We start from the raw sequence: 70462 nt of genomic DNA on the forward strand, positions 1-70462 counted from the left end.
GAGAGGACTAATAGAGAACCGCTACCCTAGTGTCACGAAGTTATGTGTATACTTAATTAGTGTAGTTCTTAAAGCCACTTAGTACTATGGTATAGTTGACACACCCCGACCCGGAATGTTCACTTTGACTCCAAATCAAGCTATGCTGGCCAACAACAGAAGGTGACTAAGCCATAAAGTGTAGTAATGTGAAAAATATGAATAAATTTAAGCCTAAAAGTGCCTAAAGAAAGGAGTGCGCATGTGAGCGGGAATGAACCCATTTCACACGTGATGTTAGAGCAAAAGTAAGGTACAGTAAAGTAGGATAAGGTTTATACTGTCAGGAGTATTCTTCTATACCAACTTTTGCCAAGAATCCTCGTCGACACAAAAACTCTGCTGCTAAAACCTAGAGGGGTAAAAAATAAGGGTGAGTGAGCCTAAAAATAAAGTTTGTAAAACCTTTTTGAAAATGTAATAACCCCTCGCCGTAAAACAAGTATAGTTTTCAAATATAACATACTAGGTATAGTATGAAAATACTTACCGTAGACAGTAAAATCATCGAGGATGCAATACTTCATAATACTTCGTAAGTAAACACATAACACCCAGTAATCTCAATATCTCGAATAAACAAACACATCATATCGAATGCTCATCAACATATGTTGACACATGAATTCATGCTGAGGTATTCTGACATGAACAAGACTTGGTGTAATAATAATTTACAATCTAGTACTACAATCACGTGAAGACTGGTGCTAGGCGCATCATATACGAGTCCAAATTGCCTATATCAATGTAGAACAGGATTGGCACCTACAATGGATCCAAAGTGAACATACGGTGCGACGTGAACATATGGGGTGATTTTAACATACACGTGAAAGATTGGCCTTGGTCTTGAGTGAGTACTAACACCGGTGCAGCAACGATGAGCAAATAACGTATATATGATCATGCCACGGTAAATTGATAATTAGATAATTCTAATCAATGCAATGCTATTCATGACCATAAATCCCATTAAGGCATCAATAATAATACGCATACTTGTGCATCTCGTAGGATGTAGCATAATTTCATAATTTCTATCAATGTGTTAAATCTTACAAACGTTAAGCTAATCTACGCATGTCATAGAAAATTCTTTATAACATATATAAATCGAAACTAATACACACACACACACACACACACACACACTATATATATATATACTATATAAAAGAAAAGACCAACTCACAGATATTTCCGAGGTCGCAATCGTTCGAACGAGTAAATACGTATCGCCGATGCTAATTGTACCTAAGCATAATAGAGACATATTAGTAAAACTCAATTAAAACATTTGAATTTGGAGAAACGGATGGTGAATTCGGAATCAACGCGTCAAGATGCGTTAAAAAGGGTCCCGGGCAATTTGCGTAAAAAGTCAACGAAAAGTCAATGGGCAACCCCAAAAAGTCAACCTATCTGCCGAGACGGTCAATTACGTTAAAACTTTGGAATTTCGGTAAATGGATGTCAAAAACAAACTCGGGGCATCGAAATTAGCCTAGGGTTTCCAAGAAAATTTCGAAAAAGTTAACACGAGGAATATTCCAAGAATATTCCAGAATATTTTAAGCCCATTTCGGAACTAGGTCGAGCTGGAACAACAACCCAAAGATTTGGGCTTAAGGCCCTTTTTCTTTTTTGTATATCAAGTTGGGTTGAGCCGATGAACTCGCGGGTCAACCGTATTCTACGAAAGAAAAAGCTGAAAAATCACCAGCTCCAATCAACCCCAAATCACTAAAAAACTAGCTATTTAATATACCAAATTGAAGCTTAAAGGACGATGAATCTAAATATACCATTACGATTTTCAGTCGTGGCCAGAATATGTCCAAAAAACACTTGTAAGTCTCTCGAGTTCGCTTGAAAAATCTGGGAAAACTTCCCGAGTGCTCTCCAGAACAGCGAATGGTGGTGGTGATGTAGCGTGGTCTGTTTACAGAGAATGAGAAAGAGATAACTAACAGAGAAAGAGAGATAGATCAAGTTTTCTGGAGGAGGAGACACAAGATTGGGCGTAAGTGGGGTGTAGGCCCCACATGGCTCACAAAACAATACAGAATATCCTCCAAAATGAAATTACCAAATTGCCCTTCTACTTCGTAGTTCTGTACAATCTTCATTGTAGCTCCAAATTCGATTATGCTTACGCCCACACGTTCGTAGCAATGAGTACTATGATAATGTGGTAAAATGATAGTTCATACGTGACGGTCGATCAAAGTCAACATTCTCACCTCTAAGGGCATTTTCGTCAATTCACTTTTTAAAATTAATAAAATCGTAAAATTAGGGACAGGTTGTTACAATAGTGGTATCTCTCTTCACTTGTAAGAGAGATGTCTTAGATTCAATTCTCGCTAAAGGTGAATTTGAACCACATTATTGCTAGCTCATTATGAGGCTAAACCCCACTCCTTTCCCTTAGACCATCTCCAACTCACGGGATAAAACTTAAAATATAAGCTTTAAACACCCCCCCCCCCAAAACCATCTCCAACCATTGGGCTAAAATAAGCCATAGGGAGAAAATATATCTTTGGGCTAGATTCCCCCCAGTATTTAAGCTTAGCTTAAATTATTCTAGACCCATCAAACTGTCATATTTCAAACCTTTTTTTATTTTTTATTTACAATCTAATGGCAGTGATCAAATGATATCAAATCTAATGGTAAAAAAAAAAAAATTTAACAGCCCAAAATTAAATCTAACATCTAAAATAATTTAAGAAAGTTATTTAAATCAAATTTCACTTAAAACTTTATAAATACCATGTACTTGTATGATTTTTAATTACTTATTGGAATTTAAATATTTTTAGATTAAAATTTACATAAAAAGAATTAGTATAATCTACATAAATTTTATTTTCAAAAAAAAATTACTGAGAAAAAAAAGGCTAAAATCATTATTTAATAATCTTGGGCTAAAATTTTAAGCCATAAGAGTTGAAAGAGAAAATCAGTTTCTAGATTATGGCTTAAAATTTTGTGGCTTAAATTTTTAAGCTTTATCCCCCAAGGGTTGGAGATGGTCTGGACAACCATTAATATTTGCATGAACAAACTTCACAAAACAAACTATAGGGGAAAAAAAAAAGACAAAGCATCTTTCACTTATAAGTTATTACTGTTCGGTGCAATAATTGTTGGGTTCAGTTCATGACTTTCTATTTTTCTTCTGTTGACCCTAAAAACTACCAAGCCTATGTGGCACGCAGGTCGAGTAATCTACGAGCTAACTACGTCCTTCGGTGAATGCGGGGCGTGCCAACTCGTCGGCCGAACTCGGCCGAGGAGTAAAATTTGTTGATATTGCGTTGGGTGCGCGGCTGACTTCTGTGTCTTGCGATTGCGGTCGAGGAAGGAACACGTCTCGACCTCTTGGGTTCTCGAACCTGAAGACAAGGCTACTATTCTTACAAAATTCACGAATCGTTGTCGTCGGATTCCGTCACAGTGATGGCATTCGTCAGAGTAAACTCACGCCAAATCGACACCAATGTGTAAGGGCACAAATACTCAAAACGGATATAAGTCTTAATAATGAACGTGGTTCGGCCGTCTGAATGCCGAACTCTAAATCCCACTTAAGAGTATCCAATCATAAAATAACTCGGCGTGCGATGCGCCGAGCTTAATAAGCTGTAACACCTCACTTCGTCGAGAAGGCTAATGAGATGACCTCGATCAATAAGGATTCAAAAATCCTTCTCGACCGAGACTTGGATAGGTAACCAACCATCCTCGCCGCAGTTCTGTTGATGCCAACCGAATATGCCGCGAGATCGGTTGATTCTACGATGATAGAGCTATCTATGCCGACTGAAGATATCACCGGTTGTTTTCACAGTGTTGTTGATGCCAACAGAAGATGTGTCAGCGAAAAGAGAAAATAAAAAATCTCAAAGTTGTTGAGAGAGTTTACACAGGGTAGTTGTGTGTTGAATTGGAGGGGGTTGAACAATGCACAGCCTCTTCTATTTATAGCATCGTATACTTCATAAGTAGAGTTAATCCGAGTAGTTAAACCCTACTCGGATTAGGACTTCTTCTTCTAATCAAACACCATCTCGAATACTCTTACTCCCATCAGGATTTTGGACCTAACCTTTCTATCAGGCCGTATTCAAAATGTGTCTCGATCTCCTCATCTCACCGGGACTCCTTATCACACCAGGATTTCTATTAATCGCAGAACTTCCCCCGCCTCTTCTTTATCCAGCCCGTTGCTTTTCCTACTAGGATTCAAACGACCCTAACCATGCGGCCCATGAACAAGACGACCCCTAGCAGTTTTAAAATAAATCCTTCCGGGCCGAGAACAATTCTACACTCAGCCCAAACCAATATTTCGGGTCTAAACATTGCCCCCTTGCTTTTGAGGTCTTCGGCTTGAGTTCCCTGGTCAAGCTTCGACCTTGAAAAAGCGAATCTAAACCTAAGAATCTGAATACTCTATTTCCAAGGTGCATTAATGGAGCACGATTGCATGTCCTTGATCCTGCCAACCAGTCCACCACGTGGCATCTTCTAACCCAACTTCCCCCTAATAATGATGCTTAAAACGTGTGGCTTACTGAACTGTTTCGTTATCATGACCCTATTGCTGAACACAACCACGCCACCTTGATCCACGAACCCTCCAACATCGTGCAGACGCCAAAACGTCCTTTCACCATAAATCTTGCCGCCACACGCAATCGTACGTCCCCCAAAACATGAAATCCTCAGTCCTTTCAACCGGATTCCCTGAATGTTCGTAATGATTAGTGAATTCTTCGGTTGATTTTACCCCTTATTTTGAATTTCAAACGTTTGATCTTCTTCCTTTCCACAAGCCTATAAATACCGAAATTTTCCATTTGTACCTTACGCTTTCAAATTCTCTGAAACTTCTTGCCATTGTTCTCTAGAAAATCCCCTTTTTTGTAGGTCTTCGTCTTCGCTCTAACCCAGAAGATTCTTTTCTTTTCATTCCTTCAAACCACTCACAATGGCCTCCTTTATCTCCAAGCTTTCTAAGGAATGTGACCAATGGCAGAAAATCATTGATCGGAGTTCAATCAAGACCATACGTTTTGAAAATGATATGAGCACCCCTCACCAAATTCTTAGTCCTCTTTTCAAAGCGGCGACGCCACTAGCTTTCACCAGACTTCTCCAAGAACACTGCCTATCATCCCTACTGTAAGGATTTGAATGGTTGAAGTGGGATTTGGCAAGGCCTCAAGGCTCTTGGCCCTCGACCACTACAATCTATGACACCATTCATCTTTCATCTATAGACGTCGTCCTGGACAAGGAGCTCATCCTCGCAGCCTTATACTTCTGGTGTTCGGCCACTAACACCATGGTCCTCCCTTTCGGTCCCGTTGGTCCCACCATTCTCAACATTACTGTTATTTTGGGGACTTCCCCATCTGGAATCCCAATTGATGCTGCCCTCTCTGGGTACCCATCGAACCTTGACATGTAGACGTTCTTAAAAAAACATGCTCTTGAGACATTGAGCGGTGAGGATCAAGCACCCTCGAAAGAAGAAGTTCACAAGCTTCAAAAGAACTTCTTCAACTACAACACCCTCTATCTCCATTTTGTCGGCCGAGGAGAAGAGGCTCTGCGAGAAGGGGAACACGAGGCTTTCCTCTTCTATTGGTACAACAAATACATCTATTGTACCAAATCTAACAAGTGCCTAGTCGAGAACATACCAGTGGTCGAAGCCCTGGCTAGCGGCCACACTCTGGCACTTAGCTCAGCTGTTTTCACCCATCTCTTACGCTGCTTGGCCGAGCGACCCAACACAAGATCGACCCGTACCAAAACGGTCCCCTCTGGGTCTTTCAACTTTGGCTACAAGTTTACTTCGCCTCTCTTCGGCCAGAGATTACCGATTTCTCGCCTACGGAAGCGCTCAAACCTCATCTGGCTTCCTGGCCAACACCTCCTCACCAAGCCGAAAAGGTATTTAGATAATTTTTTACCCTCGACGACCTTTCTGATGACAAGATCTTGATATGTCGTCGTCGAGAATACCCTTCATCAATCAAGCTCCCTACATCAGCGTGGGGCGCGGATGAAGATGCTGACCTTCGTTAGTCCTGGGGATCATTCGTGCTTACCCGCGACCTGCCCCTTGGCTGTGATGGTCGCCGAGCGGGCTGGGAAGTGTATCATCCCAACTTCCTCACTCGACAGCTTGGCTACCTCCAAGGTTGCCCGGTCCGCCTTCTCTCCCCACGATCTGTCCTAAGCCGTGGACGCGAACCTGGTTCTTCAGAGAATGAATGTAAGGACGCCAAAAGGGAGTTTCAAGAACAGTGCCAGAAATTCCACCTTCGACCAACCGTTTCAAAATCTTTTTGCACTGACACTTTCGGTGATTGGTGGGAAGAGTATACCCAACACTTTTTTGGTGTTCCGGTCGAAACCATTCTGGACAAGGTCTTCAGCGATAGACCTAAGAAGGCATCTGCCCCCCAATCCCAAGCTAATGGTTTATTTCTACCTTTTTCCTTCAACTTTGAATTCTATTGATTTACTTTTACTTTCTCAGGTAATCGGTCATTGAAAAAGGTGGAAGTGGTCACTGTGGCAGCGGCTGAGAAAAAATCGATCGCCTTTAAGAGGGCTAAGACCACTGCGCAGGCCTTGCTGAGCAAACGGCCTCGTCAGGAGGCCGAGCCGGCCATTGAACCCCCTCGGCCAGTCAAACGGGTCAAAAAGCTGGCGAAGAAAGAAGAACGGGAGATTCATGTTATCTCCAGTCAAACTACGGGAACGACGATTCCTAGTGTTTCCCCTTCTCCCTCAATCGCCCAAGCCTTGGAGGAGAAACGGCCAACTCCGACCGAAGAAACAGCCTAAGTACGGCCTGTTTCTAAGGTCGCTAAACTAGCTGATGCTTGACTGGTCGAGGTGTCTGTGGTTTTAGGGTCGGCCGCTGCACTTACCCTGGAAGAGGCAGTCCCATTAGCCGAGATAACTCATCCTAAAAATCCAAAACACGCGACAGTCATTCTAGAAAAGAGCGACGGGAGCGACGAGATTCCACTGGCGAGTCACCTTCAACCACGCAATCAACCTCCCCTTGCATCCGAGGTAACTGTCCAAGTCGGCCCTTCTGCGGTTAACCGTCGTAAACGACCTGCCGTAGAGCCAGAAGCGACGACAAAAACACCCGTTCACCTGCAGGACCAGAACCTCAACATTCCTCCCCAAGAAGCCACTTCGTCCTTTGTAAGTACCCCTACCGTTTTTCCTTGGTTATTTTTCTACCTTAAAGTTCTAACCCAGGAAAATACTAAATATCAGGTGCCTGCCTCAGTGGCCATCAAACGTAGATAACCTCTATCGACCGTGTGAACTGAGAAGCAGTCTAAGACACTAGGCCCGGCCATTAAGTTCTTTAGGTTCGAGCAACAAACCTGAAGACATGGCGGAAGTTTCCTTTCGACAGGTTTAAAACAAAACCTTCTTGCTATCTTTTTCGTGATTTCCTTGAGCTTAAACTGATTTTTGTGTGCAGCCTTCATGGGAACTCGAGTTAAAAGCTCTCTTGTCAAGCACTATCGGAGTGGCTGGTCATTCGACCACTACAACTGAACCAGCTGATTCAACTGCTCTGGTTGAGTTGCAAGAAGTCTTGTCTCTCTTAGCGTCGTAAGTCTTTGAGCGCAAAGGTCTTGATTTGTTGGGTACATGCCTAAACAACCTCGGGGTCGATGGTCGAATGAGCGTCGAGGCTATCGTTCAAGCGTCGTCCACCTTGGAACGAGTTCGGGAAACCTTTAGTGTCCTCGAGAACGCTCTGAGGGCTGAACAAGATCTAAAAGCTGCCGTGGCTGTCCAAGACACTCTTCATCCGAAAATCGATGCTTTAAAGGTGAAAGGAGAAGCCTTGGCCGACCTCGACAGTCAAATGGCCGAATTGGAAAAATGAAGGTCGGCTATTGCTTCTGAGCTTGCGAAGGACTTCGAGTCGGGCGACAAAGATTGTTTAACCGAATATGCGGTGAGCACAAAGCGAATCGAGCAGTTGAAAATGGACAACAAGAACAGGCAGGCTGAGGTCATAATGGGCGAGGTGTGGAGGCTGAAGCTGAAGGCACTTCCTGGAACTCTTCTTCCTTCGTCGCCTTAGAATATTTTGACTGTAACCCATCTTATTCATGAAATAAAAGAAAACTTTTATTCTTGCATCTTCCATGTGACTGGGTAATATTTCTTTAAAAACTTTCCATTAATTGGCAATTTGTGAATAATACCGGTTCGATCTTTAAGATGGTATGCCCCATTGCTGAAGACTTTATGGATGACGAACGGTATTTCCCAGTTCAGTGACCATTTGCCGAACTTAGGGTCTTTAATCCCCACGGGTAGGACAGTTTGCCAAACTAATTCCCCCTCGCCGAACGTTTTTTGTTTGACCGTTTGATTATATACTCGATCGGCAATTTTCTTTTGTTCCATTAGGAGGTTGTAAGCATCAAGTCGATATTCTTCCAAATCTTTTAACTCTTGTAACATGGTCTGGGTGTATTTGGCACTGGACAAACTACTCTGCTCGATCATGCGTAACGAATTTACACTTAGCTCGACTGGCAACATCACGTCATGTCCATAGGTTAGTGCATATGGGGTGGTCCCTGTTGCCGACCGAGGTGAAGTCTAGTATGCCCATAAAGCTTCATTCAATTTTAAATGCCATAAGCCCAGTCTTTCTTTTATCATTTTTTCGAGAATACCAATCAAAACCTTATTACTTGCTTCAGCTTGTCCATTTACTTGTGGATAGTATGGTGTGGACTGGTCAAGCCGAATTTTCAAGCTTGCCGTATACTCTTTAAACCTTTCAGTTGTGAAAACTGTGCCATTATCAATTATGATCGTTTATGGTATGCCGAACCTGGTCATAATATGTTCCTCCACAAAATCGCAAACCTCTTTGGATGTTAATTCGGCGTATGATTTTGCTTCAACCCACTTAGTGAAATAATCTGTTGCCACGAGTAACCATGCATGTTTTGCTGCTCCAGAGGATGGTGTGATTTTGCCAATTACGTTCATTGCCCATCCTTTGAACGGCCAAGGTTTAGTGACCGAATGAAGTAATTCGGCCGGGGACCTTTAGATAGGTCCATGAATTTGACACTGGATACATCATTGTGCATACTTAATGCAATCTTTCAACATGCTTGGCCAAAAGTAACTGTGCCGGTGAAGTAACCAACACATTTTACGTCCTGATTGATGGGCTCCACAAATTCCTTCATGTAGCTCTATGATTGCTTGGGCAGCTTCTTGCGGGCCAAGGCATAATAATAATAAATTGTCCTCACTTTTTCGATACAACTCATTCTGGTATAAGACATAGTTTGTGGCATGTACCTTTGTTTTCCTGTCGTGTTTGCCTCTGGGGTTATCAAGGTATTGCATAATTGACCTCCTCCAGTCGCTTGGTTTTGCTCCGAAGGCTATCTGAGCGAGTTCGTCTGCGACGGTGTTCCGCCCACGAGAAATATGATTGAATGTGATACCGTCAAATGACTCGGCCAAGTAACTGACTACCATGTGATAGGGCGCCAGAGTACAACTCATGCACCAAAAGTGCCATTAAGTTGGTTAATCACAAGTTCTGAATCCCCCAAGACAAGAATATGGGCAGCGTGCAAGTCATGAAGTACGCTAAGGCCAATAACAAGAGCTTCGTACTCTGCTTAATTATTGGTACAATTGAAATCCAACTTAAGGGAAAAGAACCAACGGTGTTGGTGAGGAAACTGGAGTACGATCCCCACACCGGCCGATGTTGATGTGCTGGAACCATCGAAATACATCATCCAATAATTGTCCCGTGCTTCTACCATTCCGATTCAACATCGGTGCCCCCGAACCCATATGGAGAAGGGTGGTGGGCTAAGAAATCGGCAAGCGCTTGTCCTTTGACGGCTTTTTGTGGGACGTACTGCAAACTGAACTCGGATAATGCGAGCGTCCATTTCCCAATTCGACCTTTGACTATTGGCCGATTAAGCATATAGCGAATAACATCTGTTTGGGCGATGACCTGTGTAACAGATGGGAACATATAGTGCCGGAGTTTTGATGCAGCGAAGAACAAAGCTAAACACAGTTTCTCGACGGGCGAATAATTGATCTCTGGAGGGTTGAGGTGTCTACTGAGATAGAAAATAGCTTGTTCTCGCCCAGCATCAGTATCAATATGCGTTCGGCGACTTTTCGATTTAACCACGACGTCATCAATATATACTTCTACGGTTGTGCTGATCATGTCATGAAAAATAGTGTTCATCGCTCGTTGATATGTGGCCCTAACATTTTTTAGACCGAATGGCATGACTACCCACTCGTAGGTTCCAAGTGCCCCCGGGCAGCGAAAAGCAGTTTTATGAACATCGACCTCGGCAATGAATATCTGGTTATAATCGGCATGTCCATCCATGAATGACAATATCTCATGGTTAGCTGCGGCGTCGATTAGCAAATTTGAAATCAGCATGGGATATGCATCCTGAGGCGTTGCCAGATTCAAATTTCTAAAATCAATGCAGATGCGTAGGGCCTCATTTTTCTTTAATACTGGTACGATATTGGCCAACCAGTCGACGTATCGGGCAGTGCGGATGAATCCGGCATTCAAGAGTCGAACAATTTCATCTTTAATGCCAAGATGTACTTCGATCGAAAACTACCGAGGAGGTTGTCAAAAAGGCTTGCATCCAGGTTTGATACGTAATTCATGCTCGGTCAAGGCCAGGCATCTCATGATAGCTCAACGCAAAACAGTCTTTGAACTCGTGAAGTAGTTGACGGAGTTCAACTTTCATGGTATGGGGTAGTAACGCACTAATAAACAATGGCCGAGGCTCGTCGACTATCCCAACATTAATTTCCTCTAGAGGATCTTTAACTTGGGGCCGACTGTCTTCGAGTTCGACCGGTGCGGCCTGAACTTTGTCCAACAATAGTACTGGGCCGTTATCTTCCTCAGCCAAGAATTCGATTAAGTTGATGCCTAAATGCGGGTGCTTAGAAATAGCATACCAATGGGCCAGCAGGCGTTCCATCGTGGATGAAATCGTGGCCCGACGCCTTTCGTTGTTGATGTCAATCATCAGTGGTTAGGAACAAATTAGTCAAACTGAGTCTCGCCAAATCCTGGTGGACAGTCTCGGCATCTACCTCGATGGCTTTCTGGACTGAGATCCAAGTCGGTCGTCCTTATGCATTAAAACCTTGTAAGGTAATATAGCCTATGTGATCATCATAATAGCGGGCCTGAATCATGTTGGTTTCAAACGGCTGAGTATCAGCTGGGTGGACCACGACCGATTTACCATCCCAAAAAATGAGGAATTGGTATAAAGAAGAAGGAATGCAATTCGTTTGATAAATCTAATCCCTACCAAGCAAAGCATTATATTCGGTTTTTGAGTCGACGATAAAAAATGCGATCATGTGATTGTGACTTGCAATGTTGACCTCTAGAGGGAGCACCCCTTTGGTCTGAGACTTGTTACCGACAAAGCTACTCATGGTGATTCCTGAAGGAATGAGTTTATCGGTGGATCGTCGTAATGCTTTCATGACAGAGACAGGCATTATATTGACGGTCGCTTCGCAATCGACGAAAATCTTGGAGATTGAGTAGCCTTCAATATAAGCTGTGACATACAATGGTTTTAAATGTTAAAGATTAGTCGAGGCGGAATGGGGAAACAAGATGTCAAAGGCTGTTTTAAGTTTATCATCGCCGTTAGTTGACTTGTCTTCAGAAGTAGTGACGAAATCAACCTGTGTTGCCTCCTCGGTGACCACAACCCCGTCCAAGGAACTTGGTTGGTGTGTAGACAACTGAAATTCAGCAGGAAGGACATTGACCATGCTGATTTCCATATTTTCAAGGATTGAAAGGCCCATTAGCGACCAATTTGCTATGTGTCTCAACATGTTTAGGCGTTTGTGTCATACAATCCGATGATGTATCCTGTTGACTGTCGTCTTTGGACTTGCATGCATCTGGCGTCGGATTCTGCTCCTACCGTATTTGGCGAGCTCGTTCTTCATAGGCGATCTGGGTGTTCCTAGTGTCCGGGTAAGCGTCCAGACGTGCCACCCGTTCTGTCTCATCAGCCGTTAAACCGAACAAGGAGACAGTCGAAAAGACTTTGAAATGATATCGAAGGTGTTGAAGGTCGTCGAGAGAAAAATGAAGCTCGGCTGTGTCAATGTCCGTGTATGGATCAACCTCAAAGCCGAGAACCCTAACCTCTTGAATGTGCTAAAATTTGGCTTTCATCGCCGAATCGGTTGTTTTTTGGATGATCTGCTCAGCATCGGGGCAGGTTAATGCCAGGTCAAGAACTTCTTGGCAGGCCTTGGGCAACCCATATAAATCATTGGCGGAATATTTCTTGTGAAATTTTTTCATATATTCTAATGATTCATCGAGGAATGGGGGATGCAGATTCCGTCGAACTTTGATTAGAGGTTCTTTCAACGGTAACGGAGGCAGTTGACTTTCGGTCTCTTTCTTAAATTGCTCGAAATGAGCTTTCATTTTGCCGGGCCGAAAAAGAACCTTGATGCACTTCTCGGCTGCTTCAATGGTAGTTTCGAAGTCCCGATTAGTTTCCTTCTGCCCTTGTAATTCAGCCATGATTGTTGGGGTTGGCTGATCATCTACGCTTCCTGCCGTCTCTTTCGGCTGCCATTTAGTGGCCGAGACAGGCTGGGCAGCTTGTCGTCGAGCCAAGCAATCTATACACTGACGTCGATGTTTATGGGATTTGGATAGCACGGTATACATACCGGTAGGAGAATTGTAGCTGTACCAACGTTGGTCACGTGGTTCAGGTGGCCTGAAGGTTTTTTTGATTTGCTGATGAGCTCAAACTACTGGAATTGCGGGAATAATAGTCCTCGTTGTAAAACGGTGTATTGAAATCAAGGCGTCGTCTAACCGATGTAGGTCTATTTGTCTGTTTTCTTGGGCCGAGCCTATCCAATACTTTCTAGCGCTGGCCTTCACTAGTTTCCTTTGAAGGTTTTGCTGTAACCGCCGATTGGTGTTGTGATGTTGGCATCTGCATCGGAGATAGTTTCCCCTTGGGCTCGGTTAATACAACACGTGCCTTACAATTGCTACACAGAACTATCGGCCTGCCATTCCTATCTTCGCTGGAATCTGACATGGACTCGACTATAGCAGGTCTTGAGAGTTCGTTGGTGGTGCATTAGAAAACAAGTCGATCTTGAGTCGAGGTTAGGAACCTTTCTTTGGGATCTGTGATACTATTGGCCCATCATTTTCTTCGTTGTTGTAGTTCGACATTGGTTCAACTATGGCTGGTCCTGATAGCTCGGTAGGTGGCAAGTTGGAAAATAGATCTATCTTGAGTCAAGGCTAGGAGCTTTGCTTTCGGATGTGTTGTATCAGGGTAAATTCGACCTTCTCTTTTCCTTTGCTTTTAGGCAAGCGGGCGTCTACCATGCCGACTGTCGATGTGTTTTTCAGGAAACTTTAGCTTGCCTTTGTCAATCCAACTTTGGATATCATCACGAAATACGACACAATTGTTTGTGGCATGCTTGGTCGAGCTATGATATTTACAATATGTCTTTTCTTTAAGCTCATCGGTCGTGGGAATGTTATGCCCTGGCCGAAGCTTGATGATTTTTGCTGATAGTAATTGATCAAAAATTGCTTCGGCCTTTATAATATCAAAGGTGTAAACTTTTGAAGTCTTCGATGTTCCTTCCGTGTTTGAGCGAATTTTGGCATCCTTGGAATTAATTTGAGTCAACACCTTGCAAATGTATGGTTTATCTATTACTATCTCGGCTGCGTCCACGTTGATGTACTGAGACTCTTCGTCTTCGGTCGATGCATAACTAACGCTGGGATTGTTGTATATCGTCCCCCCGGATAGGGATTTTGAGATCTTCTCTTCTCGGAGCAAATAATCATATTGCTCGACATACTAAGCTAGTTCATACATATCTCGAAAGTTTGCCCCTAAGAATTTCTTTTTGTATTCCACATCGAGCCCGTTCAAAGCGAGTCAGACAAATTCAACTTCTGGTAGAGGCACTCGGCACTAATTCTTGGCCGATTTGAATTTGGAAAGATAATCCATTGGTGACTCATCAGATGCTTGAGCCATCCTTGCTAATGAAGAAACTGACATTTCCATCCCTGGCCGATAAATTTGCTCGTGAAATTTCTCGACCAACTCCTCCCAACTTTAGATGGAATTAGGAGGGAGGTTAATATACCAGGCAAATGCTGAGCCGGTCAACGAAAAGTTGAACAGCCGTAGCTTATGAAAGTCACTATTAACATCTCTGCATTGCGCGGTAAAACGAGCCACATGTTCCAATGAAGACAGGGACGATTCACCGGTAAAAAGGCTAAAATCTGGGATTTTGAAACCTTTAGGGTATTGGAGTTGTTCCACATAAGCTAGATACGGATGGATAAATTTAGGGACCTTCGGCCCTTTTTTCATGGCCGAATCGATCATCCGCTGAACCTCGGTCATATCAACGGGTGTGGCTTCTACTCTATGGTTGGATCCGCCTGGCCTACTATTCGATCCTCCTCCTTTTTTCGAGTTGATTGGTTTGAGCCGAGCAGGGATTGACTCAGCCTGTACAATTGGTAACAGATTATTTCTTGGTGGCAAGTGCTGGAAAAGATCGAAAAACCTACCGTCGCTGACCTTACTAACCAGTATTTCAAGCAATCTGGTTTGTGTCTCACTGGTACTGTGTATCACGTCATGTAGTTTATCGATTCCTCGACTAAGCGTCTGTTCAACCATCCGACACTGCTCGTCAAGTCGTTTTTTAAGAAACAATCTTGTTAGTGGATCAGATCATTCACCACCATCCTCGTCACAATCCTCCATTATCCCTTCATTGAGAACGCAGGTGTTTCTGTTAGGGACTTCTAGACTGCGAAGCTGACCACCAAGATTAACTTCCCTTTCTTGATGAGTCGCGCTTGTGGACTCAGGTATCACGGCGTTAAGGGGATTCTACGCCTGTGGCACACTTTGTCCTATATTCTGAATTGGCAAATCGGTTGTTGATTTTCCTATAACTGTTTTCTTTTTTACCGATCGCGCTTCAATTGGCATGAACTTTGTAGTTTAGCACTAGGTCCCACTGGGCGTGCCAAGATGTTGACCCTAATAACTACCAAGCCCATGTGGCGCGCAAGCCAAGTAATCTACGAGCTAACTACATCCTTCGGTGAATACGGGGCGTGCCAACTCGTCGGTCGAACTTGGCTGAGGAGTAAAATTTGTTGATGTTGCATTGGGTGCGCGGCTGACGTCTGCGTCTTGCGATTGCGGTCGAGGAATGAACACATCTCAACCTCTTAGGTTCTCGAACCTGAAGACAAGGCTACTATTCTTACGAAGTTCACGAATCGTCATATCGGATTCGATCACAGTGATGGTATTTGTCAGAGTAAACTCACGCCGAATCGACACTAAAGTGTAAGGGCACAAATACTCAAAACGGATATAAGTCTTAATAGTGAACGTGGTTCGACCGTCTGAATGCCGAACTCTAAATCCCACTTGAGAGTATCCAATCATAAAATAACTCGGCATGCGATGCGCCGAGCTCAGAGCTGTAACATTTCACTTCGCCGAGAAGGCTAATGAGATGACATCGATCAATAAGGATTCGGAAATCCTTCTCGACCGAGACTTGGATAGGTAACCAACCGTCCTCGCCGCAGTGCTGTTGATGCCAACAAAAGATGTTGCGAGGTCGACTGATTCTACGGCGACAGAGCTATCTATGCCGACTGAAGATATCACCGGTTGCTTTCACAGTGCTATTGATGCCAACGGAAGATGTGTCAACAAAAAGAGAAAATAAAAAATCTCAAAGTTGTTGAGAGAGTTTACGCAGGGCAGTTGTGTGTTGAATTTGAGGGGGTTGAACAATGCACAGCCTCTTCTATTTATAGCATCAGATACTTCAAGTAGAGTTAATCTGAGTAGTTAAACCCTACTCGGATTAGGACTTCTTCTTCTAATCAAACACCATCTCGAGTACTCCTACTCCCATCAGGATTTTGGACCTAACCTTTCTATCAGGCCGTATTCAAAATGTTTCTCGATTTCCTCATCTCATCGGGACTCCTTATCACACCAGGATTTCTATTAACTGCAGAACTTCCCCCGCCTCTTCTTTATCCAGGCTGTTCCTTTTCCTACTAGGATTCAAACGACCCTAACCATGCGGCCCATGAACAAGACGACCCCTAGTAGTTTTAAAATAAATCATTCCGGGCCGAGAATGATTCTACACTCGGCCCAAACCAATATTTTGGGTCTAAACATCTTCAAAAAAGCGCTTTGATTGCTTTTAACTATGAAATGAAGTTGTGAGAGGAAGAATAATCTTAGGTTTTAGAATGATATTATTAAGGCTTAATTGTAGCAATATTCTCTGAACTTTATTCATAGTTTAATTTTAGTTCGTGAAATCTCATATTAGTTTATTTAGTCCTCGAACTTAACATTGTTGCACCATTAAGGTTAGTTTAATGGTGTTTTATTATACATCAACGTATTAGGTTTAATAGTTGGTATCAGAGCCAACGTTAATCCATAAAGAACTGAAGTACATGAAATCATGCATGCAATATGATTGAACTGATTCTTCTTTAAAAAAATTTATTTTGATTTCTTTTCCGCTGCTATGATTAGTGCTTGCATGTATGAAGGATAGAGATACTTTCCTTGCATATCTATAATAATCTCGACTAAATATAAGACTAAGTAATATGCATAAAAAAATTGCAAACGAGAGCCATGAATGTTGTGCTTGCATCCAAAGAAACCCTAAATTGTCTACCATGCATGACTGATGTAAAGAATTGTCTTTGGCTTATCAAAACTAAGAGATTGTTTGCTGTGGAAGTCCTAATTGTTGCATGTTTGATAATCGAAGGTTTTAAAGTTCATAACATGTTGAAAGTTATATCATGCTCAATGTTTTTTGAGATGTAATTGAATGATTGAAACATAACAAATTCGCTCCAATCATTCAAGAACTGCTAAACATTCAAGGTTTAAATTGATCAGCTTATATCAGTAGCCATAACAATGAGGCTATACCCCCAAATAAAGGTGTGACTAATCGACATTGGTTCGGTTACTAATAGCTCAATGAGAACATGGAAGATGCATAAGCTGTGAAAGTTAGTTGCCAAACAAAGGTGGATAGCTTTCATGTTGTACCATTACTTATGCAACTTATATGTGTTGCACTGATACTGATTAAACTTGAAAAACCAAACAAGGGTTGAGTTGTTTCAGTTATACAAAATATAGAGTCTTGAATGCTTATTTTCATTCGAAAATCTTTCAGTTATTAGTTCCTTGAGTTCAATTCAAACACTCAATGGAACCAACTATAAGAAGTGAAGGCAAGATATTGAAATAACTCTAGGGCTCATGGATTTCGATCTAGCTTTAAGAGAGAATGAACCAACCAAGTCTACTGAAGATACAACTGCATAAAATAAGAATGAGTATGAGAAGTGGATTAAGGCTAACAGAAAGGCGTTACTGGTAATCAAAAGATCAATGTCTAATCTAGTTTGAGAGGCAATCACTGAATCAGATAATGCTAAGGTAGACCTTGACTCCATTGAAGCAAAGTTCAAGGAATCTAAGAAGGGAGAAACTGGAACACTCATGAACACTCTTATAACCACTAAAATACCTTAGTAGTGATGTGAGATAGCACATTCTCTCAAATGTTGATGCAGTTGCATAGCTCAATGCACTTAACATCAAAATAGATGACCCTTTTCTAGTGCATCTTGCTCTCAATTCCTTACCTCCTGAGTACTCTCAGTTGAAGAGTACTTACATAGCTCAGAAAGAAAAATGGGACCTGAACTTGTTGATTGATATTTGTGTGCATGAAGAGCAAAATATTTGACCAAATAAGGGAAAGAAACAAGTCAATGCAGTGGAGAGTGTCAATCCTCCCAATAAGAAAGACAAGAAAAACAACAAAAGGGTTCCAGGAAGGGTCAATAAGGGCAATAACCATCTGAGAATTCATAAGGGTGTTAGAATGAAATGTTTCTTCTGCAAAAAGGTAGCACATAAAAAAAAAAGTGCACTAGGTATAAACGTTGGAAGGAAAACAAAGAAAGTAAGAAAAACAAAGGTATGGTGCATAAAATTTCAGTTTGTTTTGAATCGAACTTGGTTAAGATATCTTATGATACTTGGTGGCTTGATACTGGTGCTACAATTCATGTAACAAACTCATTGCAGGGGTACATTAGTATGAAGGTGCCAAACAAAGATGAGGTGTCAGTGTTCGTGGGCAATGGAGTTAGAGTTACAGTGGAGTTCATTGGAGTTGTTAGACTTGAGTTATTTTCTGGATTTTTGCTAGATTTGGTTGATGTTGCTTATATACCCTCCATGAGAATGAACTTAGTCTCAGTTAGTAGGCTTGTTAAATCAAAGTTTATGTTTGATATTAATGAGAGTGGTGTTGATGCACAAAATCAGTTAGGACTTTGGTATAACAAAAAGTGTTAAGTTTGTGACATTCGCTAGATTGCTCCGGTCACTAGTGTGGATAAGTATGTAAATGGATAGAGACAGGAAAGCAAACACAAGATGTACGTGGTTCACCTAGATTGGCTATGTCCACAGAGTAGAGGAGTTCTCATTAATTGTAAAGGGCTTACACAAGTACATAGGTTCAAGCTCTCCTTTAGTGAGTACTAGTGAACGATTTAGTACAAATGACATTAGGAAATATTGTGGGAGAATGATCTCCTTTTATAGAAGAGAGTTTCTAGCTTTGTTCTGACATTGACACGTGTCGTGTTGTGATTGGTTTCTGATGTTGACACGTGTCGTGCTATGATTGGCTTCTGATATCGACACGTGTCACGCTGTGATTGGCCTCCTGGTTGGAGGGAAACTCTTATGGGTCCTTGACGGTATAACGTTGACCGGTGCTCGGTAGTTTCCGTATTAGTCAAGTATGGTACAAACAAATGGTTTTTCAATATCTTGAGTTCCAACTTAATTGGTGATGGAGTATTGGTTGGTGACATGTTTAAGCTTAACTACAATATAGTAAGAAGTGTGGTTAACACAATAAGGCACAAACAAGCACTGACAAACAACACCTCATCCAAGTTATGGCACAAGAGATTAGGGCATATTTCAAACGAAGAATGCAAAGATTAACTAGGGAACAAATTCTGCCATCACTGAACTATGGTGATTTTGAAATTTACACTAATTGCATTAAGGGAAAGTTGATAAACAAGAAGAAGAAGGGCTCAACTAAAAGTACAAAGTTGCTAAAACTGATCCACATAGACATTTGTGGACCTTTTCCAACACAAATACACGATGGCTACGAGTATTTCATTACATTCACAGATGACTTTTCTAGGTTTGGGTATGTATACTTGTTGGTTGAAAAGTCTAGTACCTTTGCTGCTTTCAAAATTTATTAGGCAGAACTAGAGAATCAATTAGACTACAAAATCAAGGTAGTAAGGTCTGATAGGGTTGGAGAGTATTATGGAAAGTTTAGTGAATCTAGAAAACAGCCTGGTCCTTTCGCATTGTTTCTGCAAGAGCATAAAATTGTTGCTCAATACACCAATCCTGGTACCCCTGTGAAAAATGGAGTTAGTGAAAGAAGAAATAGAACCTTGATCGAAATGGTGAGAAGCATGATGAGTAATTCAAAACTACCCATTTTTCTTTGGGGTGAAGCAATCAAAACTGCAAACTATTTGCTAAATAGGGTCCCTAGCAAGTCTGTCCCCAAAACACCATTCGAGTTGTGGACCAACAGAAAACCAGTGCTAAATCACTTGAGGATTTAGGGATGCACTACAACAGCAAGAGCATACAATCCAATGAAGAAGAAGCTGCACCCTAAAACAATCACATGTTTCTTTATAGGGTATCTAGAAAGAACTAAAGGCTACAGGTTTTATTGCCCAAATCATACCTCAAGATTCATTGAAATTGGGAGAGCCAAATTCATTGAAGAAGTTAATGATGATCAATGGGAGGAGAATCTTGATTGGAATGAAGAAACCATAGCAATGCAAGAAGAAAACTTAGGTGATGATGTGACAAATGAAGTAGTTGTACCAATTCCAGTGCAAAATAATCAAGTTCCAGAACAAACATAAGTTGTTCAACAAGAAGAGATGATTGCAGTAGAACCTGTGCAATTGAACAATACACTAGCCATTCAAGAAGAGAACCTTGAGCCTATGCACATGGAAACCAGGAGATCCACTCGTACAAGAAAGCCTGCAATCTCAGATGATTTCCTTATGTATTTGCAAGAGGCTAAGTTCAATAGCCAAGAAGAATATCCATTAAGCTTCAAGAAGGCAATTGAGAGTCTCAACAATGCACATTAGCAAGAAGCTATGCAATAAGAGTTGGACTCCATGAATAAAAACAAAGTGTGGGAGTTGGTTGAGCTGTCATAAGGATGCAAACCAATAGGGTGCAAGTGGGTTTATAAGACTAAGAGAGACTCCAATGGTGATATGGAGAGATACAAAGCTAGACTTGTAGCTAAGGGATATACTCAGCAAGAAGGAGTTGATTACAATGAAACATTCTCCCCAGTCTCCACAAAAGACTCGTTTAGAGTACTCATAGCACTAATGGCTCACTTCAATCTACTCCTGCATCAAATGGATGTTAAGACTGCATTCTTGAATGGAAACCTTGAGGAAGAGATCTACATGAAGCAACCAGAGGGTTTCATTCAAGAAGGGAGAGAGAATTTGGTCTATAAACTTAACAAAACCATTCATGGATTAAAATAGGCCTCGAAATAGTGGTATTTAAAGTTTGATGAGGTTGTTTCATCACATGGTTTCAAATAGAGCACTAGTGATGAGTGTGTTTACAAAAGGAATGGAAACTATTTTATTTTTCTCATTCTTTACGTGGATGACATATTGTTAGCATGCAATAATGCATCATTGCTAAGTGACACCAAGAGATTTCTATCTAAACGTTTTGAGATGAAGGATATGGGATAGGCAGCCTTTGTTCTTGGTATTCAGATCACAAGGGATCGAAGTAGAAGACTGCTTGGTTTATCATAGAAAGCATACATTGAAAATGTCCTCAAAAGGTTCAACATGGAAGACTCGAATGGCTGTGATGTTCCCATGACAAAGGGAGAAAAGTTCAGTAAGGATCAGTGCCCTAAGACTGATTTTGAGAAGAAAGAAATGGCTAGCAAGCCTTATGCTTTTCTCGTTAGGAGTCTCATGTATGCATAGGTATGTACTATACCTAATATTGCATATGTTATTAGCATATTGGGAATGTTTCAGTTTAATCATGGCAATGCACACTGGATAGCTGCCAAGAAAGTTTTAAGATACTTGTAGAGAACAAAAGAATATCAGCTAGTTTACAAGAGGGATTCAAAACTCGAACTAGTAGGCTATAGTGACTTAGACTTTGCAGGCTGCCTTGATTCACTTAAGTCAACTTTAGGTTATATATTCACGTTGGCAAATAGGGAAGTGTCATGGAAGAGTGTGAAACAAGATACTGTTGCCACTTCTACCATGCAAACTGAGTTTGTAGCTTGTTATAAGGCTACATCACAAGCTATATGGCTGAGAAATTTCATCAACAGTCTCGAGATCATGAATTCAATTGCAAAGCCTGTTCAAATTTTGTGTGATAACAAAGCTGTTGTCTTTTATTCTAAGAATAATAAAAGGTCTCCTGGAACTAAGCATTTGAACACCAAATATAATTGACAAGGAAGAAAGTAAAGTCTGGAGAGATCAAGGTTGATTACATTGACACTCATGCAATGCTTGCTGATCCACTCACTAAGGTATTGTCAAATGTAGTTTTTCACAATCATGCAGTCAATATGGGAGTGAATGCAACCCTAGATTTGTTGAATTAGTGGGAGTAGTGATAGTATATGGCATGGTTATGTATGTTGGTTATTATCGTGATAGTAAGAAGTAATTTTGGTTATGTGTTTAGCTTGTCGTTGCAATTGGTTGAATTGAATGTTTAATAAAGGGATGCTACTTTAGTACTTCATACATTGTTTCACTATAGTTCTAGTTCTTGTTTTATGTTGAAAATAAAGGTTGTTGAAAGATCATAAGCAACTGATATTTATTACAGTGAAATAATGTAGTAGCAAACAGTTATTAGCTACAATTAGTAGTGTTGAGAGATTGATTGGCATATGTGCTGAGTTTTTTCACCAAAATATATGTGAGCTATTCTTATAGCTTGAAAGCTTTATAGGAAGCATTAAGCAATCATAAATAAAGGCTGATTAAGTGGACCTGGAAGTGATGGAGTTGATCCTTTCGACTCATGGTTTTGTGGCTCACTTCTGTACCAAGTCTGTGATTGATTATTTCATGTAAGTAAGGATCTTGTTCAGTGATTATAAGAGCTCATGAACACATATGTAATTTCATAGTCTCCAATAGTTCTGAATAAGTAATCTTTACTTGATAGAAGTATGCAAGAAGCTTAATAGCTTAACTGAATCCATTGACCAATAAAGAATCATGCTTACAGATTCATTATTCTTTCTTGAATTAACTAATTGACCTAGTGGGCGAATGTTGGATGTTAGACTCTAATCCAACGACTAATAGGTCAATATAGTTAATAAGGATTGATGTGGAATGTAAGTGTGATTAGGGTTTAGTTATAAGCTATAACTTGGACTCCAAGTAAAGGAATATAACCCGGTTATAATTGGAGAATAAGGGATCTTGATACTATCCTATTAGGATTGAGATTTGGTAGATTGTATCCTTGTACAATACGGAATCCTAGCGTATGATTATGGGAATGTATGCTAGGGTTGTAGTAGTATAAATATCAAGGGAAGGTTCCTGCATACACCACCGATACACATACCTGGAGAACACCTCATAGGTTCGAGTAATACAGTGGTGGTGAGTGTGCAAAAGACCAACCTTCAAAGTTCAAAGTGTTCGAGATTGCTTGCTGCTACTGCAGTGCTTGTTGTGCTAGGAAGATGTCTTCACAAGGTTAGTTTAATGGTGTTTTATTATACATGAACGTATTAGGTTTAACAAGGGTATGTCATATAGGTATGTTAATTTGCCGCAGTCTTCATTTTTATTTCTTCTTTGTATCTCTTTAGTATTTGTGCTTTGCGAAAAGGTTATGCAACCTGTGATGGTGGAATTGTTTTTCCACCTATGTGGGGTGAATGGGGTTTATAGTACCTCTTGGTCAGAAGCTCCCATCACTAAAACAATTATGCTAATTTGTTGGTTTTAAACTTATCTTCTTTTTAATGTTAAATTTTGTCTACCTGAATTGGTGGGAAATTTAGTCTAAAATTTGCTTGAATTCTATTGTTCTTCTCGTCGAGCAGATATTATTATTGTTTGAGCATGTATGATTTTTTTTTTTAACAAACAATATTATCTACACTAAGTAGGGGAATGGGTTAAGTCTCACAATAACTAGCAATAATACGGTTCAAAGTCATATTTGGCGATAATCGAACCTAAGATATCTCACTTACAAGTGAAAAGGGAATACTACTAGACCGTGGTATTAAGAGGAATACTCAAATTCGCCTTTGAGTATCTATTATTATTCTAAATGGATGAGGATTGAAAAAAGAGGAAGAAGATCAACGTGCATATGGTTAATAAGCTAAAATTTAAGAGAATTATCGTCTTACTTTTTCATAAAATTATGGAATTATCATAACTTATCAGTTATAACTAATCATAAGAATAAGGGTATGCAAAAAATAAAAATAAAAATAAAGAAACGACGATAATAATGTGGAATTGTAGTCATTGGATCTACTTAAAAAAATAAAAAAATAAAACTAAAAAGCGGATGAATTCTAATACTAGGGTACAAATTGGACTAATATCAAATTTTCCCCAAAAAAACTAACATAAAAGTTCAGAAACTAAAATTAAACTAGAGGCAAGTTTAAAAACTATCGCTACACTTAAGCCTTAATGTACAGCACCTCCTCTTTCGTTTAGGGAAAAAGACAAATAAGGCATGGCACTTGTAGACTCCCTTCTTGGATCCTGCATTTGTATGAGAACCCCTACCTTAATGAGCCCATTAAAAATAAGACGTCTAATAATATGGCTGGCCCAATAATTAATTCATGTTGAGGTAAGGGTTGTCCAAATTTAAGAAGTGGGCATTCTCAATTTCAAAGTTGGAACTTCTATTATTTTACTTTGTCAATGGATCGCCGAGTAATGTCGATTTGCTCTAGAGGAGTTTACGTAGATTTATCAGAGAGACGAGCTAAAGGTCTATTACCAATAACATCAACATTATCTTGAACTTGGTAATTACTAAATGCACAATCCGTCATCTGGGGTTTTATCACAAAGTATAAGTATTAATTGGAGTGGGGTAGGATATTTGAACTATTATTTCTCTCTGTCTATGGCCAATGTGGGATTCAACTCGCCCCCTCACATGTGGAATCCAATTAGTGGGTCACACGTGGAAGATCTACACATCCACAACCACGTGGTGTCAAGGGAACTCACCCTACACGCAGGGCTAAGGGACCCACCATCATCTCACGGGGTTAAGGGGACCCACCCATCACGTGGCAATATGAACCTACTCCTTGGCTCTGATACCATGTAGAATTATCAAAGAGACAAGAGATGGGCCAAAGACCCACTTCCAACAACACCGATATTGTCCCCAACTTGGTAATTATCACCTGCATAATTTGTCAGGTGTGAGATTTTATCATAAAAGACCTCGGTGATATTTAAATTATTATTTCTCTCTTTCTAGGCCGATGTGGGATTCAATTGTTTCTATTATGCAAAGAGCAACATGAATGACAATATTGTATCTAAATATCTACATCATATTAATATTGTTATAGTAACGTATTGGTACTCGTTGAAAAGTTCAATTATTTAGCATTTTGGTTTATTATTATTTAAGGATATTTGGGTATTTTAAAGTCTTTGGTTTTCTTGTAGATTAAGGATTTGGATTCCTTCCTTCTTAAGGATTAGGGTTGACTATTGATAAATAAGGAGTTTTCTTATTGAGTTAATACAAGTTAATCAAGATATAATTCTCAGTTTGTAACCGTTTCGACAATCTTGCTTATTTATTTTTCGTTTAATAAAATAATGTTCATAGCCTATCTTTTGTTTGTTCTTAGTACTCTGATTTTCAACTTCAACAAATCTTAAATATAAACACTTCATATTTCTTTAATTTCAAAGCTCTTGAAAACACCGAAGGAAGCATTTTCCAACTCAAAACTCAATTTTCTTTCCTAGCACTAGATCATCACTCACTGAGCTCGTGACTCCAAGGTCCTTGTCCCAAAAGGATTCTTGACCATTTTCTTTAGGGTACATTACACAAAACTACCTCAATTATTGGTTGCACCACAATTTCATATCTCATATTTTAAACATTGCAATGTCATACCTTAATTTATGAATTTGTTGCAATGTCATACCTCCGTTAATTAATCTGTTAAATTGACCGTTAAGTGATGACATGGCGAATGCAGGGCTGACCCATATTTTGCTGATGTGGCAACCAAATTGTGTCAACTAATAAAAATATGTAATTATTAAAATTATTTTAATTCATGTAAAATATTATTAAAAAAAATCAACCTCATGACCCTCATCCCACCCAACCCATCCTTCTCCTCACTTCTCTCTATCGCCACACATGAACCAATAACCACCATTTCTACAAAAGCAGTCAAACCCAATTTCTGAATCGTAAATGGCTTAGCCAAGAAAATCAAATAAAGCCATGTAATTTACATCAAAGGAAGAAAAGGAAACCAAATTAAGCAAACAAGCAAGCATGGGCTGAGGATCGAATTCGGGTAAATGCAGGAGAAGTCGAGGAACATGAGCTTCTTGACTCTGAATCGGTAGGTGCCATCAATGATGTTGGTTTGGATCTAGAGATTGACAGTGATGAAATCGCCACATCCGTGTTATTAGTGTAAATGTCGTCAACTTTGGTGGCGGGAGCGATCACGAATTAGGGTTTCTGGGCAGATAAGAAGGAATCGATGTCGGTTTGGCGGGTGAGGTCGAGCTTAGTGTGGGTGCCGAGGACGAGTGTAATACCCTAGAAAAAAATTTAAAATATATGATTATGTAGAAATTCTTACCGTAAAGTGAAATGATGAAAATGTCCCTCGTTGAACAAACGTAATTTGACGATGACGTATTTTATCCTCATATATTTTGTCATGTTTCTTGACATATTTGGATAGAGGACAATACCACGAGCGTGTGGGTGAAAATCGTTCGTGAAATTGAGCTATAACGAAGAAGTTATAGGCAAGTAAATATAGGGACAAAATGGTCATTGTGCCTTGAATTTGGAAAACTCTAGCAAATCTGGAGCTTTGAGTTGAAGCCATGTGTGTGGCTGGGATGGAAAGGAAAGGAGGGAAAATGAGGGTGATGCAAAAAAAAGAGGGGGGGAACGGGTCTCTTGACCCATGAAATCCGATGGTCTCCCAACCAATTTCCAGTGAGTTGCAGCCACCCACCACCTGGAACCAACTCAACATCATCTCCTCTTCCTATTACACCTCAAAAATCAAGAGATTTGGCTTTGAATTTGGGAAAACAGCATCGGTGGGTGCGGTGGCTCTTGCTCGAGATCCACAAATTTTGAAATGATTTCATCCAATTAATACCACCATTAGACTCCCCTTGAGCCCCTGAACAAATCTCAAACATTGGTTGGGACGTCGGAGCGGTTTTGGAGTCGAATCAAGAACACCTAATTTAAGGGTTTCCGACATTTCGAGGCCTATTTTAGGTATTTCTCAACCAAATTGGACTTTGGCTCAGGTATGAAAGTTTTTCCTCTCATTGAACTCTGCAAGCTTGTAAAATTTGGTAATTTTTAGAGTTCGTCAGAATTTGAAGTTTCCGTTCGCCGAAAACCGCCACGCGCGGAGGCACGTGGACAATGAGCTAGGCATCTATGTTGTGAGTGCATTATTTCAAAATTGTTGTGAATAAAGTGGCATTCATGTGATATATATATAGTTCTAAGATGTAGGATTAAATGAACACTCTCGTTACCCTACTTCGTACTATTGTGGTCAGATTGAAGTGAGGGTAATCGGCCGTGGGACCGGTCATCAAGTTGGATTATGTTGGCACCCGAGTTCTGAAAGAGAATCGTGGTGACGGATGTGTATAGCCAATAATGGTAAGTGATTTTATCATTGATTATGATTTGAAATTCCAATGATTTGGTGGGAATTTCTTATATTTGATTTGCCAATTTAAATGGTTTGGCTTGAAATTGTGATTTTTGTCAAGTCATGGATGATTATGGCTTGGTATTTTGGTATTTATTTGGCCGATGATTGTTACAGCTTGAACTTATGATATTTGTTTTGCCACAGATGAAAATGGCAATAATGGTAAGTGGTTTTACCAATAGTAGATGTGGCTTGAAATTCTGATATTTATTTTGCCAACAAGGGTTACGACTAAAATTTATGATATTTGTTTTGCTAATGATGAATATGGCAAAAAAATTTTGATGTTTGATATCGCCAGTGATTGTGGCTAGAAATTTTAAGGAAGAATTGTGGTAACGGCTACGTATAGTCAATGACGGTAAGTGGTTTTACCAATAATTGTGATTGGAAATTCCAATGATTTTGGTTGGAGTTTCTAATATTTGATTTGCCAATTCTAATGGTTTGGCTTGAGATTGTGATATTTATTTAGCCACCAATGATTATGGGTTTCAATTTTGATATATATTTGGTCGACAATGGTTACAGCTGAGAATTTATGATAATTCTTTTGCCAATGATGAATATGGCAATGATGGTAAGTGGTTTACCAATGATTGTGATATTTATTTTGCCAATGTGAATTATGGCTTGATGTGATATTTATTTTGCCAATATGTATGGCTAAAATTTTCAATATCTATTCTACCAATGAGCGTGCTAGGAAACCTGAGTATAAATGATTACCTTGTGGAAGTATTTATTTCTGGGGCTTGAATAAAATCGTAAACTGAGATTATGATTTTATTCACTATAAATAGAATGGTGAAATTAGCTTTAATTCCTTTTTCTTTATTCAAGGGTAGAAATCTCGAGAACGAGATTTATTTTAAAGGGGGACGAATGTAATACCCTAGAAAAAAATGTAAAAAATATATGATTATGTAGAAATTCTTACCGGAAAGTGAAACGACGAAAATGTCCCTTGTTGAATAAACGTAATTTGACAATGACGTATTTTATTCTCATATATTTTGTCATGTTTCTTGACATATTTGGATAAAGGACAATACCACGAGCGTGTGGACGAAAACCATTCATGAAATGGAGCTATAACGAAGAAGTTATAGACTAGTAAATATAGAGACAAAATGATCATTGTGCCTTGAATCTTGAAAACTCCAGCAAATCTGGAGCTTTGAATTGAAGTCACGTGTGTGGTTGGGATGGAAAGGAAATGAGGGAAAATGAGGGTGATCCCAATCGGATGAGAGAACAAGGAGGGAAAGGAGAAAAAAAAATAGGGAGGGGGAAACGGGTCTCTTGACTCGTGTGACCCAAACCAACGGGAGCAATGAAATCCGATGGTCTCTCGGCCAATTTCCAGCTAGTTGCAGCCACCCACCACCTAGAACCAACTCAACATCATCTCCTATTTCCTATTATTACACCCCAAAAATCAAGAGATTTGGCTTTGAATTTGGGAAAACAGCACTGGTGGATGCAGTGGTTATTGCCCGAGATCTACAAATTTTGAAATGATTTCATCCAATTAATACCACCATTAGACTCCTCTTGAGCCCCTAAACAAAGCCCAAGCATTGGTTGGGACGTCATAACGGTTTTGGAGTCGAATCAAGAACACCCAATTTAAGGGTTTCCGGGGGTTCGAGGTCTATTTGAGGTGTTTCCTGGCCGAATTGGACTTCAACTCAGGTATGAAAATTGTTCATCTCATTGAACTCTACAACCCTGTAAAATTTGGTAATTTTTAGAGTTCATCGGAATTTGGAGTTTTCGTTAGCTGAAAACCGCCACGTGCAGCGGCAAATGGACAGTGAGTCGACACTGCCTTTCTAAGCTAATTTCGATATTCTAAATCTATGTTTGATATGCAATTGGTGTGAATCACTTTTTTGAACTTAGTTAGTGATTGTTAGTCACTTGAATGATTTTGGAAATGAGTTAAAGATTGAATTTGTGAACTACGAATAGCTTGATCCCTTCGTAGGGTACGTAGGCAGTCTAACGAAGAGGTTAGATGCAGCCATAATAAAATAACTGAGATTTAATCTTTTCTTGGAAATTGTCTAAGAAAAGGAATTTGGTGATTATCTTCCAAAATAAACTTTGGGCCTATTTTAGTATTTGCTTCCAAATATAAATGTTCGGGTCATTACAATGAGGTTCATGAAACCTAGAGCTTGGAGCTTGCAGACGATGGCGGAGCCGACGAGGCCACTGTTGCAGCATGAAAGGGAGAAATGGAGAGAGAATATAGGAGGGAATGCGAAAGAGAGGGGTTGGTTGGTGGTTTTGGGTTTAGGCATGGCAAGAGAGAAAGGGGTGGGATGGTGGTTTTGGCTTCTGGGGAAGGAAGGAGACAGTTGGGGTGAGTGTTGTGCTGGGTTTTTTTTTTTAATTTTTTTATAAATAATTTTTAATAATTATTATTAGTTGTTTGACCATTGACACAAGTTGATTGCCACATCATCACTTAACAGTTAATTTGACAGATTAATTAACGAAAGTATGACATTGCAACAAATTCATAAATTCAGGTATAACATTGCAATGTTTAAAATATGAGACATGAGATTGTGATGCGATCCAAAATTAAAGTAGTTTTGTGTAATTTATCTTTTTCTTTAATTCCAGTTGTATGTTGTATAAGAATATAGCATAGATCGTGGCGGAGGTAGTTGGGGTCAAACTCCTTTCGCAACTACAACAATAAAAGTCTTTAACTGACTCAGATCCCAGTCTCCTTATGGATTTTTTTTTCAACTCGATTTCATGGTAATGGTCAATCTAATATTGGCTCATTGGTTTGGATTGACCGACTACCTCTTAATCCAAGGTGTTGGACCATGATGGCCTCTCGTGAACCAAGGTGTTGGACCATTCCTACAATCGTGGCTCGGACATAGACGATGAATTTGGGTCATGTTAAGAGCTTTCCTTAAACCGGGTTCTTGATTGGTATCCCTCATCACGTGTCTTTTTAGTCAATCGTTAACTAATGAACAAGACAACATCGGGTTAAAACCAACTACTAAGAGAGCATCACATGTGCCCTAATTAAATGAATCATCATCAAGCTCATGTACATTATTATATAAAGACATGTTCATTCCAAAAAAAAAAATGTAACTATTCTTTAGCCAAAGAACGCATAACTTGTGATTCATCTTCCTCATTTTAGTCTAACTTAGGTATCCAAGGGGCTTTAATTCATACCACGCCTGTGTGACAATCTTAACTGTCTTTCAAATTGGTTGCAAGGACACCATAGTAATTCTATGCTTGTGTAGAATTCGTTTCCCACAATAACAACGGTTATTAAAAAAAAATTCTAAAAAAACAACAAAAACAACAGTTTCGATCACAACTTTGTTGAAGAATGCCATTCCACATCTAAAAAGTGATAGAATCAATTTTAATGGTTTTGCTCCTTATTGCAAAGAGGCATTTTGACAAAACTCAACACTTGTTGGGCAGACTGGTGGTTAAGTTGGGATAGGTAGTGTGGTGGAGTCACTCGTTGGCCCGACTTTGAAATGTTGATATTGTGTCAAAGTGGGTTCCCTCATAACTAATTGTTTTAAATGTGAACAAGATCCTGAACTGGTGAAGAATCTTATGATGCTTGAGAAGAAAAATGAGGCCATCGAAGTAGAATTGGTTGCACATGCGGCTTACTAAAGTTTGGTCACACATGATGGGGATGTGAAGAATCTCACATTGGACTTCACATAACAAATTACAACTTATATAAACAGAATAAGTCACACTAAATGTGATCCCACTTGCAAGCATTTTGTTATAAATTTCAAAGCATGATGAGCTGTGTAAGTGGTTAAATTGAGATAATATCGATGTAATTAATAATCGACAACTTACTTGACTCTTAAAACTTGACAAACTTTGTCAAAAACCATAATCAACTACAAAGTAAAGAAGTACATTCTTACCCTCTATGTACATATTCAATTTCTTCATTGACATCCTAATCAACCTTAGCTTACCGTTATTAGAAACTTGGTCTCCCTAACATTATCCATAATCAAAGACCTTAGCAAGCCTAAACCATTATGGTTATAATACAACCTAAAATACACACCTTGTTTGTTCCATTGCTAAAGAAGAAGCACTTGTGCTGAAGGGTATGCTGTAACAAGTGAAAATTTACCCACATCTGCATGTAAGTATTTCCAAAGGAGGAAAATAAGGGTGTGTTTTTTTTACACCCCTAGCTCTCACTAGACTGGACTGGACTAACAGCTAGTGTAGTCCAGCATTTGGCAAAGCAAAGGATTAGCTTTAATGACGCTAGCTCGGACTCGCCTCGACTACGGGCCTCACTAGCTGTCGTTAGCTAATCCCAACCAAAAGCATGGTATTAGCTAGGACTAGATGGCGCTGCTTGCTTCTCGCCAAATCCGTCTCAAGCAACCTTCTTCAGTGACCGCAGCCCCCCACGACCTAAAATCTTAGAATCTGGTGACCACCAATATTTTGATTACCACTCACGGAGTTGGACATGAAAAGAGGCAAAGGGAAGAGAGAGAGGGATTTAAATGGAAAAACAAAGGGAAGTGAGAGAGGAAGCTGAACAGGAAAACTCACCATGGCTGCCATTGAATTGGCGATGCTAAGCTTGAGAGGGAGGGGTTGGGGTTTTTTGGGGGAAGGCATGTCTCCATTTTTTGTGATTTTAATTCGTACCATCTGTGCAACAGAGGGAGAAAAGGAGCGAAGAAACTTGGATACATAGAGGGAGGAAAGGATTAGAGGTTAGATGGAGAGGGGAGAGAGACGGCGGAGAAAAAAATGAGAGGTTAGATGAAAGATGATTCCTGGATGGTTCTAGAAAATAGGAAAAAGATAAATTAACAATACAATATTAATAAATATACATTAAGTTAATAATAAAATATTATAGATATATATTAAATAATATAATATTAGAGTCCTACTTCTTAGTCCAACATTGCACTAAACGTTTCACTAAATCAGTCTAATGTAGACTAGTCTAAGCTAGTCTAGCTTAGTCCCTGAAACTAGTATAATCCGAGATAATCCGGTGCAACAAACGCACCCTAATAGATAACCTGGAAGAAGGGGAAGAAGAAATCATGAATGCTCCGGCTTGAACATAAGCTGCCTTCCTCACCTCACCCCCATTTGGGAGTATGGTATGGAAAGCGACCGCCGGGAAGAGACTGACCAAAATAAGAGGCGAACCACCATCACACATTCACCTTCGACCTCCCTTGGATTAGATAAGTGAGCTCCTTCCACGTGTCAAGGTCATAGTGGTGCCTAGTGATAAGGCTTGCATTCAAATTGTTCCTCTGCTTCATGTGGTCTATATGCTGTAATGTCATCATTTACACCATCTAACGGTCCGTGTTTGCTGGTAAAATGTTCGTGGAATCAGGACCGTAGGATATGACATTGCTAGTCGGAGCACTATTTATAGGAAGGGAGAATAGAAGTTGTGCATCATTTAACCAAGAGAAGTAAAGCACTCTAGCAAAGAAGAGAAAGCAGAGAGAGAGAGCAATGGCTTCCTCCATGATTTCCTCCGCTACCGTGTCTACAGTTTACGCCGACCGTGCCGGCCCGGCTCAAGCCAGCATGGTTGCTCCATTCACTGGCCTCAAGTCGTCCTCAGCTTTCCCTGTCACCAGAAAGAGCAACGACATTACCTCTATTGCAAGCAATGGAGGAAGAGTGCAATGTATGCAGGTAAGAATTAATAGATGCTACTAAATTACCAATTCCATAAAATTGTGTTAGTGTTATAAACTTCTTATTTAAGTGTGATTGTGTAAATCTTATATTAGATTTGATTCTAAGGGAATGATTTTTTCTCTCTCTTATTACATATCCTCTATACAACCCTACAAACACATCTATGTCTATATTTTCTTTGTGTCGCCAGCCCTCTCTCCTTATCAGTTAAATATTGGCCACAGTTAGCACATTTATTTTACATTTGAAAGCAATAGTAACCAAATACATTTTCAATAATTAATTAGTACAAAAGTTATTACATTATCTGTCGATATATAATAAATTATTATTAACAGTTTAATAAATTAACATATCAAACTAATAAATATGCTTGCAAATTATAGAATTTATTTCCAAATTACTTATATGTATTTTTGTTTAACTTGGCCGAAATAATACTAATATTTGTGTAGTTTTTTGGCCAACAAAAAGATACTAGCCGAAGTACAATGAATTTATCAAATATATTTTGATGAAAACAGGTGTGGCCTCCACTTGGATTGAAGAAGTTCGAGACCCTCTCTTACCTTCCTCCTCTCTCTTCCGAGTCCTTGGCCAAGGAAGTTGATTACCTCCTCCGCAAAAACTGGGTTCCCTGCTTGGAATTTGAGTTGGAGGTTAATAACTTCTAACATTATATATACATTTATTTGTAATTTGTTAAGTTAATTGTTTCCTAACTTAATCCTGTTGAACAAAATTGTGGTATGTATATATAGCATGGATTTGTGTACCGTGAGAACCACAAATCCCCAGGATACTACGATGGAAGGTACTGGACAATGTGGAAGCTGCCCATGTTCGGATGCACCGACTCTTCTCAGGTGTTGAAGGAGCTGGAGGAGGCCAAGAAGGCCTATCCCAACGCCTTCATCCGTATCATCGGATTCGACAACGTCCGCCAAGTGCAGTGCATCAGTTTCATCGCCTACAAGCCTGCAGGCTACTAAGTTGTTGTTGTTGTTGTTGTTCATGTTTCATCATGTTTCTTCGTCGTAATTAATATTGTTGTTGTACGTACCATTGTGGCTCTTAGCCAAGGGTTTCGGTGGTTTGTTTAAGTTTGTCCTTGATTAGGGTTTCAAGACCTTTGTCAATTTGTTTCTTTAATTTTCTTTCCCTTTTCGAGGCAATCTCTTTTGTTTTCGAATTTGGTGTTTTAACGGATTCAGGATGTTGTTTATTGAGAAATTCATGAAATAAATTATATCCTTATTTTATTTTTATTCGTAGAGATAATGTACTTATATATTGATCACATCTCTCATAAGATTGAAATACACGCATACACTAACATGTATATAAATCTTGCTATTTATGAAGATTGTTTAGCAATGTGATTCGTAAATAATATACAATTTTTTTTTATTGTTTTACTATTAGCATTTTCTTCGAGTCTTATTGTTTTAGTATTACAAATTACAAATTCAAACGTTATTTTCAAACACAACTCATCAAGTGGTTAAAAGTTAAAACCCAAAGTTTGAAGAAATAAAATAGACTGAAAGACACATGACAGAAATTTGGCTGCTTTCAAAATTTTCCTCCGAGATTGGTTTAATCACCTCGAATAAATAGCTTGATAATGCAATGTGCCAATCGGCTTTTTTTGTGCGAATTAAATTCATTTGAACATACATTTATGCAACGAAGTTATTCAAATTTTTTTCTTCTAATTTTTCAACTGGTTGGGAAGGGAAAACACGTAAGAGATGTATATTAGGTTGTAAAACAGTCCCCTTGTAGATGGTTTAATTAAGAGCCACAAATGCTATAGCATATTTTGTTAATTGAGCAGCTGGTATTGTTTGTATCCTCCATCATTTGATAGCTACACTTATGGACATGTATTTGTTCAGATAAACAAACGGATAAGCTGCTTTTTTTTTCAAAGTTGCAGCAGTAAAAACAAAGTGCATTTGATGCCGCGTCTTAGACTCTCGGACCCCTCACACTACTAGTTGTTTTTGCTGTTTTTCGGCTGTTTGCCTCTCTGTGGGCTTTCTGGCATCTTTATCCTGATTTTATTGAATCCAGTTTATCAAAAAAATAAATAAATAAATAAATAAATAAATCTAAGTGCATTCATATTCCTGCAGTTAATTGCTCAAGGCTGAAAGCACTTTTGGGTCGCTGTTTGAGTGCTTTTGTAGTATTACTCATGTCCACAAGCAAAAGATATTATGCTACGGATTAGTTAGTGAGGCTAGCTTCCAACGGCTTTTTGGTTTCTCAATAAGTAACAAGGCTGGATATAATTAGGGGAATGCAAGAGAGACTAAACTTTATAAACTAAAAGATATGAAAGTTGATGCTATATTATTACTTAAGTGTTGATTAACATGCTCATTTCTAATTAGTGATACATCATTTAGTTTGCAAATTTAGTCTTTCTAGCATTACTCTTATAATTATATTCCGCCTAGTCATATGCCATAATTATCGATGCTATTAAGAATCCCTTGTCTAACCACCACGGGGTGGCTAGTGGTAGTGGTTGGGGATGAATTCTAAATCCGTATTCCACATGACACGTCCTGGATTTGATTCATGATACTGGTGACTCACACGATAGTGGTCAAAGAGAGGCTGGAATGCTTTTATGAGTCTTCCCGATCTCCGAAAAAAGTAATCTACTATAAGAAAGCCGCCAACTAATCCTTTTTTAGTATAAAAATAATAATTAAGGATCCCCTTGTCTTGGGGATCTTAAATGGTGTTCATCGTCACGTCTCCCCAAGTCAAGTGATTAACTTAGAAGGCAGGATAACAAGTTTCACCCCCACCGATAAGAGCACACTATTTGTACCGTCGTGCGCAACCATCATACTCAAACCCTATTGGTACAAAGAGACATGGTAACCATTCCTTTGCTAGGAAACTCTAAAAACTCTTGAATTCTTATTCATCTCCTGAGCCTAACTTAAGTGCGAGATCTTAAGATTAAATCTCAAAAACTTTTTATCGGGAGCTTTTGGCTCACACCACATTGGGATAAAAAATGTCTAACCGATCTTGGCTGTAGAAATAGCAAAGTTGTATTTCTACAGCTTGAGCAACGAACGATCAAACATATTTTGAGGAGATTAAAATATACGATCAATCAAACCAACAAATAGAAAATAACCTCAAAGTGTGAGTAAGAAGTATTAGGTTCAACCATCATGGATAACAAATTCAACATAAGTCGAGCATAGCAAGCACATTGAAAAATAGGCATTTGCGAGATGCCTTTCTTAGCAAGCACATTGAAAAATAGGCATTTGCGAGATGCCTTTCTTAGATACAGGCAAGACCAAGATAAAGCATAGCCGGCAAATATAGAAGTACCGATAATTACCAGAACACATTTATCCCCAAAAATATAACCAAAATACATTTACAGATTAATAGACCAAACTAAATCACAATTAAGCTTTTATACACTCTTCCTGGTGATTGCCAGAAAAATTATGACCCATCTTACATTACAACGGAGCAAAGGCTTTAGACATATACAAACCCCTTCTCCATAACACAAGGTTTGACAGTTCGACACTCTTTTCGTGATGTTCCCATCAAACTACTTGCAGATATTAGCAACTGAGATGATCATCAACAACAACTTACGCTATATACAGTACTAGTAGATCTCAATTTCTCAAAAAATTGTCAAAATTCACTCTTCTTGTTAAGTCCGCTGTACTCGTGAGCTGTGGTGGCATTTAGCTTTCCTTCTTATATGTACACTTACTTCGATTAAGTTTAGGCAAATGCTGGGATGCGGGAACTTTGGCGATCCCTATTGAGACAGTCAAATCCCTCTACTCTAACTGCAGCAGGTTTAAGCCCATACTTCATTCTAACACAACCTGCTTTGTGTGGCGATGATAAAGTTGATGGAGATGGAACAGGCAATGCTGAAACAGGAGTGAGCTTCTCATCTCCAAATCGGGCATCTTGAATTAAAGGGTTAGCAGCCCTACTAGGAGGGGAAACACCGCAAAAATATGGGGGCGATATGGCAACCTCGTTAGATGATTGCTCCAACCCATAACCCTCCTGTAGATACCAAAATGTTAGCCAATCATAATATCATAACATCGAGTACAAAACAACACCACCACCGTGGTGCAGTCATTTGGCAACAGATATCTACACAATTTATTATATAAGGGAAAAGCAAAATGCGTAAGATCAAATAGCATGCAGCTCCAAATTTGATCAATCATTTAATCGTTTATCCGTCTTAACCGAATCCAGATCATCATTTACATAGAAACCAAAATTAATCATAAGGAAAAGAAATAACAAGTTTACCTTCCTGAGAATAAGGTCCAGAAGCTCTGCCCCAGCTTTTGAGTCACATAACTCGGGTTGATGACTGCTAATCGCAAAGAAGAGAAGATACATGTTATAACCTATAAATAAAACATAATAACCAACATAAGGTGGAAGGGACAACATTGGAGAAGAAAAAGTACCTCATCTGCCACCGCAAGGGCCTAATGGGGTTGCTTGACAAAATCCCAACTCGCCTGGGCTTGGGGCAAATCACAGGCTCCTTGGTGTCAGACATCAAGGCAGAACCTCGGATGTCTTCACAGCCCACGAAAGAGGCGTTCTGCTGCTGAACATTGAAATGGTTCATTTTCGAAACCCTTCCTGTTCCACAAAAGAACGCCTGTCCATAACAACACAGCACCACCAGAAAAAAACACAATCAGATAAACTTTCCCAGAAATATTCTAGATCCACAGAAAATCTTAAAATTGCTTATCTTACGGACTTAAACTCGATTTAACTTTGATAAATCAAGAAACAAACACAGAAAGAGATCAAACCCAGAAACGATAACCCCATCCCCTAATTATTTTGATTGATAATTCTGTACTTTCTACTTTCTAGGCAACCAAACAGGAAGATAGAAAATTTTACAGCAGATCTAATAAGTCACACCTTTGAGAGGATTCCTCCGTTACATACACCAATTCGAGGTTAAACGCCCCAAAAAGGCCGTAATTTTTCGCATCAAAACCCAAGCTGAGACGGCTTCGATTTCATCGGAAGTCGTCGCCCAAAATCGCCTCAGAAATTAGGGGTTTAAAATTGGTTTTGCGAATAGTAAAGACAGCTCAAACCGATTTACAAAACAATATCTAACCACAAAATTCTGTCTTCCCAGAAATTCAAAAGATATAATCCAGAAAAAAAATTCAAATCAACTCAAATCCAACCAACATTTGACTCGGATCTGTTACACATATTTTGTGGGTAATTGACTAAAATTAGGGAAATAATAACTAAAATTCAACGCGACAGATCTGAAATAAACACTAGGCCAGCTACTATCAGAGTTTGGACAGAGAGAGATACCTGGCGGGAAGCCTCCGAGGGAAGAAGGCGAGGGAGGGAGGGGCAGTGGCGGAAGGAAGGAGGGTGGCAACGGGATCTGGGATTCGTTTTATTTTTATATAGTGGTGAAAGTAACGGTGGTGGCGAAGGTGGTACGACGTCATTTTCATCCACGTGCTTGTTTCAACTTTGTTTTATCTGAATCCGCGTGAATTTGTTTCCCCCTTTAATGTTTATTCTTTAATCGTCCTCCCAATTCACAGCTACGAATCCGCGTGGACTTGTTTCCCTTCTCAGTTGCAATGACATTTTTTTCCGAGTAAACGTGATTTAGGGGGTGTATTCAATTGGGATTTTAAGGGATTTTAATTCTTTTAATGAATTTAGGGGTATTCAATCAGGATTTTAAGAGATTCTCTGAAATTCTAGGTGTATTCAATTAGAATTTTAAAATAGTTTATTAAAATCCTTAGAAATCCAGGTGTATTCAATTAAGATTTTAAAGAAGTTTATAACATTCTAGGTGTATTCAATTAGAAATTGATTTTAGAGAATTTGAGAAAGTTGAGGAATTAGAGGGAATTGGAGAGATTTCATAGTGTATTTTAAGTATCCACAAATCTCACCTCTTCCCATGAGATTTCGAGGGAATTGAATCAAAATTTTATATGGAATCTCTACAAATCAATTAAACTCCATAAAAATTCATGGATTTATAAATCCATTAAAATCTCTCACATTCTCAATTGAATACACCCCTAAGTTTAATTTTATGTGTTATTATTAGATTGGGTCTACTGTATTGCTTATTTGGTAAGTGTTTTTAAATGGTTAAAAAATGTTTTTAAAGAAAATGCTTTTAAAGTTAATCCTCAGTAAAAATACAAGTTAATCACACTTAATTAGTGTTTCTTGCAGAAAACAAGCACTTTTAAGTGCTTCTGGAACTGATTTTTTTTTTCTTCTAAAAACGTTTTCAATGGTTTAAAAGCACTTGTCAAACGAGCTTTTAAATTATGACTATTCATTGATTATTTACCTCAATTTTTTTATAATTTGTTTTGTCAAATTGTGATAAATGTCATTCTTTATTTATAAGTTTATGTTTTACACAAATTTAGGATTAAATATAAGAATTAAACATTGTTTCTCATTTTTCTTGCTCCTAATTCGTATCTCAATTTTTTTCTTCAAACTCCATCATAGATTAAAGGTGTTTACAAATCTATGTTGCAGGTACTATATTTATCATCATATATACTAGTATGGATTTATAAATCCATGGATGATGCAATTTTTGAACTATTTCCATAGAAGATAGGTAGATTAATTTTTATTTATTTTTATGGATACCTCTATCACAGGTTAAATGTATTTTATCAACATATGGTATATGTATATCTTTCTGATGGGAAATTTGGAAAAATAACCAAAATTTTTGACCACATATAGAATTATAACCAACATTTTTAGTTTATGATAATTATAACTAAAATTTGATATAAAAATACTAAATACCCTTACTAACAAATAAAGTTCCTGATTTACTCTTAACGTGAAAAACTACCAGTGCTGCAGCATGCATCGTCAATGTCACATCCCGGCCCGAGCCCCCACCACATCCCAGGCTCAACTCCACTGTAACACGATATTGTCCGCTTTGGGCCCCGACCACGCCCTCAGAGTTTTGTTTCTAGGAACTCACACCAGAGCTTCCCAGTGGGTTACCCATCATGAAATTGCTCTCGTGCGAACTCGCTTAACTTCGGAGTTCCGATGGAACCTGAAGCCAGTGAGCTCCCAAAAAACCTCGTGCTAGATAGAGATGGAAATATACATATAAGGTTTACAGGATCCACTTCCTTGAGCGATGTGGGATGTTACAATCCACCCCCTTTAGGGGCCTGACGTCCTCGTCGACACACATCCGGCCAAGGATTGGCTTGGCTCTGATACCAAATTGTCACATCCCAGCCCGAGCACCTACCACATCTCGGCCCCCGCCTCCGCCGTAGCACGATATTGTCTGCTTTGGGCCCCGACCACGCCTTCACGGTTTTGTTTATGGGAACTCACACAAGAACTTCCCAATAGGTCACCCATCATAGGATTGCTCTCGAGCGAACTCACTTAACTTCGGAGTTCCTACGGAACCCGAAGCCAGTGAGCTCCCAAAAGGCCTCGTGCTAGGTAGAGATGGGAATAAACATATAAGGCTTACAAGATCCTCACCCATGGGCGATGTAGGATGTTATAATCCACCCGAAGCCAGTGAGCTCCCAAAAGGCCTCGTGCTAGGTAGAGATGGGAATAAACATATAAGGCTTACAGGATCCTCACCCATGGGCGATGTAGGATGTTACAATCCACCCCCCTTAGGGGCCCGACGTCCTAGTCAGCACACTTCCGGCCAAGGATTGGCTCTGATACCAAATTGTCACATCCCGGCCCAAGCCCCCACAACATCATGGGCTCGACTCCACTGTAGCACGATATTGTCCGCTTTGGTCCTCGACCACGCCATCACAGTTTTGTTTATAGGAACTCACACGAGAACTTCCTAGTGGGTCACCCATCATGGGATTGCTTTCGCGCGAACTCGCTTAACTTCGGAGTTCCGATGGAACCCGAAGCCAGTTAGATATGATCCACTCCCTTGGGCGATGTGGAACCCGAAGCCAGTTAGCTCCCAAAAAGCCTCGTGCTAGATAGAGATGGGAATATACATATAAGGTTTACAGGATCCACTCCTCTCGGCAATGTAGGATATTACAATCCACCCCCCTTAGGGCCCGATGTCCTCGTCGGCACACATCCGACCAAGGATTGGCTCTGATACCAAATTGTCACATCCCCGCCTAGGCACCTACCACATCCCAGGCCCCGCCTCCGTCGTAGCACGATATTGTCCGCTTTAGGCCTCGACCATGCCCTCACAGTTTTGTTTCTGGGAACTCACATGAGAAATTCCCAGTGGGTCACCCATTATAGGATTGCTCTCGTGCGAACTCGCTTAACTTCGGAGTTCCTACAGAACCCAAAGCCAGTGAGCTCCCAAAAGGCCTCGTGCTAGGTAGAGATGAGAATATACATATAAGGCTTACAGGATCTTCACCTATGGGCGATGTGGGATGTTACAATCCAGCCCCCTTAGGGGCCCAACGTCCTCGTCGGCACACTTCCGGTTAAGGATTGGTTCTGATACCAAATTGTCACATCCCAGCCCAAGCCCCCATCACATCTCGGGCTCAACTTCACCGTATATTATCCGTTTTGGGCCCCTACCACACCCTCACGGTTTTGTTTTTGGGAACTTAGACGAGAACTTCCTAGTGGGTCACCCATCATGGGATTGCTCTCACACGAACTAGCTTAACTTCGGAGTTCCAATGAAACCCAAAGTCAGTGAACTCCCAAAAAGCCTCGTGCTAGATAGAGATGGGAATATACATATAAGGTTTACAGGATCCACTCCCCTAGGCAATGTGGGATGTTACAATCCACCCCCCTTAGAGCAATTCCACCCCTAAAGACTTTGCACCAGCACCCAGCTCATTTATTCACTTAAGTGAACAATAATATATCTCAGTGAACAGTAATAGGCCAAAGCATCTCCACCCCTAAAAAATAGCCTAGTCCATTTTATTAAAATATTATTTTTTTTATTATAAAATAATAAAAAATAATTTTTTTTTTTCTGAATTTATAAAAAATAAATAATATTTTTATTTTCTCCTTCCCATCACCGCCATTACCGTCGAACAAAAGCGAGCCCATCATCCAGTACTCAATATTATGCTGCATCTTGAGCCCTAAGTTCTTTGGCCACGAAGTATGCTTATGGATACTCCTCCTGAGTTTAACAAAACTTCTAAAGATGAGAACTAAAAGTTATTCAGGTCAGAAAGTTTACATATACTAATTCCTTAGACGAGCTTCTGAAAAGTAGACTTTAGCAATGACTTTGTGAATAAATCTGCTAGGTTGTCTTGAGAACAAATTTGCTTGACTTCAATATCTTAATGCTGCTGTTGCTGATGTGAAAAGAAGAATTTCAACACAATGTGCTTAGTGTTGTCTCCTTTGATGTATCATTTCTTAAGTTGGTCGACACATGCAGCGTTGTTTTCATAGATCGTTGTAGGAATGTCAACGATGGAAGAAAGACTGCTAATACTTCGAATATGTTCCATTACTGATATCAGCCAAAAGAATCCATGAGTATCTTCATGCAGGGCGAGAATTTCAGCATAGCTCGAAAAAGTCATAACTAGTGTTTGCTTGGTAGACCTTCAAGAAATTGCGATGCTTCTAATGGTAAAGACGTAACCTGTTTGAAAACATGCCTTGTGTGGGTTAAATAAATAACCTGCGTCAGCATAACCAACAAGGCAAGAATCAACCTAAGGACCGAAGAGGCAGGGGCTTCTCTCGAGGAGTTATAGGGCTAGAACAAATCCCAAATCTGTTGTACCTTTGAGGTAGCAAAAAATGTATTTAACACCTTTCAAGGTCTATATGTGGGCTCAATGTTGTGTCTTGCCAAAAGATTCACAACAAAGGAGATCCCCGGTCTAGTGCACTGAGCCAAGTACAATAAAGCACCAATTGTATTTAGGTATGGAACTTCGAGCTCTAACACCTCTTCCACATCCTCCTTAGGGCAGAAATGTTCTCGTTTAGCATTTAGTGTCCAAACTACCATACAAATACTCGAAGACTTCGCTTTATCCTCATTAAAACAACGCAACACTTTTCTAGTGTAGTTCGACTGATGTACTAGGATTCTATCCGAACAATACTTGATCTTCAAGTTTTCTTAAGATCTTTCATCTCAAATTCCAATTTTAAGTGTGCGGCAATTTTCTCAAGCTCTTCTGGAGTCTTAATAAGATTCATGACGTCAACATAAGCTGCAACAATCCCAAATCCGGAATATGACTTCTTGATCAACACGCATTGGCATAGTTCATTGTTCACATAACCCTAACTTATATATTCACTCACACGATTATATAACATTCGTCCAGACTATTTCAATATGTATAGTGATCTCCTCAGTCGAATCGAAAGGGTGTTAAGTGGTCTAGAACTATTTGATCTAGTGAATGTAAGTCCTTCTGGAACTTTCATGTAAATTTCCATATCAAAATCCCCATAGAGATACACGATTACCACGTCAATAAGCTACATATTTAGTTTTTCGGAAACTACCAAACTGATAAAGTAAGAACATTATAATGTCCATTATGGGAGAATACGTCTCCTCATAATTAATCACAAGGCATTGAGAGAAGTATTGCGCTACAAGGTGTACCTTATGTTGCACTATTTCATTCTTCTCATTACGCTTTCTTACGAAAACCCACTTGTAGCAAACGAGCTTTACATGTGTAAGTGTATGAGCTACGTGTCAAAATTTCGCAAGTGAATCGAGTTCAACTTCGATTGCTTGTCTCCAGTTTGGCTAATCTGTTCTACATCGACACTCAATAATGGAATGTGGTTCAATGTCATGCTTAGCATGATATCAGTAGCTACTATGTATGCAAAGACATCGTCGACTATCATCTCAGTCTGATTCCAAAGCTCATCCAAATTTTCATAATGGACCGAAATCTCATGATTCTCGGAAGGTGGATTCGTCTCGTTCAAGACATTTTCGTAATCTATAATAACCTTATGTGTTGGAATGGTTGAGTAGGCAATGGTTGGATGCACACTAGGTTCACTGGTTTATGATGTTTTACTCCTCTGGGTTGTGAATCTTTTGAACCAAGAAGTCTGCTACGCTTCTAGGTAAAAACAAATGATTGGTTGGCCGTCAATGTACCAGGCCACGAGCTAGGTGCAGCCGATCCTCTTTTGAGGACGACTCATCCTTTTAGGGCGAAATTACATCATATGTTTGGTACGCCAATCCTTGAAGGTGCATTCACAACAAATATATGTGATCTCATCACTTTTGCTAGATCGATAAAAGCATCCAGCATGCTTTGAACAATACTCTATATACCTAGAATACAAATTTCAGTTTCAGACTAGGCAGTGCAGAGATCTAAATGAGACATAATGGTGGTAATCCACGACAATTCGTGGTGCTCTTCTAGAATTTTAGCATTCTTATCTTTGTCTAATGATAGAAAAATTGTTTCATCAAAGTGACAATCCGCAAAACATGTGGTAAAGTGATTGCCTATCAAGGGCTTTAAGTAGCTAATAACCGGCATAAATTCCTATTCTTCTCTAATGACCCATTTTGGTATGTAATGGTGGCTATATTGGTACATAGACTGCACACCAAATACACATAAGTGCAAAACGTCAGGCTCATACCCAATAACTAACTGTAGCGATGAATGAGATTGGGTAATAGTGGTCCTCAAGCGGACCAATATGGTTGCATGCAATATTGCATAGCCCCAGGCAAATAGCTTGGTTCGCATAACCAAGGTCCAAGCTATCACTAGAAAGAGCTTTATAAAAACTTATCCCATGACGTTTTGGGTATGAACATGGGGTACTGGATGTTCAACTTCAACCCCAACATTGCAATAATCATCGAAAGACTGCGATGTAATCTTTCCAGTATTATCCAATCAAATGGACTTAATTGAATAATTATGGTGGTGAGCCATAAGCTTAATGATTTGAGTTAGGAGTTTCACAGAGGCAAAATTGCTCATAGACAATAAATAGACATGAGACCAACATGTTGATGCATCAACGAACACCATAAAACATCTGAATGGTCCGAATGTTGGTTGAATAAGTCCACAAATATTCCATTGAATCTTATGAAGAAACTTAGGGGGTTGTGAATAATCTTTGTAGTTAAGGGTTGAGGATTCAACTTCCCCAAGATACATGCTTTACAAGACAAGTTTCCAGGATAAGGCATTCTAGGACTTGAAGAAGTACTTGACGTTACCTCTCTTACTATCCAAGCTAGAGGCAGAGGAGAATTTGTACATCTATATAGCTGTATTCAAAGTAGTAGTGTTCTTTGTCCTCATATGAGTAGAGCTTGGGGCTCAACTGGCTGTATTTTACATTTCTAAAGCTCTCCTCGATGTTGACCTATTTACCAAATTATTGCCTAAGAGCTCATTTCAAAAGCACGTTAGAAGTATTGGGTGTTGGATAAATAGGGTCTAATTGCTATATTAATTCACATAGAAAATTAAGAAATAATTCATGCAATTATATATTAAAATTAATGCATACACATGAGTAACCAATGTTAAATGAACATGATATAATGGATTAGAAAAACCTAAAAATTCGGTCGAGACAAGTGTTAGACACTCTGTTCTTAAGACAAGTTTACGCCCCACTACGGTGCTCATGGTTGATCGGCGCTTGTCTTTCAAGATACAACAACCACGTCCTTCTAATAGTAGCACTCCAAATCACAAGGCTCCATGAACCACGATTGTGTTGAAAAACTCTCTCATATGGACTTAATGAGATTCTCTAATATTTAATGCACTCTATGTATGATTTTGTAAAACAATGAAAAGTTATTTATGATTATAGGGGGCTTCCCTATTTATAAAAGTAGAGATACCTCTTTGGAAAACATGTGACTATTCATGAAGAATCAAAAGTTGCAACTCTTCATTTGAATAGACACATCTATATACCAAAAGCCTCAACTTCTAATTTCCATTCAATTAATAAATTTAATATAATAATAATAATAATAATAATTTAAATATTCCAACAATGGGTTACGCAGACTTTCAGAGCTAGCGTAAGGCATCTTGTCGATGTCGATGTTCAAGGAAGCGTCCAATGTGCTAGTTAGGGGGAGGCATCTCGAAGATGCCAACACTTTGGCATGTGTACTCTTTTTGCCTCTATTAAGTTTATTATCCCACTAGTTTTTGCTTAGAAAGGTTTTTAATGAGGCACTAGTTCTGGTCTTCCGACCAGACAGTAACAGTCATCCGTCACTTGAGCCATGCCTGAAGTCATGGAAGTCCTCTTAAGGAGTTTTGCCATTCTGCCCACGGAGATTGCCCATTTTTCTGGGTCATCCATATAAATAACATACATTTTATTTTTGAGAGAGACAAAGACGAGACATTGACATGAAGTTCATGTGATTACCTAACTGAGCAATTTGTGAACGTCCAAAGGAGAGGGTTACAAGAAATTTTATGTTCGTCCTCCAATTGATGTAGTTGTTGTAACCACTAGGCTATTAATTCCTCAAATAACTATTCATTTCTCAAGTAAATGTTATAATCAATTATATGGCTTAACCGAACTTCTCATCCTCATAGTATAAAAATATCGATATACTAAAAAAAAAAAAAAAAAGTAAATGTTATAACCATTAAGCCATTGATTCTTTAAATGAATTGCTCATTCATTCCTCAATTGATTGTGACACTTGATTCTCTTAATTAAATTACTCACATCACTATATAAAAATGATCATGCCTCACATTAAAATATACTTAAAAAATAAAAATAAAATTTCAAATAGAATTCTCTTATTTCTCTCTCAAATTATTTTCTCGATCATTTTTTTTTCTTTTTATTTGTTCAATAATCAATATTAAAGGCTTCCCAACCAGATCGCATCTTCAAGTCTGTAGATAACATAATTAAATTATTTTAATTTCCGAAAAGACAGATTCTGGTTTGGCTTCCTCCTACCCGGCGATTCCATTTATTTCTACAATTAATCATTAATTTAATAAAATCTCAGATGGCGTTGAAACTCGCCAAGCCATACAGATACAGTCGCCACCCTTTTTCTCTTCCCGGTACAATTGACCTTACTTCCCGCTCCAGTTGATTTATCATTTGGTTGTTCTCGTTTCTGACTCCAGAAAGAAACTCCGTTCGAAACGTTTCAGAGCTCAGGGCGGTCCCGTTTTGTTTCCGAATTAGAAAGAGGAAGAAGAGCACAGAAGCAGCAGCAATGGCGCCCAAGAAGCGGCAGCTGCCAGGCGTCGACGAGAAACTGCAGAAGCTTCTGGATGCAAACATGGATGAAGCTCCCGCCAGACGGCGCGCTCGTGAGGCCTTCAAGGAAATTCAGCTTGGGATTGACCACATTCTGTTCAAGGTATTTTGTTTGGCTGTTTTTCTGTCTGTTTACTTGTGGTATTGGTAAAGTGGACTTTTTATTCATTATTTTTTTGTGGGGTTGTTTTAGTTAGATTGAGTTGTAGGTGGCCAAGTTGCCTGTTTTTCGCGCAAGTTGTAATTTGTGAGAGTGTAATTGGGTTTTGTAGTGGGTTGGTGATGATTGACACGGAAACTTGTAAATTTGGCTCAATGAGAATAAGTGGTTGGGAGGAATGGATGAACTATTTTTCAAAGTAAATTTTTTTTTTTAATTTTTTAATTTTTTTTTACATTGACATTATTATTGCTGCTCAAAAAATTGGTCCCTAAGTTTGTTTTCGGTTCGGTCTTGCAGTCCACACAAGCACGAACCGCTACTGAAACTGGCTATTTATACTATTTTGCTTTGGTTGTTTTGGTCATGTTTCTTAAATGGTAGTTCGAGTTCAGGATGTTATGTAATTGTTAAGGGGTTGCAGACATTTTTTAATATTAGTAATGTTTATTGTTTTATATTTTTTGGTTAATTTGCAGACACCGACTGATGGATTGAAAATGGATGAGGTAATAACTCTTTTATGATGGTAATCAACTTACATTGTTATTTCATTCGTACTTATGTCATTTCAAGTTTCTCTGCTTACCTATAATTAAGTTTAAGCGATCATGTAACATGCTAGGATTCGTTATTCATAAGCATTGGGCCCCCGTTTTAGATTTCCAAAGTTTCTGCGGTCTATTTTTCGTTTGAAGATGATCACAGCATATTCTATTGTGTAGTCATATGAGGTGAACTCCAGGGGACTGGAGATCTTCTGCAAGAGTTGGCTTCCAGCGACATCTCGTCCCAAAGCAATAGTGTGTTACTGTCATGGCTACGGAGATACTTGCACTTTTTTCTTTGAAGGCATGTAACCTGTGATGAGAGTATTTGCTGACCAAATTTCTGCGTTTGACATGCTCCTTTGTGGAACCTAATCGTTTCATGATATCTGCAGGAATTGCAAGGAAGCTGGCATCAAATGGGTACGGAGTTTTTGCAATGGATTACCCTGGCTTTGGTCTCTCAGAAGGTCTTCATTGCCATATTCCCAACTTTGACAGACTTGTAGATGATGTCATTGAGCATTACTCCAAAGTCAAAGGTACGCTAAATATATATTAACCTTCCTGTTAGAACTTTCTAATGTGAGTCAGTGAGAAGTATGGGCCTGGAAATCTGAGGGTCAAATGAACTCTAATGGGGTGTTTGGATGACGGATTTCCAAGTACCAAGGGATTAGGATACATTGGTATGAAATGCACTAGAAAAATTAGGTAGAGGGATTGAAACTGCTCAAAATGGGAGATTATATTCACACACCCTAAATTACTTCTCCCACATCTTTATAATTTTTTAATATTTTTCTATCAAGTGTTAGTGGCATGTAGAAAATATTAAAAAATTAAAAAGGTGTGGGAAGGTAATTTGGGGTGTGTGAATATAATCTTTCAAAATCAATTTGCTCACTTATGACCTCCTCCAACCCTAAAAACTTAGCAGATGAAAAGTGATGTCAAAAACCAAATTCAGGGAAAGTTTTACTCATGACGTAATGTAGCTCTTCTCAGCTACTTATTCTTTTGTACTTTGCATCTGAAATAGAGAATTAAACTCCTTGGTTGCAGGGCCGGCCCTGAGGGAGTGCAGGTGGTGCACCCCACCAGGCCCTAATTTTGAAAGGAAAACTAATGAAAAGGGCTTGAAAACTTTGAGTTTTAACGATAAGGACAAAATAAAGGGTAAAGTGAATAGTAACAGGTTTGACTTTTTAGTGTAAAAATGTAGTTTTTCGTTAAAGTGAACAGTACTGGGAGCTTTTCGTTAAAGTTCCCAATTTTGAAAGGCCCCCGAGTGTATACATACTATATATAAATATGCGAATATATTATTATAAAAAATAAATAAAGAAAAATAAATAAAAATAAAAAAATAACCCAAAAAATTCAAAACTAGGTGCTCTTTGATGCATGAAATGCATATCCACCTACCACATGATCATATGTTTTTATAATTTATGTGCTGAAACTATTTTATAGGAAAAACTAAAAATATCATTTGTAACTTCTTTTCATGGTTCATAGTGAGAGTTTCAGTTAAAATTTCGCACAAGACCCTCGAAATTTCAGGGCTGGCCATGCTTGGCTGATGGTAGATCTTTTTATTTATTTTTATTTCCCATGGAACAATCAAGTGATAGACTAAAGGATACGTCTGGGTCTGTCTGTTCATTGAACAAGAAAATAGACAAAACGCCATCTTCATTTCAATTGTTAATATTTACAAACTTTGGTTTGGAGCGCAGAGCAGCCTGAGTTCCGTACACTCCCGACCTTTCTCTTTGGACAGTCCTTGGGTGGAGCTGTAGCACTGAAAGCTCACCTAAAACAACCTAGTGCATGGAATGGCGCAATACTAGTTGCACCAATGTGCAAGGTAAATTCCATAAGATTGTGTTAAGCATTGGGAAGAAGGTTTTTCCTTAATTTTCACCTTCATTCACTTAAAAGGTGTAAATTTTTTTTTTTTTTAAATTTTATGTAGATTGCAGATGACATGGTTCCACCATGGCTACTAACACAAATCCTGATTGGGGTGGCCAAGTTCCTTCCAAAGAAAAAATTGGTTCCACAAAAGAATCTGGCTGAGGCAGCATTTAGAGACTTGAAGAAAAGAGAAATGGTTAGTCACTTAGTCTCTTTTCTTTGATGAATAATTTCAAGTAGTGAAAACATGGAGGGTCTTATGTTCATAAGATGGGTGGTAATGCTATTTTACTAGCTTTCTCAAGTTGTTCTAATCAGTTATCTATGTCATGATTTGATGCATCATTTCTTTTTTAATCTTCTTGCAGAAGTTGTGGGTGATAATTTGTTCATTTTCCTGAATGCAGACAGCCTATAATGTTATTGCTTACAAGGATAAACCACGCCTGGAAACTGCTCTAGAAATGCTCCGAACTACTGAAGAGATAGAACACCAATTGGAAGAAGTATGCCAATCCATGACTCCTTTTTTATTACAGTTAATTTCTAAACCAATTGAACCACCATTTTAGTTTTCTTTGATTGCATCAAGTTCTATTCAGTATGTTCAGTGTGAACCTTTTCCCTTAATATGTAACGCCTGTTGCTTCATATTCCCTAATCTCTTCTTTGTTCTTTCTGGTGGTTAACAGTTCCCGTGTCTACATAACTAGGTGGTAATTCTTATTAAGCTTAATCCACAGATGTCATCTGAAGTAACTTTAACCCATTACAGTTTGACTGGATTACAAATCCAAAAAAGAAATAAATGCAACTTTAATATTTACATATATAACCTACTGCTCTTTTAGATTATGATTCTTGATATGAAGTAGCAGTAGCACAGGACAATTACACCACATTTCCATGGACTGTCGATGATGTGTTTTCCTAGAAACCATTTTTCTGTATCCAGTTTGACATGACCCTATTTGGTTTAGCTTCTGCTTATTGAGGTTCAGGTTGGGCTTCATTTCTTTTAGACCAATGAAGATCAGTGGTATTGCACTCAGAACCAACCTGAGTCTTGCTTGCAGACCCCTATTTGACTCTAGAACCAAGATGTACTAATTAGGACCTTCACAGCCAGTAAACCTATGTTAGGTATCTTTCTGTCAATAAAGCCCTGTACATCTTTCTGAAATTTCCACTAGTTTCAATATATGTTAGTTAAACGCAAAACTGTCCGAAAAGTTTGTAAAATTGTTGAAACAGAATCTAGTAGGTTGTGGTAGTTTCTTATTCTTTTGGGACGGTGCAGGGGACTGGACAACCGGTGTTAGTTGGCTCTGTCTTTTCAACAAATACACGATTTTGTTTCAAATTATAGATATTATATTTAACGGTTTACCCAAAAAGTTCAGTGTATTTCAGTATAATTTAGCAGCAGCAGCATATAAATTCTAAATTTATTAGGTCACTGCGAATAAATTTCATTACAGGTCTCTCTTCCATTATTAATCCTGCATGGAGAGGCTGACATTGTAACTGATCCAGCTGTGAGTAAGGCCCTGCAGGAAAAGGCAAGCAGTTCCGACAAGAAACTCATACTTTACATGGATGCATATCATTCCCTTTTGGAGGGTGAGCCAGATGAAATGATAATTCGAGTTCTTAGTGACATCATTTCGTGGCTTAATGAACACAGCGAAAAACTAATAGGCAGCTAAGGGAAGGGGAAGAATAAGAAGCACTGGAAGAGTGTCTATTGTGAATGTACTGATTTTTTGCCGAACAACATTGGATTATTGTATTATTTATGGAAACAATTCAAATAAATTATGTCTATTTCTCCACTTTCCTAAGGGAGCCTCGAGCTTTTGTAATTTTTTCCCTCTTGCTTGGTGAATAAAATTTTAAGTTTTTTTAGCAGTTAATAAGATTATAGTTAGTTAAATACTTAAATTACTGTTGTATTTAATTAGTATTTATTTCATTAAAACTGGAATATTATTTTATCAGAACCTGTATTGGATTGTAGCCTTGAGGAATGAAGGATCAGTTCCTCTTTGCTAGAGAGTGAACGTTATCCATCCATTTGAAAAAAATATATGAATTGTCATTTTCTTCTGTTGTTTGGACCACTGAGAAAGCTACAAACAAATGCAGTACAAGTGGGCTGTGGGAATGCGACTTTCTTACCCAGGAATGTGTTACGCAACGACGCCGTGGTATTCCAAACCAATAACGAGCTGCCATATGTTTGATTTTTCTACGTGGCAGTTAATTATTAGTTTGGGATATCGTTACAGTTACGTCTCAGAAGGTAAGTCTCCTATACCCTCCCCTCTCGCTCTCTCCAAGCTTGGTGTCTCTACTGTTATCTGCGAGTGAAACTGTAGTTTTTTTCAATTATTGAAGTTCTTTCCTTATCTTCATTTTTTTTCCGAATTCCTAATTTCAGTACTGTAAAAACATATTATGGAGCAGCCATTATTACTTGTATACAGGGCTTTCTGGTCTCACAACAGAGATGGCCTTCTCTTCTTGCTTTTGCCATTCTCCATTGTCCTTCAAGGTGTGACTTCTTCTAAGCTTTCCAAGCTTCATTTTCTCTTCCCTCCATTTTTTTTCTCCTGTTCGGAACGTTTCTCTGGGAATGATTAAGTATATAATACCCTGTTCCCTTGCAGTTTTTGGATTTATAGTTGTGTTGTTTAATTCTGTTTGTGGTTAAAGCCTTTCTCTGGGTGTCAAAATGGGTGTTTGCTAGAGTAGTTTACTTGGATTTACGATTTGTATACCCCAATGCTGTTTTCCTTGGCCATGAAAATACGTAATTGTTCTTCTTTTAAAATTGAAAAGTCCATTGCATTTTACCTGTAATTTTGTTATCATATTGTCTTTATGATAACTAGAGGTCGCACTTGGTGCGATGGCAAGTGCCTTCGCCCATGAGCGGTAGGTCTCGGATTCGAGACTTGAGAGCAGCCTCTCCATAAATGGAGGTAAGGTTAGCCGACATTCACCTCTCTCAGACCCTGCGTAAAGCGGGAGCCTTGTGCACTGGGTACGACCTTTTTTATTGTCTTTATGATAACTGTGGCAGCAATATTTAAAAATCTGGAAAGAGACATTTCACCATTCCTTAGAATTGATCCCATTCCCATTGGGTACGGCGATGACGCGAACATGTTTGATGCTTGTGTAAAGCTTTCCTTTGGTATAAGCGTTAATTTAGAGCTCAATGGGGGGATGGATGTGAAGTTTTGGTATAAGCATTAACGTGTATTCCGATATAATGTTCTGAGTTGGGAATCTTCTGTTACAACTAAAGTGTCGTTTCTCATAGGTTGACTATGGCAAGAAGACTATAAGACATTGGAGCAACGATACAAGTGCACAAAGCTTCACATTTACGCTGAGAGGTTATAACACCGAAGTCTTAGGTCAACAAGTTGTGACAGTGGAATCTCACATGCACAAGGACTGGAGTTTTGTCGGAGGTTCAACAGTTCCCATAAGACCGAAACTTGAAAGATACATTCCACGTCGAAAATGCTCTGGAGTATACATGTCATGTAATCCTTTCTGCTACTTTTAATGCTTTTCGTTTATAATTGATATCATTTGCAGTGTTGCGTGGTTGATTTGAATCTTGCTATGTGTTGTTAAGTGCAAAAGTTAGGATATTTGACCGTATGAAGATAAAAGCCCACGAACATCATTAATAAGATGTTGAAGTACTCATTACTGGAATTCCTTCCTATAAAATAGTTACCAGTAGCCGTGTCATATGATGCACAAGTTTGACAGACTGATAGTTTTAAGAAGTGCAAAATCATCTTATTTCTTCTCTCTAAAAGGAATGGTTTATCGCCATTACTTGTTCATGATTCGTTTATTATCTCCATTACTTGTTCATGATTCGTTTATTATCTGTTGACATCTCATAATAGTGTGAGTGATAATGAGGATGGGAGGGCTGGGGGTCGTCTTAGCTTCAAATACCATCTATATCAATAAGGTTAGTGTATTTTTCGTTTTTGTGCGCTCAGGGTTGGCAAGTTCTCAAATTGCTAGTAGAGTTTTTACCTTGGGAACGACTGCAGTTCTCCCATTTTATGCCCTCATGGTTCTGGCACCTAAAGCTCAACTGGTATGTTCTTGGTATGTATGCTTTCATGCCATAAATGCTTCTTATTGTTATTATTTTTCATATCAGTATAATCTTGCATGATTTGCCCAACCTAAATTGATGGACCTAATTCGCTGAAGTCACTTAAAAAATGCAGACGAAAGTATTTACAGAGAGTAGTATACCATATGTTCTGCTTGGAGTTCTCTATGCCTATCTACTATACCTCTCTTGGACTCCTGAAACGCTGCAGTTGATCTTTGGAAGTAAATACTGGCTGCCTGAGGTGTGTACAGTTATTAGTAATATACAAGTTAAACAACCCTTTCTCGCATGTTATGAAATTTTATACAAGTTTTTCCCCCTACCTATGTACTATGTGCAGCTGACTGGTATAGCAAAGATGTTCACCAATGAGATAACATTAGCTTCTGCCTGGATTCACTTGTTGGTTGTTGATCTCTTTGCAGCAAGGTCTCTCTCTCTCTCTCTCTCTCTCTCTCTCTCTCTCTCTCTCTCTCTCTCTCACACACACACACACACACACGACCATGCATGCAAAGACAGTTCTAACACTTTATGTTCATTGATCCAGGCAGGTTTTCAGCGATGGTCTGCAAAACCAAATAGAGACTCGACATTCAGTTTCTCTTTGCCTGTTTTTCTGCCCCATCGGAATACTTACTCATGTCATTACCAAAGCACTTACTAAAAGTGGTGGAAGCTTAAGCGGTCACAGTATACATTGACAACTAAACTAGGCTGAAACAATCTAAGAATTTCGGGAAGTTGGAAAAAAAACAACTTTCACTTGAATGAAGTCGCTTAATTTTATAGATTCCTTTAAATCACTGATCTTATTGGAATGATTGCTGTTAGTTGTTACCATTGTATTGAGCCAAGAGCACTAATTGTAGCAATTTAGTTCTGGCACCTCTTCATCTTCTTTCTTGCACCTCGATACATAGACGTCGTAGGAAGCCTTTGTTGCTTGTTCTCTCTGTAATGTCTTGCTCCTCGATACATAGATGTGGTTTGTTGTATTGATGTTCTAGTGACCAGTAAGAGTTTCCAGCACCACTGAGGACACATGCCAATTGTCGAACCTCGTGTAAGTTCCATATGGTATCAGAGTGGGATCGTCTGCTGTTTTTTTCAATTCAATCTGATGACGACGATCCAAAGTATGAGGAATGCTTTGCCTGTTGCCAGCCAGTATCAGCAATCCAAGGTCTTGAGATTTTCTTTTTATTATTCTGCATGACATCTTTGGATCTCTGTCAAGGAGATGCATGGAATTCAAAACAATGCAGACATGATTTTTCAGTTGAACAAGGATAAAAGCAGATGTCCTCATTCACCAAACAATTCAAAACTGCTCTGTATTTTTTTTTTCTAATGTACCAGGATGATGATGGTCTGAACGTGACAGGCAGGTTTTACCCTCCTATCCGTGTTGAAGGGGTTGCCCACGACATGGTGTTGGAATGTTTATGGAAGTGCTCTGGCAAACTTATGTGAAAGTGCTTATGGTTTGTAGAAGTGCTTTCTTGTGAAACACCTTCTAGGCATTTCTTCAGGTAGCACATTGAACTGTTTCTAGAAATTATTTGGATATTTGTAGCAAACGCAAAAGTGCTTCCCACATAAGCAATCATAAAGGCTTCCCTTTAATTTCCACTAGAATTTACTCATTCACGTTCTTAACACACCCCTCTTTATTTAAGACCACCAAATATGATAAATCAAAACAGAAATAACATGCACGATTAAATAGGGATGTAGAGAAACAATAGGATATGTGCATATCACATCGTTATACTAACTGTCAGCTTAAGGCTGGTGTGGCATGATCCCACTAGATCAAAGCGTTGGGCCGTACACTTATCTTCTTTTTAGCCCGTTTATAAATTATTGTGGGTCTAATAGCCATCAAAGCTATTGACACTTCTTACTGACAGAAACATTGATTTCAATAGTTCTCTCTTTTTTAACTAACTAGTAACTACGGTTAAAGGGTATCTATTTTCACTTGTAAGTTAGAATTCTTAGCTTTGACTCACATAGATGGTGAAGACTATTAAATTTGTGTTGAATTTGATACTTACTTAGTGACTTGTCTATTGTGTCACAAACGATTTAAATGGATCTTTTTATATATAAAAAAAGGACTCAAATTGATGCATTTTTTATTCCGTATAATTCTTACTACATTTCATTGCACACCAGCACAGGCATTCTCATGACAGTGCTAATATTATTATTACATTTATTACATACGCTTATTGTAAAAAAAATCAAAAAATGCAAAATTCATAAATTGTGTGCTTTACGCTAAAGCTAAGGTGTGCAGCTGTTTAGTGAAATTCATGACGCTTGGAAGAACATGCTGCTCACACCCGCTCGGTATATCTGCAACTCGGATGCGCCTGTTATGCGAATCCGAGTGTTTGCTGGTGCGAAAAGAACGTCTCCTTCTGTAATTACATCACCTTGAACATTGCTTGCATACATGATTCCCTCCCCGAACGTGACCACAAAAATCGAAGGCCCCGGGACTGCAGGGAACTCTGCCGATTCTCCCTGCGGAAGTTGACAGCGATCAACCTCAAATTCATCGAAAGGTGGGAGGTACCTTGTCACATAAGGACCTATTGCAACTCCTTGCAGGATGTCAGGATACCCCTGCAAAAGAAAATATATCAAATTTCGGACATGTATGCGAAATGCAAGGAAACTTCGCACCAAGCAAGTAGACGTTAAGAGTGAATTCCACGGCGGGGATGCAGTATTTTACCTGCTTGTATGACAGCATTGAACAAAGGGTTTGAACATCCATATGCTTTGGAGTAAGGCCAGCCCTCACTACATTGTCCGAGGTTGCCATGCACTCAACGCACTCGCCAAATATGTAAGCGTGAGGTTCATTAGCTCCGATGTACAGCGCTTCGCCCGGATTAAGCTTCACATGGTTCAAGAAGAAGGCAGATATAACACCCACATCAGTTGGATATTGCTTTACCAACTGCAACACCAACTGTTCCTTCTCTGTCAAAAGCCTTGCCTGCCAAAAGAGCGAAAACAGTTACAGAAATTCAGAATGATCATAGCAGGATCTTCAATCAGATCATCCTACGGGCGAAGAACTTGCCCTTAAACGTAATTTGACAGTTACATTGAAGAAAAACGCATCGACCAACCTGACTTTCGGCGTGTAAACGATCTTTCATTTTAGTAATTACTGTGGTTATCATCTCTTTGCTAGCTAACATGAGGTGGGTGAAAAGTGAACGCAGAGCAGACTTAACTTTCTCCTCCTCATCTAGATCAGTGATTCCGGATACTTTTTTTGCTTCTTCACTGCCAACCAGTTCTTCAATCTCAGGGACATTATCAAGCACAACTTTGAGTTCCTGTAAACAAAATACGAAAATTGTAATTACACTTGTAAATTATAAGTAATTATAATTAGTTGGTATTGCCACAGAGATCCCAGCAGAGAAGGCAATATTCCTTTAGAGGATAAACAAATGGGAAGAAAAAGGTATCCTGGCAGGAAATTCTGAAAGGCAGAAGAAAGTAACACTACACCTGCTATTGACCTCAATTATTAAATATAATCTAAGTTTAATTAAAGAAATAGCAGTCAAAACGTCCACTATGATGGAATCCAATATTATGGTAGTGGAATTCTTAGTTGCATTATGATTTGAAGGTTTAATTTATTTACCGAGCGTCAGAGAGTATGTCAGCAAATGTATCAGTTTTGTCATTTGTGCGTAAAAATATTTAGTAATATGATTGTTTAGATTTGCTAACATAGTCTTTAGTATATAGATAATGTCCACATAATAGTATGGGCTTCCTTACCGTAAAACCTCAATAAATGAATGTTCAATAAAATAATAACCTCAATTAAATAATAAAATTTTTTGATCCCAACTCGACTCTAAACTACATATTAATAAAATACTCATTGTCAACTAAAATTCTATGAAATTATCAGTTTAACCATTTAATTAAAATGAAATATGAAAAAGAAATATGGGCAAAAATTTAATTTCACAACCAAAATTTTGCTTTTTTTTTTTTCAAAGTCTAACCTACATGTAATTCTGACATATCTCTAATTAAAAACTATAAAAAATAAAAAATAAAGCTTCTCCCCAACTATCACCCTCTTCGTCTCTCCTCCTACTTCAAAAACAAATTACTGTATTAAGATAATACTCTTGCTAAATGCATAAGATTATTTACTTAGAAATCGTTTACTTAACAACTTCTATTTTCTTAATCCAGCTCTTTTTTCAAAATATGATTCTTAAAAGAAAAATAAACAAAAAATAAAATTCTTTATAAATAAATAATTATTCATTTATCGATAAATTAATAAATTATTTATTTATCAATATAATAATAACTTCTTTCAAATAATAATTTTTTTAGGCCTCAAATTATTCATTTATAAAGTTTTATTGTATATTAACGAGTGTGTGATTCTAATATTGTTAATTGTTTTTACCAATTAAAGCGAAAATGGTTTGATTCCTAAACAGTTGGAAGGAGAAAAAGTAATTTTTCAACTCATTTGGTATTATATCATTCTCTGCCCTAATAGTCCTCAATAATTCTAATTTTGACCAGGTAAAGGGCCAATTATTCAATGGACCCCATGCAGGATTCCAACTAGTTTTGTTTAAGGGCGATGCTAGAATGAATAAAAAAAAATTATTACTTTTGTAAATCACATGATGTGACAGTTGATGGTTAAACTTTTCTTTTAAATTATTGAGAAATAAGTTTAATAATCAAACGTCACATTATATGATTTACAAAATACGATTTAAAAATTAATCACCCCAACATTTCTTTTGTTTAATATCAAAATAAACAAAACAAAAGGAGGCACGGAAACATTCAAAAGTGTTAATGATTGTCATGAAAAGACTCAGCGACCAAACAAGTCAAGCCGACCCAATGTTTTGGGAAATTATGCATCCCAGATATATCCCCTATTAGTATCTCTATCATTCGCTCATGCTCAGAAAAATGCTAAGACAGCTTGTGTTTAGAGAGATGTTAAGACGGGAATATACAGTCAATTATATGTTAGAGTCTGTTGGTTAAAAACTATCTTCAGATTTTTATCATTTTTTGAAATTAAATCAACACGAATCAAACCTGAAATTAATAAAAACATGAAAATCATTACCTTAAGATTGATAAAACCACAAAGAGCCTCGAAGTGTGTGGTAGCAAGGGCCATCTCAGGCTTGTGATTGGCATCCTTGTAAACATTTGGCATCAACTTGTGCAAAATCTTGGCCAAATCCTTATCTGGGTGTGCCTGTATTGACAATGCCTTTCCCACAGAAAGCACCTGAAAACCACGATAAACACACAAACACCAAACAAAGAAAACTCCACACCAGAGTCCACACCCCCAATTTTTGGAACAAACACAATCCCAAAAAAATTAAAAATTAAAAATTAAAATAAAAATTAAGGGAAAAAAATGGAGTACCTTGAACAGAAAAGGGAGGTCAGAGCCCCACTTTTGGATCACCTTCTCACCAAGCACATTTGGGTTTTTGGAAATCCAATCTTTGAGAGATATAATCTGAGACCCAATTGGGAAAAACCCATTATTCTCATCCGAATTCCGAATCAAAAAAGAAGGTCCAGACTCATGGGTTCCCATCCAAAATTCAGCATATGATTTTTGTGGGTTAATCCCAGAACCAGAGTTGAAAGCAGAGAGCCTGGCCACTTGGGAATCTTGACCCCTCTTCCCCCAATCGTAGTTTTGGATGGAGCATCTCAGCCGCTGAATCAAACCCGCCCTCTGGTTTTGGTTCTTCATTGACTTCTTGCCGACGGAGTCCATGAATGATTGGACAATTCAGTCGAGTTGTTATAATAAAACCGCTATCGTTTCACCTCGGTAAAGAAGAGGGAAAAAGGGAAAACGGAGTGTGCGAATGAAGGCTAAGAGAAGTGAATGGAATGGGAATGAGATGCGCATAAGATGGTGGTGGCCATGAGGGAGGGATTTGAAGAAGAAGTTGCTGCTTTTATAAGTGTTTGAAAGGGAAGAGAGAGAGAGGGAGGGAAATTACTTAGAGAGAGAGAGAGTGAAGGGGAAGTTAAGAGAAAGAGATAGAGAAGGAAAGTGGCAGTGGGGCCTACACTGCCATAAGTCTCATGACTTTACCCACAAAAAGTGTTTCCAGTTCTCCTCTCCCTTACCATGTCATTCTTTCCCTGTCAGATTAAATACTTGTTGCTTTCTGCAGTTGCGGGAAACTTCCTACACTACTTTTTTCTCACGATATTTAACCGTCAATCACTCGTTTAATAGTACTTATTTACTTATAAATGAGGTATTAAGTTCGACGCTTATTATTATCGAGTTTGATACCAACTTATTTTAATAATTTGGACGAAGTTTAACATGCTTAAATATAAAATATACACTTGTTTTGTAAAAGTAGTTTTTATTATTTTTTAAAACAATTACACAGTTTTGGTTTAGATCGAGGAATAGTTGTTGTATTTGGCTTTTGTCAATTACACGTATTTGACGGGAAAAACTATTCTATTATGTTCTGTTCTGTACTGCAATACAATGTATCAATGAAATTTTCATATTTATCATTATTTAGAATGAATTTTAGATGTGCTGGTGGCGATCTATGGGAATATGTTGTTGGAGGAATACATTGCGTTTATATATGGTAAAAAAGAATGATTTTGTATAATATTCATTAGATTTTTCCTTATAAAAAAAATCGATTAATTGATAAAGTTTAACAATACAACAAGTATGCGTGTAAGAATAAAACGATATTGGTAATGATCTTGTTATAGTAAAGAGTGACAAAAATCATTCAATGTACCAAACATGGTAACGATCTTGCTATAGTAAAGAGCTACCTTGATACCTCAATTGGAAATTTTCCAAAATAGTGTTGTCTTTTCAAAATAAATAGTAAATATCAAGATATTTTGTTTTACAAAAATCAGAATATTCCAAAATTTGTCCGAATTAGATTTCTCGAGTCTCCTTTGATATTAACATTGTCAAAATTCATTCATACTATCCAATGTAACATAAATTCATCCAAGAGTCATAACTTCAGCTTGTAACACAGAAGTGTAACCAATCAAAAATAGATCGGACATTTAATTTAACAACTTTATTTTAGCCGTAACAAACAAACAATTTTCATTATCAATATTAAGGAGAAGAAACTAGGATGAGATTTAAGAAGGTGGAATGTGATTGATAGTTTTGATGACGTCTAAGGTTGGTGGTGGATGGTAGGTATGAGAAAAAAAAAAGGGTAGGGAGAAAGCCACGTTAAATACGATGACATATTTAGCTTACGGCCAGTATTCCAACGGAGGGCGTCAAATCATACAACCCCAATTTCGACAAAACAGCAAAAACCCTAGGACTTCCCGCACGACGAATGCGAAACCAAGAACGCCGTTATGGAAGCAAATCGTCGGTGGATTTCTATGTTGAGATACTGGGCCCCACGTCATAATATGCTTTACAATGATTGATAAACACCCATATGTTACCCGTGGCCTTTTTATGCACGCATATTTTTCATACTATATTTGTACTAGCTTTCTAATATAGGTATGATCAACTAACATATATTAGAAAGATAATACAAATGTAGTATGAAAAATGAGAGACTATTTTTTAGACAGCATTTTTGTTTACCATTCTCAAGTGGTGATAATGCTCATTCTACTTGTTATCACTGAATGATTTTTAAATTTGAGATTTGTGTCTATCATTACACATGTCTTGAAATTTAAACTCATTCAATAGAAATAAATAGAATGTGAGCATCACCGTTACTTGAGGGTGCTGAGCAAGAATATTCTCATTTCTATGACTATTTTATAAACTTGATATAGCAGTTGATGATTAGACTCATTTTTTAATGATTTTAGGAAGAAGTATAACTATTAGCCGACACATCAAAAGATGGTCTCTCTAGCATGCTAACATTTATAGAGAAGAGTAATGCTAACAATCATCTCGCTTACTTTTTCATTTCCACCTTCTCATTTCTCTTCCTGTCACATGTACTTCACTAGCACTCAAATTAATTTTGCATGCTAGTGAAAAAAACGTGGCAAGAGTAAAACTAAGAATGTTGAAATGAGAAGGTAAGTACATAGATTTCTAACACTCCCCAACATTATAAATGGAGAAAGATTACATGACATGAGTTTACTATCACGGTGACGCTAAAGAAAGAAAAAAGATGTGTAGTTTATGTATTACGTCATTTTCATTGATAAGAGGTGTCACTTGACAGTGTATTCGTATCATGTAAGTTATTCTCGTGTAAACGATTTTTTTAGATCAAAACACAAATGAATAAAAGCTTGACTTCCTTTTAATTTTCTTGAGATTTTCTTTTCTGAGATTTTAAAAGGAAGCCGTGATCTCTGTCATGTGAATTGTATAGTCACGTGGTGTGCTTTTACGTTTCTACGTCAAAGCAGTTGGGCACCATTGCTCCCTTTCTTTTTGGTCCAAACTTTGGCTCCACTTGTTGCGTTTTGAACGGGAATCGCATGAACTTTGTCTCTGATGTCGTATTGGGCAAGTTGGAATTTAATTGGGGTTGGCCATTTATCTGGCCAATTGGGCCTAACCAACAACAAGAATTAAAAATCGAATGTCCATTTTAACAAAAAAAAATGTTGACTTATGTTCAAAAGGTTGTTGTTTTTGGGAATACAAACTATTGGTAGAGGACGAGTCGAAACTTTATAATGACTGGTTTTTTTTCACGATTAAATCTTCTGTATTTATTTTTGTATGGTATTTATGTGATCTCTATTATTGATTGACATGTGTTAAGTTTTTGACAAAAAAGTTAAAATGGTTAAGTTTATTAATATGTGTCAATCAATGATAGATGTCACAGAGAGATCACACACAAAATGAATGCAAAAGATATGAACGGTATAACTGTAACTTCTACATCTATGCGTAAATGAGTCTCACCATGTTATGGTATAAAATTTTCTGAGGGCAAACGATGGCAAATTTAATTGAGAAATAAAGCATTACAATCAGTAAGGGGAACATCATGGATAATATATGAGAAATTTTCAAACCAAAAACTCATGATCAGAGAACAAAGCCAACTTGGTCAATCAGTCAGTTGCAAATGAGCAAAACCAACTTTGACATCCTCGCCATTAAGAATCAAGGGAGAAGAAGTGATATTACTACTTTAAGCTACACCGAAGGGGATGAAAAGAGTTTAAAGATGGGATGCAATGGTTGAATAGGAAAGCCCTATTTACCACTCGCGTCCACATTCACTTTCAAACAAGTTGCAGAGGCGGCGTCCAGATAGTAGGGGAGGATGAATGCTAGGTTTTGTCGGTAGGTTGGACTTGAAAAAAATATTTTGCAGACGAAGGTTGGCAGCTTTACGAAGATCAGCTAGGTCGTCACATTTGCCCTCCCACAAGGAATTTTTAGCAGTCCAGAGGAAGTGGACAATCATCATCAAAGCATCCATAAGGCCAATCACTAGCAACCTGGAGCAACAAATCTTGTATGGAAAATGCGAGGAAATTATAAGACTTAATTTGAAGGGAGGATGAAAAAGGACGTGTTTAGTAAATGGGCATTAATCCTTGAGCACATGCAACATGTCTCTGGAGAGGAGTTACAGAAAATACAACAATCATCCACGACCACGCCTTTCTTCGCTAAATTTGCTCGGGTTGGAAGAATATCCGAGCAAACTTTCTACATACAGACTTTGACCTTGCCAAGATCATTCACACGCCAGGTTAGGTTGCTCGCCATATACTAGAGATAGAGCCTAACAAAATGGAAGAAGCACCAACAAAATTCAACCCATTCACCACTTTGTAAGCACTATCAACATAAAATAAGCATTTCGAATCAAAATGCCAAATTAACATGCCCGCCAACCTACTCGCAAGTAACACAGTGATCTGGATGATGCATGGAACAAGTCTTTTTGACTATGCTGCAGAATCACAAAGTCACCAACCTACTCGTCAGACAACAGTGATATCTCAAGTGTGAGATTACTTTCATTATTGCAACTAAAGTTAACTCTTGACATGTAAGTAAAACTCTATACAAGAACTTGATCGCGTTCATTGTACACAATCTTTTTTTTATGCACATACACACTTGTCTTAGTATTCCTACATTGATGGATCGGTATGAGTGGATATATATTGTGTATTTTTATATATCCACTCCATATATCTCACAAATCGGGGAACAATTTTTTAATAATCACATAAAGGACAAGGTCTCTACAATCTAACTTATTTAGATTTCTCTTAACCCTTTAGGATACCTCTTTCTTATGTTTATAAATTTGTTATCCATGACCTAATATTTAGGATTATTTGGTAATCCTATAATTAGTGGTCTTGCTCAAATGATTTGTTTATGGACTAATATCGTCCTAAAACTTTATCATCTCTATGATTGATTTTTAGGGCATACATCCAATGTGCGTGTGGGTAAAAATCATAGTTCTTTATCTAACCAGGCAATCCGCTAAGAGAAATTAAACATCCAATCAAGGAATTCTCAGCCAAACTCAATTACCTAGATCTGTCTAAGCAGCAATTTGATACCACTATGCAACCTTCGATTTCTTCTCATCAACACTCAGTTCATTCCTCACAAGCACAACACTTTATCAACTCGAATCTTCATCTTGCGCTACGAATTCCTCATATGAAACAATGAATGATAAAGAAATGCAACTATGGATTTAAGATTAGATTTAATTTCTTCAAGAAACACATTCAATCTTGAATAAACCATATTAAATTAATTCACTCATACGTGAATGGTTGATTTGATTTAATTAGAAAAAAAAAAGCTTTGATTGAATTTTTTTAGTGCAAAAACCATGATTATCTGACACAATCTACAAGAAACTGTATAGCAAGATAATAAGAATTATAAGATATTACCTGACATTGACAACATCTAAGCAAATAGACATATACCATGACGTAATGCTTCAAATGTTTTAAACATGACAGATTCAAAACATAAGCTGAAAACCCTAGTTTGTAAGTCGATTACAACACAGAAGCATGCAGATTTTGATGTCGATTTTTAACCTGATTAAGTTTCAATTGTATAACTAAGGCTATGATACTAATCCTTATTAGTTCATACACGTTAAAAAACAAACTGATAACTAACCCGAGATAGTCAGAACAGTCATAGCAGTCATAGCAGTTGAGTTGAGTAGAGAAACCTTCACATTCAAATAAAGTGTTAATTACAAGAGATGAGAAAGATCTATTAGGGCTTAGGGTTTATACCGGAAAAAGAAGTGTGAGAGTCTATTGTATGTTATAGTTTTCCGAGAAAAGGAAGAGCAAAAGGAACGTAAGAGGCAGCAAAAATGAAGGAGCAATGCTTCAAACTCCTTCGCAGGCCCCCAACATTCCCATACTTGACGTTGATCGAACAAAGTATTGACATGGAATATTGGAAGCCCTTGAGGGAAGTTGAAACCTTCTCCTATAAACTCAATCTCATCAACTTCATTAATTTCCATTTGATACCAAACCTTCACTTCATGGGTTTATATATTACTGATAAGTCTGAAGTTGCTTCTGAAAATTTAAAAGCTGACAATCGAATCCAATCTTTAACGAATATATATAGCTAGCTAGGTTTCTTTCTTTCTGTTGTATCAAATCTCAATCGCAAATAGTTGCAGCAAAACAGGCAAAAATTTACACCTTTGGCTTCGCGACAGATCATGGATATTGACTTCTTTTAAATCACTGTAGTCAAAATTGTTTGTTTGGAGAATAAAGGTCGACTCATTCCCTCTCCCAAGGGTCATGGGAATTTCTTCTGTATACGTGCACACACAGTTAGGGAATGCTGTTTAATTTGCCCATGTGAATCAATCCAAATTAAATGAAATAATTAGAGACCTGAAAAACACAATAAAAAGGAGATAATTGCGGCTTTCTCATCCACCTACGCATGTTTGGAATCCATGAAATAATTTCATATGGTTTAGTTTTAACCTTTAACTGATGAAGAATAAAGGTACTAAACCGAGGAAGAAACATTATGAAAAGCCAATACAAGGCACTTGCTTTTGTTATATTGATTCTTTAAATTGGTGTAGATCAAACTTGAAAGTAGGTGAATGATTTTATTTTGAGGGGACCGGAAGGGCATTATAGATGAAAGAAATTTATTCGATCTAATCTTACCATTTTGGGAATTAGAATGAAGTAACTCAGTTTCTACCTTCAAGTTGGAAACAATTTTTTCATTTTTTCCTTCAACACACCTTGAATATAATGAATTATCGAATCCAATCTGAGACACCCTATATATCCATTAAGAGTCCCTTATGTTGTCCCACCCCCTTTACATCCAAATGGGTATTCATTCGACTAGTGAAGAGATGATAATCAAATGCACTAAATATTCGTAATGCACAAAGTTTTGATTTTATATGAATTTAGTTCATGATCACCTTTTAGAGCTTCTAATTCGATATGCAGGCCAGTTGTAGAGCAGCGTGTGATTGTAATCCATAAAGAGGGGATCGATAGAGAGATTACAAATACATCGAAAATTATAATGTATTGTGCTTGTTTCGTTTGAAAAATAATGAGTTAGATTTTTTTGAGATGATTTTACGTGTGAAATAAAAATTCACTACTATGACAATAGATAACATATTTATGATGAATAGTCAATTTGTTTGATTCATATTAAAAGTTAAGCAACTTTTAAATTAAATGAACTTTTGTAAAGACGATATTTATATTCTGCATGATGTATGGTAAAATGATCCATCGTCATCATGAGAAATAGCTCCTTATATGTGAGGAGCCAAGTAGCGTCGCTAGTTAAATCCTTTGGCACGTTCATATTGGCGTACACTTTGGTTGGGATATAAGAATACAAGAATACAATCATAAATAGGATACAATAATAACTCCTAAACCTAAGAAGGAACAGTTTCCTTGGATGGCAAGGCTCCTTGTCTAACATATTCTTCTAGTATTTTTGCTTGTGTCCATTCTGATGCCTTTGTTCCTCCATGACCTTTTTATACACAATCGTTTATTTGTTTGGCTCTTATATGGAAGATAACTTTTTGTTGCTTTTACATTTATCTAAAATGGCTTGTCTTCCTTAATTTTGGTGTGGCAGGCGGTTCCAGCTTCTTTGCTCTTGAATTTTCTTGGTTTGTTTGGCTCCAATTTTCCGAATGTGCATTTTGTTTACAAGTTTGTCTTGCTTTTTTAATTTATGAATCCTCTAAACAACCGTAGTTTTTTTTTTTCATTCAATAAAACTCTCTCATACTGTAAAGTAAAAATATGGCAATAAAAGTCAACTTGCTAGTGGCCAGTTTTATCTAAAGCAGTTAACCTAATTATGCTCCACTTGCAAAGACAACTCACTAGATAGTAGAGAGCATCTGAGAGTAATCGAAAGGCTTGTAAAGGGATGACCAATATAATTATTGGAATTCTTGGAGAGCCGATTAGATATCACATGGCTCAATTGATTGACATGTTCACTGTAATTTGTTTAATTAATGTCATTCACTAGTACTTGGAACGGGGATTCAGTCCGTCACCTCAACCGTAATTTGAGACTCATTTGTATAAGAAAGGCAGTTATCATGTTGTCAATAAATCTAACCTTTTTTTTACCATTCCAATGATTCTCCAACATCTAAGCATTGGCCAAACCAATTTCAAAAAAAAAAAAAAAAATGATGGGTTGGAACAAACCAATTTAAAAAAAAAGACGGTCTATATGTTTAGAGTATAAAAACTTCACATCAATATGTTTAAATCTTTGTTATGAGTGTAAAACACCAGTATAAACTTTACAACAACTATCAGAGTGTAATAGTAACCCACAATGAAAGGGTTGAAAGAATCAGTTGTGGCTAAAATGCCATGAAGCTAACTACTCATCAAGGGAGAGTGGAAAAAATAAGTGAGAGCTGACTCTCCGGGCGGATATGGGACGACTGATCCAAAATCTCCTGGACCTGAAAATTGTAGAGCAGTAGAGATGTTGGGAAAAATCTACCTTTTAATTATAATTCGTCTAGGAACATGTTTCCCAACGATTCATCTAGCCTTCTGTTAAAAATATCACATATGCATATACATATGCAGCTTTCCACAAAGAACTCCATTCCATTGTCTTGGGGGTCTGCTGTTGGCTTCTCTAAATGTTTGTTAGAATAGGATTTTCTTCTATGTTTATCGTTAAACTAATGACGGAATTCTTTTTATTTCTTATGTATTTATACATATACAAGAAAAAGAATGCCTTTGCTATTTCTGATTTGTTTCGGTGTAAATTCTGATGTATGACTTTGTACCTTCATTATGTATAAAATAAATCTCCTCAAATATACACATGTAAAATCAATTCCGTGAAGAAGGAGACTGTACCTCACGATAGAATGACAAGCCCTAGATACACCGATGCAGAAAGAAATATAAACGATATCAATCCCCTGCAAATAAAGATTATTATGGACGTCAATTCATCAGGACAATTACGTATTTTTAGATAAGGAATTTCATGTTTCTGCTTTGAGCTTGTCATGCTATATGGCTTACCATATCACTCCCCATCCAACCCCAGTACAGGGGCAGGGGCAAATTTCTGCAAATTTTTCAGCATCACTGGAGTTGACCCTTCTAGATATTAAATCATCATATATATCTGCGACAATTACAGTCTAGTGATATAAAATCTGCAATTTAATTGTTCAGAATAGCTAATATACATATGTTACGACTGATCACTGAGAATTACCATAAACTGAGAACAAACTGTTCATCACACCTGCAATTTCAAAGTAAAATATAAGCAACATTTTATTTTGCACACAAGAGAAGTGACAATGATGCAGAACTAAGAAGAACTTCATCTCAGAAAGTAAAGATTTGAAAAGATAAGAATATACCAATAAAGAGAATGACATAGCGAAGAATACGGACTTTAGTTAATTCTTGGAGAACCCATACTATAGCAAGGAATACAATAAATCCTGAAAAGACTCATCAGTAAGGATCAGTAATATCTGGAAGTATGTGAATAATATAAAACTAATACATATTGCACGCATGTGAAGCTACTCACCAATACAAAGTCCTCGAAGTGTCCACTGTATAAAACAATAGAATTTAGAATGCAAGAGTGAAGAAACTAAGATCCTGAAAGCTCTAATCAAAGAATATGAGACTGGAGCTAAAACATTATTGTCTGCATAAGTTTACTGAGCTCTCTTACATTTTTTGCCACAAAAAGCACAACTAGCAAGGCAACGCCAAGACAACCAGCAGCAATTCGAGCAGTAACGAGATTTGTCGATGCAAGTATTAAAGCCATTCCCCAAAATGATGAACCCAGATCTGGATGCAGAAAGAAATACGAAACCATGAGAACCGAGATCTGGATACAACTCATAACTATTTAGTTTACTACAAAGCCAATTTTAATTAAGACCGAAAAGAAAAATACATATTTTTGAAGCCAGCATGGTTTTCATGTAACACCGGGATGCATGAAATATGAAACCACGAGAAACAGTCCTACTTTAGCATCAGATGCCATGTTCAGTGTCAGCACACACAATTCGGCTCGTGTCATAAACTGAGACACATCTTAGACATGCAAATATTGAAGATGAAGACAAAGTAACAAACTGAGGAGGGGCAAAAGTTTCTGAACGACAAATGCAAGTGTGAGAAAGTGAGAAACTTATATGAGGAACTATGTATGCTCAAATCCAGAAGGATACTCATATCATGCTAAAAAACGTCAAAAATTGCATTTCAAAGCCCATTATTTATGTCTCGTAAAGTACAATAATAAGGATACATTGCAATGAAAAATAAAGTTTAGGGACAAAGGTGTAGTACATCCTGCAGGCAAGATCAACCAATATATACCACCACGTGTTTGTGTCACCCCACCCTCATTTGCGTGAACCTGGATGCCCTCCACCTACAAATTGATTCAAACTATAAAATCCATAAGTGACATGGGAACTTCCCTAGAAGCTAAGGGCATTTAATGTAGGGGTAGGTGGT

General features: G+C 38.2%; 6 protein-coding genes and 1 long non-coding RNA gene across 13 annotated transcripts in view; 3 read left to right on the forward strand and 4 right to left on the reverse strand.

Annotated features, from left to right (window-relative positions):
• Positions 1–31329: 31329 nt before the first annotated feature.
• Positions 31330–32495, reverse strand: LOC126582334 (uncharacterized). The gene is made up of 2 exons (XR_007609465.1): positions 32056–32495; positions 31330–31926 (listed from the first exon to the last, which is right to left on the reverse strand). It is a non-coding gene; the product is annotated as an uncharacterized LOC126582334 (long non-coding RNA).
• Positions 32496–32920: 425 nt separating this feature from the next.
• LOC126582332 (ribulose bisphosphate carboxylase small subunit, chloroplastic-like) lies at positions 32921–34448 on the forward strand. The gene is made up of 3 exons (XM_050246455.1): positions 32921–33180; positions 33711–33845; positions 33948–34448. Exons 1-3 carry the CDS (start codon positions 32995–32997, stop codon positions 34176–34178), a joined length of 552 nt encoding a protein of 183 aa, XP_050102412.1. The 5' UTR covers positions 32921–32994; the 3' UTR covers positions 34179–34448.
• A 2180-nt stretch (positions 34449–36628) lies between these two features.
• Positions 36629–38735, reverse strand: LOC126582333 (uncharacterized). Of its 2 annotated transcripts, none has more exons than XM_050246456.1 (4): positions 38584–38735; positions 37692–37891; positions 37528–37594; positions 36629–37269 (listed from the first exon to the last, which is right to left on the reverse strand). In XM_050246456.1, exons 2-4 carry the CDS (start codon positions 37856–37858, stop codon positions 36973–36975), a joined length of 531 nt encoding a protein of 176 aa, XP_050102413.1. In that variant the 5' UTR covers positions 37859–37891; positions 38584–38735; the 3' UTR covers positions 36629–36972. The 2 variants fall into 2 exon arrangements, with proteins under 2 accessions (XP_050102413.1, XP_050102414.1); XM_050246457.1 differs by having other exon boundaries at positions 37528–37591; positions 38584–38734.
• Positions 38736–47081: 8346 nt separating this feature from the next.
• LOC126582273 (caffeoylshikimate esterase-like) lies at positions 47082–52084 on the forward strand. 4 transcript variants are annotated; one of them, XM_050246355.1, is made up of 9 exons: positions 47082–47342; positions 47436–47647; positions 48184–48213; positions 48430–48556; positions 48648–48794; positions 49995–50125; positions 50234–50371; positions 50583–50713; positions 51732–52084. In XM_050246355.1, exons 1-9 carry the CDS (start codon positions 47285–47287, stop codon positions 51814–51816), a joined length of 1059 nt encoding a protein of 352 aa, XP_050102312.1. In that variant the 5' UTR covers positions 47082–47284; the 3' UTR covers positions 51817–52084. The 4 variants fall into 4 exon arrangements, with proteins under 4 accessions (XP_050102312.1, XP_050102311.1, XP_050102313.1 ...); XM_050246354.1 differs by having other exon boundaries at positions 50583–50681; XM_050246356.1 differs by having other exon boundaries at positions 51657–51869.
• Positions 52085–52302: 218 nt separating this feature from the next.
• Positions 52303–55339, forward strand: LOC126582274 (protein ABA DEFICIENT 4, chloroplastic-like). Of its 2 annotated transcripts, none has more exons than XM_050246357.1 (7): positions 52303–52480; positions 52665–52732; positions 53507–53735; positions 54213–54313; positions 54450–54578; positions 54678–54766; positions 54888–55339. In XM_050246357.1, the coding sequence occupies exons 1-7, from the start codon at positions 52318–52320 to the stop codon at positions 55039–55041; spliced, it is 933 nt and encodes a 310-aa protein (XP_050102314.1). In that variant the 5' UTR covers positions 52303–52317; the 3' UTR covers positions 55042–55339. The 2 variants fall into 2 exon arrangements, with proteins under 2 accessions (XP_050102314.1, XP_050102315.1); XM_050246358.1 differs by lacking the exon at positions 52303–52480 and adding an exon at positions 52534–52552.
• Positions 55340–56461: 1122 nt separating this feature from the next.
• LOC126582272 (mannose-6-phosphate isomerase 1-like) lies at positions 56462–60396 on the reverse strand. 2 transcript variants are annotated; one of them, XM_050246352.1, is made up of 5 exons: positions 59817–60396; positions 59505–59654; positions 57493–57705; positions 57090–57356; positions 56462–56977 (listed from the first exon to the last, which is right to left on the reverse strand). In XM_050246352.1, exons 1-5 carry the CDS (start codon positions 60177–60179, stop codon positions 56660–56662), a joined length of 1311 nt encoding a protein of 436 aa, XP_050102309.1. In that variant the 5' UTR covers positions 60180–60396; the 3' UTR covers positions 56462–56659. The 2 variants fall into 2 exon arrangements, with proteins under 2 accessions (XP_050102309.1, XP_050102308.1); XM_050246351.1 differs by having other exon boundaries at positions 59505–59672; positions 59817–60395.
• A 7741-nt stretch (positions 60397–68137) lies between these two features.
• The window catches only part of LOC126583763 (uncharacterized), a 5664-nt gene continuing 3339 nt past the window's right edge, over positions 68138–70462 (reverse strand). The window contains exons 3-10 of the mRNA XM_050248278.1: positions 70292–70376; positions 69660–69781; positions 69510–69534; positions 69334–69417; positions 69183–69212; positions 68984–69089; positions 68813–68877; positions 68138–68400 (exon numbers count right to left, since the gene is read on the reverse strand). Of these exons, the coding sequence (XP_050104235.1) occupies positions 68814–68877; positions 68984–69089; positions 69183–69212; positions 69334–69417; positions 69510–69534; positions 69660–69781; positions 70292–70376 (516 nt within the window). The 3' untranslated portion in view covers positions 68138–68400; position 68813. The remainder of the gene's footprint in view (positions 68401–68812; positions 68878–68983; positions 69090–69182; positions 69213–69333; positions 69418–69509; positions 69535–69659; positions 69782–70291; positions 70377–70462) is intronic.

The sequence above is a fragment of the Malus sylvestris genome, chromosome 9, assembly GCF_916048215.2.
Source record: "Malus sylvestris chromosome 9, drMalSylv7.2, whole genome shotgun sequence".
NCBI classification, from domain to species: Eukaryota; Viridiplantae; Streptophyta; class Magnoliopsida; order Rosales; family Rosaceae; genus Malus; species Malus sylvestris.

Coding starts and splice junctions, on each gene's coding strand:
- LOC126582332 (XM_050246455.1), top strand. CDS start 32,995: ATGGCTTCCTCCATGATTTCCTCCGCTACCGTGTCTACAGTTTACGCC. Junction 33,181..33,710: donor GAAGAGTGCAATGTATGCAG/GTAAGAATTAAT, acceptor TGATGAAAACAG/GTGTGGCCTCCACTTGGATT. Junction 33,846..33,947: donor GCTTGGAATTTGAGTTGGAG/GTTAATAACTTC, acceptor ATGTATATATAG/CATGGATTTGTGTACCGTGA.
- LOC126582333 (XM_050246456.1), bottom strand. CDS start 37,858: ATGAACCATTTCAATGTTCAGCAGCAGAACGCCTCTTTCGTGGGCTGT. Junction 37,595..37,691: donor CCCTTGCGGTGGCAGATGAG/GTACTTTTTCTT, acceptor CTTTGCGATTAG/CAGTCATCAACCCGAGTTAT. Junction 37,270..37,527: donor TGGACCTTATTCTCAGGAAG/GTAAACTTGTTA, acceptor TGGTATCTACAG/GAGGGTTATGGGTTGGAGCA.
- LOC126582273 (XM_050246353.1), top strand. CDS start 47,285: ATGGCGTTGAAACTCGCCAAGCCATACAGATACAGTCGCCACCCTTTT. Junction 47,648..48,183: donor TTGACCACATTCTGTTCAAG/GTATTTTGTTTG, acceptor GTTAATTTGCAG/ACACCGACTGATGGATTGAA. Junction 50,682..51,656: donor TAGAACACCAATTGGAAGAA/GTATGCCAATCC, acceptor ATTTCATTACAG/GTCTCTCTTCCATTATTAAT.
- LOC126582274 (XM_050246357.1), top strand. CDS start 52,318: ATGCAGTACAAGTGGGCTGTGGGAATGCGACTTTCTTACCCAGGAATG. Junction 52,733..53,506: donor ATTCTCCATTGTCCTTCAAG/GTGTGACTTCTT, acceptor CGTTTCTCATAG/GTTGACTATGGCAAGAAGAC. Junction 54,314..54,449: donor TGGCACCTAAAGCTCAACTG/GTATGTTCTTGG, acceptor TAAAAAATGCAG/ACGAAAGTATTTACAGAGAG.
- LOC126582272 (XM_050246351.1), bottom strand. CDS start 60,179: ATGGACTCCGTCGGCAAGAAGTCAATGAAGAACCAAAACCAGAGGGCG. Junction 59,673..59,816: donor ACCTCCCTTTTCTGTTCAAG/GTACTCCATTTT, acceptor CGTGGTTTTCAG/GTGCTTTCTGTGGGAAAGGC. Junction 56,978..57,089: donor CAATGCTGTCATACAAGCAG/GTAAAATACTGC, acceptor TTTCTTTTGCAG/GGGTATCCTGACATCCTGCA.